Source organism: Pituophis catenifer, unplaced genomic scaffold (genome assembly GCF_029215685.1).
Source record: "Pituophis catenifer annectens isolate HBS135680 unplaced genomic scaffold, rPitCat1.0.hap2 SCAF_12, whole genome shotgun sequence".
Classification (NCBI taxonomy): domain Eukaryota; kingdom Metazoa; phylum Chordata; class Lepidosauria; order Squamata; family Colubridae; genus Pituophis; species Pituophis catenifer.
This window is the reverse complement of record NW_027256892.1, coordinates 5908701-5980789: the sequence shown is the minus strand read 5'-3', so window position 1 is coordinate 5980789 and position 72089 is coordinate 5908701.

The window sequence follows — 72089 nt, the reverse complement described above, 5'->3', positions numbered from 1 at the left end:
CTGTATTTTGGGTTGGCGGTTGACCCTACTTCCTGTAATGTTGCTTGGGTGAGACTTAGGACAGGACACCTGTTGCACAACCTAGAACTAAGGAGACATTTCCTGACAGTTAGAACAGTTTGCCTCCAGAAGTTTTGGATGCTCCAACACTGGAGGTTTTTAAGAAGAGATTGGGCAACCATTTGTCTGAAATGATATAGGGTTTCCTGAGCAGTGGGACAGCAGGTTTCCTGAGGAGGGGGCTTCCTGAGCAGGGAGTTGGATTAGAAGACTTCCAAGGTCCCTTCCAACTCCGTTTTTCTGTTAACATGAACTAGGGAGCATAATAAAATATATTAGTGGCAGTTGTTTTTGGCAGAGAGGTGCGTTATATACAGCACACCTAATGACCTCATCATCAGTCCAGAATGCTGAGATCACTAATACTGGAAACAGAACACTGATAGTCATATATATTCCATTCTAGGAAATACCTTTCTTTACATTTCTGGTCATGGTTTATAAATCAAGAATTTGTTTGGGAAATTGAACATGTCTACTGCAGTTGTGACTTTGTTATTACATATCGCCCTTAAGCAAATCAAAGTCAGTTTTCAAAAATCAAAATGCTAATAATATTTCTTCCTGAAAACTATCTGGAATCAAACAGGTGCATTGTGTTCATGCATGAAAAATATATTTCTCTTAAGACCAATTAATGTGAATCTGCTTTTAAAGAGATTAAGTGGCACAGGAGTAATGGAATGTATATCCAGATTCTAATTCGTTATAACCCAGTTCTAAGAATTTGAAGGAACTGACATACCACACAGAATCTCAATGTAACAATAATGCAGGGGTGTTAATATTACTTATTAACTTGAATTTGATGCAAATGTTAGAAATCAGAGATGTTGAGCAATGTACATTGTTTTACTTTTAAAACTAATAAAATATTTTTTTTAAAAAAATAATAATGCAGGGGTGGTCCAGTGAATAAGTTGCTATTATCCTGCCCAGTTTAGCTACCATACATTGATAGACTATGTATAGTAGTTGTTTATTTCCTGTGGCACCTCTCCTTTCTGTCATACTGAGCTAAGTATTTTAAAAATATGTATAGCTTGATCAGGTTTACTTCCTTCCTGTGTTTCACTGGTGGGATGTGTGTGTGATGATTAAAGACTCTTGTCAGCTGGAAAGCTGACAGCCCAGGTTCAAAACCCGAGCACTGCACAATGGAGTGAGCTCCCATCCTCGTTCCAGCTCCTGCCTACCTAACAGTTTGAAAGCATGCAAATGTGTGTAGATAAATAGGTACCACTTCGATGGTAAGGTTACAGTGTAAGAAATAACACAAATCACCTCAGTTTAGTCATTTCTTTCTACCACGAAATATTTTTTTTTTAATTTGATTTATATGCCGCCCTTCTCCGGAGACTCAGGGCGGCTTACAATGCGTTAAGCAATAGCCTTCATACTTTTGTATATTTATACAAAGTCAGCTTATTGCCCCCACAAACTGGGTCCTCATTTCACCTACCTTAGAAAGGATGGAAGGCTGAGTCAACCTTGAGCCTTGGAGAGATTCGAACCAGCAGTAAATTGCAGGCAGCTGTGTTAATAACAGGGTGCTTAGACCACAGTACTATCAAGGCTCTTTACCTCTTTGTTGAATTAGTCAGAGGCAAAATCACCCATTTTTCCTAGTAACTGCTTTTATTTCTTAACATTGTGCCCAAGAAGTGCAGCTATTCTCTTTGTAATAGTATTAGTTCCTATGTTGAATTTAGGAATCCTTTACCTTAATGCAGGAGCTCCAGGGAACTTGATTATTTCTTTAGCAAACTGGGACATTTCCTACCCATTCCAATTTTTATTAATAAGAAGTTGGAGCAATTTAATGTGGAAATAATTCTCAAGCCATTGAGAGTCTACAATGCATGAGACTCTGTTCGCCCACTTCTTTTCAGAACTAGAATGTCATTCTAAGCAATGATTTTTCTCATGCTCCTAATAATGTAATTTAATTTTGTTATTTCAGCTAGGCATTCCTCTGGTAATATTGCCATTAATAAAAATGAAGATTTTTTTAATGGAAAGAAACCTAATTAACTGAAGGATTAAAATAAAAACTTCTGTTCTTTTGGCTCTTCAGTAAGACTTCTGTGGGTCTCCATTAGAAGTTCTTAAAAAGTTAACCCATAGTAGGTGTCACTATCCTTTATATGGGCAAATTTCCAGTAAAAAAGGAGGAGGTAAAGAAAATTTGTATGATAATAGGCAACTTAGAGTAAATTCCTAGTTGAAAGTCCACAGATAATTTTACCAAATTAGTTCAGAACAGAACTTGAAAATGGAGAATTCGAGTATTTAATTACTTAGTAAGAAAAGGGAAATTCACAGTCCCAAAATATTTTGCAATGAGTTAATGAACAGACCCAAAGAAATTTGATTTAAACTAGGCATTTAGAACATATTGTGTTTCCCCGAAAATAAGACAGGGTTTTATTTTCTTTTGAACCCTGAAATAAGGGCTTGGCCTTATTATTGGGGGTCTTATTATTTTGGGGGTGCAGGAGGCCCGGGTGGCCTGCACACTCACAGCCGGGAGTCCTGCAGAGAGAGGCTCCCTTCACGTGCCACCATCAAACCCTTGGTAGTACAGGGGTTTAAGGCACCCTGTTATTAAGCTTATTAAGACCAGCTGCCTGCAATTATTGCAGGGTTCAAATCTCGCCAAGGCTCAAGGTTGACTCAGCCTTCCATCCTTTCTAAGGTAGGTGAAATGAGGACCCAGTTTGTGGGGGCAATAAGCTGACTTTGTATAAATATACAAAAGGATGAAGGCTATTGCTGAGCACATTGTAAGCCGCCCTGAGTCTTCGGAGAAGGGCGGCATATAAATCAAATTAAAAAAAAAAAAAAAAAACCCTAACCCTCCCACAGTGTGTGTGTGTGTAGAATATGAGCGGGCCAAAGGTGCCAAGCCATGCGAGTGCCTGTCCCCATCCACTACTCGCACGCCTCCCAGTCCTCACCATGTCGATGTGGGTGAAGCCAGTGAGCACCAGGTCCTTGAGCTCATAGCCAATGCCGCCAGCGCCCACCACCAACACCCATGCAGAAGCCACAGCCTAGGCCAGATCTCCCTGCAGGCTCCAGCTCCAGCCATCACCGTAGAGTGGGAAGCACACTCCCAGAGCAGCCACTGCCCTAGCTGGGGTTTGGAAGCCGCAGAGGCAGAGTTTGGGGGAGAGAAAGAAAGTTCTGTTGCTTCTGCTTTTGGCTGCATGCAAGGAAAGCAGCAGAAGCAGCAGAAGTCTAGGCTAGCTGCCTCTGCGGCTTCCAAACCCTAGCCAGGGCAGCAGCCGCTCTGGGAGTGTGCTTCCCACTCTATGGTGATGGTGGTGGCCTGAGGCCTCCCCTTCCCCACTGCTCCTCTCAGCTCCAATTGCCTGAGCACTGACTGACCAGAGTGCCCACCGGTGAGCCCGCAGGTCCAGTTTACTCTTTCCTGGTGCCCAGCAGCAAGATGCCTGGCAGCCACGCCAAGGGCAGTGCTGACAGACAAAGCTCGGCCAGCCCAGCCATGGCCAACGCTCCTTGCCCACGGCTGAGTTTGGCCGCCAGTGGCCATCCTGCGAAGGAAGCCCCGGGGCGGCGATGCTTGTGCTGGGGCTGCTGTGGTGGGCGCTCGGTAGTGCAGGCTATGTGGATACGGCACCTGGGTGCATGGGCGAGAGCGGATAGGCCACCACTATGGCGCAGGAGCAGGTGCTTGACTTCTACGGTCAGTGCCGCAGATGGCAAAAGGGGTGGGGGATCCAGGAGTTTGCAGGGATGTGGCTGCCTTGGGGGGGGGTGAGGGACCTGTGTTTGCATGTGTGTGTGTGTGGGAGAGAGGGGGGGCTTATTTTGGGGGGAGGGCATATATTTAGGCCTACCCCAAAAATCAAGCTTGGCCTTACTTTAGGGACATGTCCTATTTTCAGGGAAACACGGTAGAATATTGTGTTGGAAGGGATCTTGAAGGTCTTCTAGTCCAATTCCAAGGAGGGGAGACTGAACAAATGGCTGCCCAATTTCTTCTTGAAAACTCCAGTGATGAAACACCCACAACTTCCAGAGGCAAGCCATTCCACAGTGGTTCTCACTGTCAGGGAATGTTTCCTTAGTTTATTTATTTATTTATTAGTTCAATTTATATGCTGCCCTTCTCAGAAGACTTAGGGTGGCTTACAATGCACTTATAGCAATTGCCTTCATTCTTTTGTATATACCTGCTTATTAGGGCTTTTGGCCCCCCATAAGCGGTGTTTCTACAAAGTCAGCTTATTGCCCCCACAATTTACCTACCTCGGAAGGATGGAAGGCTGAGTCAATCTTGAGCCTGCTGAGATTTGAACTCACACTAATTGCATGCAGCTGGCAGCTAAGTGCTACATAACAGCACTTAGTCCGCTGCACCACCAAGGCTCTAGATTAGTTAGTTCTAGATTGGCTCTCTCTTTAACTAGCTTCCACCCATTGCTTCTTGTCCTGCCCGCAAGAGCTTTGGAGAATAAGTTGACTCACTCTTCTCTGTGACAGCCCTTCAAGTACCAGAAGACAGTTATCATGTCAACCCTTCTCTTCGTTAGACTAGATATATATAGTCCCCTCAATTGTTCATTATATGATTTAGTCTCTGGACCCCCCTTTTTGTTATTTCTCATTACTCTTTTCATTTTTACTCTACTGCTTCAGCAAAGATTCTCAGAATTATAAACAAATACTTATTTACTTATTTATTTTTATAAATTAAAGTATTTTAAACCATGAATATCAGTTAAATGCTCAGGGGATATCCTGGGTATAGAGACCGGTCTCCTTGTTACAAATCTTGCTTGATTTCCCAGTGCTTGAATGATGGTGAAAAACATGTTTTGTTTTTGTTAGATGTACATTCCACATTTTCCCTAGGAAGGATGATATAAAACTCTTCCTTTATTTTACCTTCACAACAAGAATCAGCTGGATGGGTTGGGCTCAAAGAATTCAAATGTCACCCATTGTATTTCAGTAGCTGTCTGTAGACTTGAGCCTAGGTCTCTACAGGCCTAAATCAGTACCTAGACTTAATTTAATTTAATTTAATTTAATTTAATTTAATTTAATTTAATTTAATTTAATTTAATTTAATTTAATTTAATTTAATTTAATTTAATTTTCTAATTTTATTTAATTTAATTTTATTTAATTTTTTAAATTTAGATGCTGCCCATCTCACTGTCAGGAGGCGATTAACATGCATGAAAATGCATTCAACTCCCATTTTCCTCTGATATTCAAACCATGATATTCTTATCTCCAGTCTTGTACAGTATCTCAGTGGTACAACAGATCACCTTCAGCATTATAGGCTTGGAGACATGTTATATGAGGAAAAGAGATTTGGAGGGAGGAAATCATATAAATTATTGTCATCATCATCTAAAAAACAAGCTTGGGCATCAGTTCTTAAAATTGTAGTACTTATCGCTATCGGTGGGGGTTAAAATAATTTAGGGGACCCAATGTAATGACGGCCAGCTTGATGTCAATTTGTAGGGAGAGAAAAGCAATAAGATCTCAGCAGATGGTATGAAATAGCACAGCCCCATGTCTTTTTTTTTTTTTTCAGCCTTTCGGAAATAATTATAGTCATAGTAAAGCTCCCAGGTAGCCTTCTAAAAACATTAGTTAAGGAGTTCTTGACTCCTTCCTGTAATTCAAGCACTGGACAAGAAAAGATGCAGACAAAGAGACTGAAAGGGTTTTGCTGTGTAAAATAGAAGGCTTTAGCATCCTCTCTGCAATCAGGCACACTCCACAGAGAATATCATAGGGAGGTGGATATTAATGAATAGAATTAAAAGGGGCATTTTATGACCATTAAGGTTGTGTGGAACATGCATTCAGTTTTCCCTGGCTCAAAGTGAATTGGCCTGCTTTGATGTTTTGAACTGGAGAGTCTAAACAAAGCCACTCTTTTGAACCAAACTGCTACTTTGAATGGGATTGCCTTGAAGACTCAAAGTTGAATCAAAGTTCTAACTGGATTGCAATAGATTGCTATGGTCACAATGACCATCCTTGAAGTTTTCTAAAACATGAGCTCTGTGGTACTCACACAGTAATGGTGGCTCTTATCCTACTGGAGCTTGAACTTCTACTGATTCAACAAATGCCTAGATAGAGGAGTAAAATCCTTTACCTTTTTCAGAAGAAACCTCATAAATTTCCAAATACAGATGTGTGCATATTACAACAGGCAAATGGAGTATGCATTAAACACTCCGATGTGTTTTTCTGTTTGCCACGAGTATCTGCAGAAAATTTGGCAGCCCCTCCTGCTCCGATTCCTTTTTAGGAAAATTGGAATACAGCCTCTTCAAGCAAATGTTACAGGGAAAGGTCACTTGATGGCAAAATGTGTGGGGAACCAGCTTAATCTCCACCATTGTATAATTGCACTGTGACAAATGGAAGCATTAGAATTGATAAGGATGTAATAAAAATGCAAATCTAGCAAGCCTGCGCTAGAAATATAAAGGCACAAGAGGTCCCAAATGAAGCTTAAATAAAACAATGCATTTTTTTCTGCCTGCATTTTCCCAAGGTGAATTTAATTTGTGCCTGAATGTATCATTTGGACTGTCATTTAATTGTAGCAGTATATGAGCAATTGATAATTGTATTAGGGTTTTTTTTTTTTAAAAAAAAAAGAGCTGGTAAAATCGAGGATGCCATCTTTTTTGCAACATGGGATAAAGCTTGGCTGATATTTACATTATTTCTTTTCTATAGTTGTAATGACTTATATAAAGTTATCTCCTTCTACCTTTTCACCTCTAAGCAGCCTTTTTTTCCTATGAAGAAAAGCTTTCCAGCAACTATTATCTTGAAATGATTCTATTATTTCCTTGTACATTCACAAATACAGAATAACAGAGTTGGAAGGGACCTTGGAGCTTTTCCAGTTGAACCCCCTGCTTAAGCAAGAGGCCCTATACCCTCCCGAACAAATGGATGTCCAATCTCTTCTTGAAAACCTCCAATGATGGAACACTCACAACTTCTGGAGGCAAACTGGTGTTGGTCATTACCTTTAAAGCTCTATATGGTTCAGGGCCAGGCTATCTTCGAGACCACCTTCTACCACATAGCTCCCAGCGACCGGTAAGATCCCACAGAGTCGGTCTCCTCCGGGTCTTGTCAGCTAAACAATGTCGGCTGGCGGGTCCGCGGGGGAGGGCCTTCTCTGTGGCTGCCCCAGCTCTCTGGAACCAATTACCTCCTGAGGTCTGGACCGCCCCCACCCTATTGGCCTTCCGCAAAGCGGTGAAGACCTGGCTCTTCCGGTAGGCCTGGGGCCGTTGATCTCGCTTTGCGATCTGACGAGATCCAGCCATGAATGGTGTGAATGGGTTTTAATGTTTTTAAAGTTTTTAATGTTTTAATGTTTTTCTTTTTAACATTTTTTATGGGATTGTTCGCATTGTTTTATTCTTTGTTGTAAGCCACCCAGAGTCCCTTGGGAGTTGGGCGGCAAAGAAATGCGACAAAATAAATAAAATAAAATGGTTAATTGTTCTCATTGTCCAAAATTTCTTCTTTGTTCTAGGTTGGATCTTTCTCTAATTATCTTCCAACTGTTACTTCTTGTCCTGCCCTGAAGTGCTTTGGAGAATAGGTCAACCCCTTCTTCTTGGGGACAGTCTCCCAAATATTGGAAGGCTGCTATCATGTCAAAGACTACTCCTTCTCTTTGTTGGACTACATATACTTAGTTACTGAACTGTTCATTATATGCTTTGGCTCCCAAACCCCTCATCTTCTTTGTTACTCTTTGTAGAGGCAAGATATTTGTTAGACATTCTGGTGACATTGGCCAGTTGTCCCTTCTTAGCCATGCCTGCCATTCAGAGTGGATAAGCTAACAAAGAAGTCGTCAGCAAGGAAAATTATACTGCTACATCCAAGATTTTTCACATGCTCTCCCATTAATGCAAACTCAACTGTTTGTTGATTTCTTTGGGGTTGACTAAACTTGCAGTTCGGGGAAACAACTGAATGTTTTCTTGGAGAGCTTAGCCATTCTAGCTGGAAGGATTCAAATGGGAGCAATCAAGCTCCCATTACTAATAAGCTCAGTATCCTGAAGAAGTTTGGCTTGTCAGCAGGAGAGCTATCCCAATACAATTCTGTTTATTTGTACAAGTTCTAAACTCTGCTGTAAACTCTGCCTAAATGGAATCATTTTGTTTTTCTGGATTCAATATATGTACTGTCCTCCTAACTGTGCTTCTTCTTTGTGGCTTAATTGATGATAACCTTGCATTGACCAGTTAAGTAGAACTGCCCAAAAGGCAAATGCTGTTTTGAGATATATTATCACAATATTAGAGTTGGAAGGGATTTTGGAGGTCTTCTAGTCCAACATCCTGCTCAATGGTTATCCAACATCTTCTTAAAACCTTCCATCATTGGAGCACCCACATGTTCTGGAGGCAAGTCATTCCACTGAATTATTCTCTTGTCAGGAAATTTCTCCTTATTTCTAGGTTGGTTCTCTCCTTGATTAGTTTCCTTGCATTGCTTCTTGTCTTGCCTTCATGTGCTTTGGGAAATAAATTAACCCCCTCTTCTTTGTGGTAGCCCCTCAGAAACAAACAAAAAATATCTTGTTTTGCTTTTCAACAAAACGAAACAAAACAAAAAGAGCCTTGGTAGTACAGTGGTCTAAGGCACCCTGTTATTAAGCTGGTTATTAAGACCAGCTGCCTGCAATTACTGCAGGTTCGAATCTCGCCAAGGCTCAAGGTTGACTCAGCCTTCCATCCTTTCTAAGGTAGGTAAATTGAGGACCCAGTTGTGGGGGCAATAAGATGACTTTGTATAAATATACAAAAGGATGAAGGCTATTGCTGAGCACATTGTAAGCCGCCCTGAGTCTCCGGAGAAGGGCGGCATATAAATCAAATTTAAAAAACAAAACAAAAAACAAGACTGGACAATCCACAACCTACTATGCTATGTGAATCCAGCCAGTAGGTTAATGTTGGGGAAAGAAATAACACATTTTGCCCTAGTTTAGTCATTTCTTTTTACCATGAAATACTGACTCTTAGATATTGGAACACTGTTATCATATCATGCCTAGTCCTTCTTTTCATTAAACTAGACATACTCAGTTTTTGCAACTGTTCTTCATGTGTTTTAGCCTCCAGTCCCTAAGAATCTTCTCTGCACTCTTTCTAGAGTCTCAACAACTTATAGAGCAGGGCAACTTTGGAATTTAATTATTTTACTCTGTCTTGTTCAGATACCACTTGGAATAGGATGGTGTAAAAAATAGTAATTAAATGGTATCAACCCAGCCTACTCAGTTTGGCAGAAAGGGCAAGCTGTGTACCCCATTGGTCAATGAGCTATGGCTGGAGGGTTCTAGAAAGAGAGGGTCTGGCGTAGCTCCTGCACTATGGAATATCTGCCCCCATCCTTTTGGATTTCCAAAGGGCCAGTGGTGGGTTTCAAATTTTTTTACTACCGGTTGTGTGAGCATGGCTTGGTGGGCATGGCATGGCTTAGTGGGCGAGGCAGGGGAAGGATACTGTAAAATCTCCATTCCCACCTCACTCCAGGGGAAGGATACTGTAAAATCTCCATTCCATCCCCAATCCAGGGGCAGGTTACTGCAAAATCCCCATTTCCTCCTGATCAGCTGGGATTTGGGCAGCAGAGAATAGATGGGGGCGGGGCCAGTCAGAATTTTTACTACCGGTTCTCCAAACTATTCAAAATTTCCGCTACCAGTTCTCCAGAACTGGTCAGAACCTGCTGAAACCCACCTCTGAAAAGGGCATTAAACCTAGCTTCACCTGTTGGACTAGATTATTGATGGGGGTACTCAGTATTGGAGGTGATTAGTGGATTAACTGAAAAGATGTTACTGATTTTGCCTTTTTTGTTTCTTGTCTTTGTATTTAATGCTTTTAATATCCGTTATATTTATGATTTTAACTGTAAACTGTACAGTCATTTTTCAGCATGAGATGAATGGCTAAATGAATGAATGAATGAATGAATGAATGAATAAATAAATAAATAAATAATAAATTTCCTGCTGGTAAGATCTGTCAATCAATTGGAATGGGTTGCCTCATGAAGAGTCATATTCCCTTTCACTGGAGATTTCCAAACATGCTGAATAGTCATCTGTCTGAAATGCTTTAGCAAATCCTGCATTGAATAAGGGGTTAAACCAGATGTAGGAATGAGACTTACTATTGAGATACATTCATACATGCAAGGGACCCACATGAAAGGAGTATGCATCTCTCATGAGATCTACCATTTCATTTTGCCTGAAAGTTGTTTACAAAATGTTGGCCAGGTTTTAATTTGAAGTTTCAATTTAAAATTTATAATTGCTTGTAATCCTGTTATGTTGAAAAAAAAAAGGGAGGGGACATACCAAATATTTTAGATATATTTTTCAGCATTCAACCAGGATGGACATTTTATGTTTAATGTTAATGTTACTTATATATTTGTCATTTGTTATTTTTTGTACACATGTTCTGTTTGTAGTTCATGTTTGTTTTTTTCCTCTTCTTTCTTTTTCTCTATTTTGATTTTTAACTTTGGAGATAAATAAAAAAAAGTTAAAAAATGCAAAAACCACAAATGGCAGACACAGAAACCTTGGATGCCCTGTGGGAAGACTGTTGTGGTTATTCCTTTGGGACACATACTTTTTTACTATATCTCTCAGAGTTTGCCTTTTCTTCCATGTTCTAGCCAATGCTACTCGTTTTTCTGAGAAGCCTAATTTACAGTATTTAAACCATTTTTAGAATATTTACAGATATCACATTGCTTGCTCCTTAATGAGCTGATTTTTTGAGGGGAGATATGCTTTTCTATCTCCCCCCAATTCTTGCTGATTCCTTCCTTATGATCTCCTTTTGATTCCATAGCTGTCAGAACCTGGCACCTGAACTTGTTCCATCTATCTATAACTATATCTGCATGATATATATCTCTTGTTCAGTTAACCACATCCAAGAGCTACCATTAACACAGCATGTTATAAAAGCAGACACTGCCAGGAAAAATTCATTAAGTAGGTCAAGCTGTGCATAAACTAATAATAGCTTACCTCAAAGGTAACTCACTGAGTGATGCAAGGTAATTATACCTTCTCTGTTGCCTAATTTTAATTGCACAGCTTTCCATTATTTTGTCAGGGTTGGCCAGAGTGAGGTAAAGGAATCTTTCCAAACTTATTTCATTTCAAGTTTCAAGGAAAGACATGATAGATGGGTACAGAAGGAAGGCAAGCTGCTCCGAATTTCTTTTCAAATATCCTGCTGAATAAAAGCTGTAAGTTCTTCAGAAAAAACAACAACTGGATGTTAATCAAATGTAATTGGTCAATCATCCTGATTACCGTCCTATCATTACAAGGGCATCAGGACATGTTTGTTTTCCCCATCCTTATTATTGCATGGAAAAGGACTGGATTCATTGCAGTCAACCAAAGCACAATTTGGTTCACTAGAGATGGCATAAGATCAATAGGAATAATTGTCCATATACAGAAGGAGCCAAAGTTATGAACAGTTCCCTTCTTCATAGAGAAAGAACCCCGACTTTATACTTTGCTCCCTTATAGGCAAGACAAGAAACAATGGATGGAAACTAAACAAGGAGAGAAGCAACCTAGAACTAAGGAGAAATTTCCTAACAGTGAGAACAATTAACCAGTGGAATGGCTTGCCTTCAGAAGTTGTGGATGCTCCAACAATGGAGGCTTTTAAGATGAGACTACACAGTCACTTGTCTGAAATGGTATAGGGTCTCCTGCTTGAGCAGGGGGTGGGATTGGAAGACCTCCCTTTCAACTCTATTATTCTGTGTAGTACTCTTTAAGTACTTTGCATATGCATCTATTCATTTATTTACTGCTAGAATTTAGATTGCCTTAATCCTAGACTCCAGGCAGATAGGGAATAGGAATGACCCACAAGCTACACATAGTTCTTCAGAGAGTTTCTTATGACTTTTTTTTTTTCATTTTTCTTCTTTGTCATTATTAATCTTTTGCTGTCACTATTAATCTTAAGCAAGACAAAATTTCTGCAAGGACCAGTGACTTTAGAATCCACTAAAGTGCAAAGGCCAGAACATTTCATACTCTGGCTTCTTCTCTCAGAGAAATATGGCTGCTGAGTTTACAAGTCTAGTGGGTGTCAGAAAATGGTTGTGGCAGCCATCACTGAAGTTGCAGCATAGCAAAAGCAATGAGACAATTGGAAAGTCACATGGGGAAATGGTTGTTTTTCAGTTGTGTTATGTCAAACTCATGGCCCGCAGGCCAGATGCGTCACGTGCTGGCCATGCCCACCCCCGGTTTAGCGAAGGGGGAAAAAGTCCCGACATGTCACGTGACAATGATGTGATGATGTGAGTTTGACACCCCTGTATTATAATCCCACAGATGGGGTGTGGGAAAAGTATCCATCTCATCCCTTTTGACAATGCAAGATTATTGAAAGACGATATACTAGCTTAATAAAAAGAAGGACTGGGGTGATGTTAAGGATATTGGTGTTGTATTACCAACCAGCAGAGTAAATGCACAAGGAAATGTTGCTGAGAGCAATGAATAAGAGTTATGCAAACTGGTTTATCAAAAGCTTACTTTATAGTAGAAAAACAGTCTCATAGTCTTTAAACAAATTCCAAGTCTTTGCCATTTAAATCAGTCCAGTAGTTACAGATATCTTCTTACCAAACAAACATTAGTTGGTTAGAAAAACAAACTCACTCTGGTTCACAAACCACGATGGTTGCAGATCCATCAAACGATGATTAGCAGATAGCAACTCCTCACTATGGCAGCATATCATACTCTGGTAGCATATCACATCATCTTCATACACAATGGCAGCATATCATAGCAGCAACTGAACACATTACAATACCTTGCTTAAATACTCTCACAACCAGTGATTACCTAATTACAGCATGACTCAGCATTAAAGTCACATAATACATTTACAGATTAAAGTTACAGTACACTTATATTGCCTGGACAATTTGTTAGGCTCAAACCATATCCTAACAGGTGACATGATAGTGTTCCAGTATCTAAGGGATGCCACAAAGAAGTGAGGGTCAACTTATTCTCCAAAGTACCTGAAGGTAGGACAAGAAGCAATGGATGGAAACTAATCAAAGAAGAAAAGCAACCTAGAACTAAGGAGAAATTTCCTGACAGTTATAACAATTATTCAGTGAAATGACTTGCCTGCAGAAGCTGTGGATGCTCCAACACTGGAGGTTTTAAGAAGAGTTTGGGCAATCATTTGTCTGAAATGGTGTAGGGTTTCCTGCTTGAGCAGGGGATGGATTAGAGTTTTTCCAAGGTCCTTTCCAACTCTGTTATTCTGTTATATGCATCAATATACAAATATGTATATGCTTATACATATGAATCTTCATAGTTCTAGTCTTTTGCTGGAAGGAAGTGTCTAGGCAGAGAGCAGATTTATTCTCCTGGGGTCCATAAATATAGAGATCTTGGCATGAAGATCCATGGCCATAGCTACCAATTTTCCCTTTAGTCGTTGATCCTGGTTGTTTGGACCATTTTCTTTATTTTTTTGAATTTGAAGAATTGGCTGTAGATCAAAAAGCTTTAATCTTTGGTGATGTGACAACATACAATCAATTTTTTAAAGTATCGATTTGGAATTTTTTTTTCATTTGTTTTGTTAATGGACGATAGCTTTAGAAGTGCAGTAAAGCTAGCAATGAAATGAAAACAGAGAGACAAAGATACCTAGAATGTTTTGTGATTCAGTAGTTCTTCTTCATCCTAATGTTTTCCCACAGGGGCAGGGTCCACTTTTTGGATCAAATAGTTACTGCAGAAATAAATACAATTCTTATAAGGGGGCACAGAAAAGAGAACAATGATTCAATGTTGTACTTGTACCAAAGAAACTTGTGTCTGCCTAATTACTATTTTCAGAGACAACTTTTCTCCTTTTCCTTCTGTTTTAAGATTGAAGTCACTATACATTTTATTCTTGCTTATGTCTCTTTCTCATTTCTCATTTCTTAGATAAATTGATAATTAGTGGGCTATATGATTGAACAAGAGAGTGATTAAGACAGTTCTTCTTAATAAAGAATTCCTCTCTTTATGTTTTAAAATTGGCTAGCAGAAACCATAGAATATTTTTAATGTGATATGTGAATTTCAATGAAAAAACAGTAGTTAACAGAAAGAATAAGAAGTGGGAAGTGCTTGAAAGTGAAGAAACTTTAAGTACGCCTCTGGAAGAATTGATATACTGCTTCTCCAGGAATGCTTTAGATTTGTTAGTTAGATAGATTGGTTCTAATGTGTACCTGGCAGTTAAAATATTTATCCAGAGGCAATTTCACTATCTTGATTTTTCCCTAAATATTCGTAATAGGGGTTGGTTGATGTGAGCAATCCCAACACTGGAGTAAAAAAAACTTATGGCATGCAATGTGAAAATGCGTGTGTTTGGAAGGACATGGTTTATTGAACATTTGTCTCTAACCAGCATCAGAAATACACCTTCAACAGAAATTAATCCAGCAAAAGTATGTAAAAGATTTCAAAATCCAACCTCCAAATATTTGATTCTGATTTCCATTTTGCAGTTGGAATAATCTGTTCTGAAGCTGGATCACTTCCAGTAAGGTTGGAGCATTTTGAATGACTAAGAAATACCAACAAAACCTTTGAAGTCTATTGTTCTCTGTGGAGGTGAAGAATTTCTGGGCTCATTAGAATATGGTTGCAACTTCTGTTTATGGTCATTTTTTCAGATTGCTGTTTTGCTGTACACCACAAATATATCACTTTTATCTTTAAAGTTTGGAAATTATACACACCTAACCCAATATTATTATTATTATTATTATTATTATTCAGAACTGAACTTTGTTCTAAGGCTACTCCCTTCCTTCAATGGCTTAATAGTTAGTTTGTAATGATTGTGGATATTTCTAGTTTCTGCAGTGCTGAGTTTTCGTGCATTCTACTTACTAAAAAAAAAAAGGAAAGGGGAGAACAAACCCCACATCAGAATATGTCCTGAGAATATATATTTTCAAAAAAGCACAAAGAAAGCAATCTGTAAATTTTCAAATTATTCCTCGATATTTGGGAAGAAGGCTAGAAGAGGTGGTGATGTTGCTAATGGAAAATCATTTGCCCTACTGTCTGTTTTCCTTACAGAAATATTCCCTTTGTTTATGTTCAGGAAATGTTATGTAGCAGAAGGGGTGAATTTCAGTAAAATGAGGTTATAAATTGACCAAAATCTTTGACCAATTTTTTTCAATTGTTGAATTATTTGGCTCAAGTTTATTGCACAGCAGACATTTCATCTATTTGATGCTGTAGAAGCTTTGATAGCTTTGTTTTTTATATTCAGGTCTAAGAATATGTAAAGGTACACTCCTATGTCATGATTCCCCTCCTACCACATATAAATTCTATCCAATACTATTTATTCATTTATAACTGTGCATTTGACATTCAAGGCTTCTTGATAACATTCCATGAACTTGCCGGACATCTTTTCAGAAAGCACCTACACACCTTTTCATATAATGATTAATAAAAACTCACAATTATAGAAATCAGCCACTGGCATATCATATCCACAAAACAGACCTGCCAAGTAGATGGAGTAAAAATAAAGAACAGACTTTAAAATTAAATTACTGAATGACACAGAATTAAAATAATTAATCTTGCAGTCCTTCAAATATGGTTAAGTAGATCAGCTGCTTTGTTTTGAAGAGATCTATCAGTCTAAAAGAAATCAACCCTGGCTGTTCTTGGGAAGGATGGATACTGACCTGAAATTCAAATACTTTGGCCATCAAAGGAGAAAAGAGAACTCATTGGAAAAGACCCTGATGTTGGGAAAGACTGGAAGCAAAAGGAGAATGGATGGCAGAGTATGAGTTGGTTGATGTAATGAACATGAATTTGGGAGACAATGGAGGATAGAGAAGCCTGGCATGCTATGGTCCATGGAGTCATGAAGAGTCAGACACAACTTAGTGACTGAACACTAATGATGATGATGATGATGTAGTACTTCTGTATCAAAGAGGGACGTGGTGGCTCAGTGGCTAAGATGCTGAGCTTATCGATCGAAAGGTCGGCAGTTCAGCGGTCTAAATCCCTAGTGCTACGTAACAGGGTGAGCTCCCGTTACTTGTCCCAGCTTCTGCCAATCTAGCAGTTCGAAAGCACATAAATAATGCAAGTAGAAAAATAGGAACCACCTCTGGTGGGAAGGTAACAGCGTTCATTGCGCCTTTGGCATTTAGTCATGCCGGCCACATGACCACGGAGACATCTTCGAACAGCGCTGGCTCTTCGGCTTTGAAATGGAGATGAACACTGCCCCCTAGAGTCAGGAACGACTAGCACATATGTGCTAGGGGAACCTTTACTTTTGAATCAAACTGAAACAATTTTTGCATGGCTTTAAAACAATAACAGAAAGTATCAAATGTTCAAAATATCTAATGTGAGTGATTGTGTTTTTCACCATCCTAAGCCAAAACATTATTTGTGTAATTTTGACTTATTATACTCAGTGAGCACTGTCACCATGGTTCATAAGCCATGATTAAAGATCCAGCATTTTGTATGAGCCAAAGGAACTGGTTTATTCATCAAATGATGGTTAAGCAAATCAGTTAGCTTTTTTAACCTGTGGACTGTATGTTTTTGCTTTTGAATATTATACACATAAGGTTTTATGGCTGGTAGAAGGCATTTTTTTAACATGATTTCAGTTAGGGTGAAGTAAACTATTCCTACATATATATGGGTTGTCTTGCAGCCATTTTCAGTGATGAAAAATGGATCCTTGTAGGCATTTCATCTGAAGGTCTTTAACACTAAAGAAGTTATTTGTCTTAATATTTCAGTTTCCAACACACATAATTTCAGCATCCTTCATCAGTTACCTAGCCGTGTTCACATGTTTCAAAGTGTCTTCTGTCTCGCTTAAAGCTTTTCAAATGCTGCCAGAAAAGACAAAGTCCATCATGCTGGTATTGAAAAATGAAAGCGACAAATTCACAAGAAAAATAAAATCCCAGATTTGTTAAGAACCCAAATGCTGTGTCAGCCACTTAGCCCTTGAACTCTCTGTCATATTGCTCCCTAGTTAACATGATGGATCAGTTTACAAACTTCTGATTTCTAACCCATTCTTAAACTGGAACTATTTAGCTGTTGGTGATATATCTATATATGTATCTATCTATCTCTATCTATCTATATCTCTATCTCTATCTCTATCTCTATCTCTATCTCTATCTCTATCCCTATCCCTATCCCTATCCCTATCCCTATCCCTATCCCTATCCCTATCCCTATCCCTATCCCTATCCCTATCCCTATCTCTATCTCTATCTCTATCTCTATCTCTATCTCTATCTCTATCTCTATCTCTATCTCTATCCCTATCCCTATCCCTATCCCTATCCCTATCCCTATCCCTATATCTATCTATCTATCTATCTATCTATCTATCTATCTATCTATCTATCTATCTATATGTTTTTCTTCTAGCCAGGTTTTCCCTACGTAACCAAGGTTTTTTGTAGCTCCAGCTCAGTACAAAAAAACCTTGGTTACGTAGGGAAAACCTGGTTAGAAGAAAAACACACATAAACCCTACTGAAGAAGTAAGAAAATTTATATATATATATATATATATATATATATATATATATATATATATATATTCTTTTAAAAATACCAACAATGCAATTTTCTGCTTTCTGTTGACAGAAGAGATAGAGTTATTTCCCCACTGAAGCGATTTTGTTGACAGGATGGATTTAGGCTGTTGACAGAATACATTCTGTCAGCATGGCAGCCCTGAGCGGTGATGAAACACGTCTTATTGGCAGGATGAATTGAAATTGTGGGGGACAAAATGCAAACAGTCTAATCCATTCTGCTGATAAAACACATTCATCAACTTGATCCATTCGCTTGACAAAACTTTTTTGTTGTTATTGTTTAAAAGTGAGAAATTGAGAATCATTTTTTTTTTACAAAAAGTATTGAATCGTATTGAGTTGATTTGAAATTTCTGTATGGAAATGCCTTATGGGATTCTCTAGTGAAAATGGTTGTACAACTCAGCAACTAATTTTTAGGCCACAGAAAAGCATTTGTCCTCATTAATGTGATATGCTGTTTCTAGGGAATTGGTTTAGCATTGGTAACCACAAAGTTCATCAATTTAACATTTCATTCTGGGCACACAATTAAGTAATAGAGTTATACAACCAGACTGCTAGTAAACAATTAGGCTGTTGATCAATTGACTAGAATATGTAACAGTTGGTTCCTACATCGAATTCAAATTTGGGAAATGATACAAATAATATTATGCAACAAGATGATTGATAGAAATAAATAACATGGGTGAAACTAAAATGAAATACTGCAAATACAAAAGGTAGAAAGCTAAAAAGTTAAATACATAAAATTAATTCACTAAATTATAAATCTACTTTGTGAATCAAATACCAAAATATCAAACTTCTAAAAGAATATGTATATGTGCAGATGTATACAGAACATGTGTGTATGGTGATCAGTGACCAATAACAGTTAACAGAGAACATAAAATGGCATAAATTAGTAAAAAAAAATACTATCATTAAAAGAAGGTATCCTGTATAAAGCAATGGTAGTTGAAACAAATTTTGCAATATGAAGTAAGATGAAGACTCTAGTCTGACACTAAAGCAGAATGCAATAATTCCTAGAACAGCTGAAACTTCTTTGAGGAAGCACATCAAGGAAAATAGGGCACAAATTGTTACTGAATGCACAAAAAGGGGAATATCTGGGTTAAAATGTGAGGTTACCCCATGTCACAAGTTCAAGTCTGTTTTGCAAATGGGATAGCAAGTGAGGGAAGTGTTATGCCTTCTCTTCAATATTGTGGAGGGCAAAACATTGAAGCAGGCCCAAGAAAGAGCTTTATACTGTGTTGGGCAGGTAATATGGAATAGCTAATTAACAGATGTGAAAGGTTTCCTGCTTATATTCTATCAGTATTGGTTACCTAGATCATCTTGATCAACTCAGAGAGCTACTTCTGGATTGCATCCCTAGTGTTTGATAGCCCCACGGGTCCCCTTTAAATAAATATTTGAGTTGTGCAATATTTTAAGCTTTGTGTCAGATCCCTAAAAGTGATACTGCCATTCAATTGGGAGAAGGGGGAGACTTGGATTCGATTTACTAGCATTGCCTGTGTCAACAGATATTTTACAACCTATATCCTCGTGCCAAAGAGCCCTGAGATCCTCTTAACATAGAGGAATGTTTATGATAGCCATGTGGGTTGTTTCACTTTAAAGGATAATGCTGTGAATGCATGGTTGCTTGGGTTCTCAGGGAAACTAGTAAAGAAAACATCTTCACACTTGTGTATTGGCTAAAATTTGCATTCTGACTTAAAGGCAATGTTTTAATCCTACTTGTCTTGCCTAAGGGTATTCAGATCTTGCTTTTAACTGGGTTGCTATCACTTTTGCTTAATAAAAGGATCCTTTTGAACTATCACGTTTCAAGAGCCTTGGTAGTACAGTGGTCTAAAGCACCCTGTTATTAAGACCAGCTGCCTGCAATTTCTGCTGGTTCGAATCTCTCCAAGGCTCAAGGTTGACTCAGCCTTCCATCCTTTCTAAGGTAGGTGAAATGAGGACCCAATTTGTGGGGGCAATAAGCTGACTTTGTATAAAATATACAAAAGAATGAAGGCTATTGCTTAATGCATTGTAAACCGCCCTGAGTCTCCGGAGAAGGGCGGCATATAAATCAAATTAAAAAAAAAAGAGTTTTGCAGGAAACTACAGACCATTCAGCCTAACATCAATACCTGGGAAGATACTGGAAAAGATAATAAAAAAAACAGATCTGCCAACACCTAGAAACAAGTAAAGTAATAACTAGCAGTCAGCACAGGTTTGTTAAAAACAGATCATGCCAAACCAGGGGTAAAATGCTCCCGTTCGGACTGGATTGCCCGATCCGGTAGCGATGGTGGCGGGTGGTTCGGAGAACCGGTAGCAAAAATCCCTACACTCCCCACCCCCATGCCCAGCTGAGCTGTACGATCACCAGAGACTGTTTTTTTTGCATTTAAAAGCATTTTTTCTACAACCTCTTTGGCTTAAAAAATGCTTTTAAAAGTAAAAAAAAAAAGCCTCTGATGATTGCGTGGCTCAGCTGGGGTCGTCAGAGTCTTTTAAAAGCATTTTTTTCTGCAACCTCTTTGGCCGAGGAGGTTGCAGAAAAAAAATGCTTTTAAAAATAATAATAATAAAAAAGTTGGCCATGCCCACCCCCCCACACACACACACACACCAAGCCATGCCCACAGAACCGGTAGTAACAAATTTTACATTTCACCACTGTGCCAAACCAATCTTATTTCATTCTTCAACATAGTGACTAAATTAGTAGACCAGCGAAATACTGTGGACATAATATACTTAGACTTCAGCAAGACGTTCGACTACTTCTTTGTAAGCTAGAAAAAAGTGTGATAGATAATTTCACCACCAGATGGATTTGCAATTGGCTGACAAACCGTACTCAATGAGTAGTCCTTAATGGGTCTAAGTCTACATAGAGAGAAGTAAGTAGTGGAGTGCCACAAGGTTCTGTCTTAGGCCCAGTACTGTTCAATATTTTCATAAATGACTTAGATGAGGAAATAAAAGAACTCACCAGATGATACTAAGCTAGATGACCTATAAAGTTCCTTCCAACTCTGTTAATCTGTTACTCTGTTAATCCTGTGTGAATTGTCAAAATCACTGTCTACTACCAAAGAATTTGTTTCATTTCAAAGCTCTCACATGATGAGATTTTTACTTGTAGAATGTCGAGCAACTTGGAAAAATTCTGTCCAATTTACTGAGTTAGTACATGTGTTCATTGATCCATCTATCAATCCATTGATCCATCGAGCCATCCACTATTCCATTCAAGATGTAACAGCATTTGTTTTCTATCTGTACTGAAATAATATATTGTTCCATTATTGTCCCATTCTGTTACACAAAGAATCTGTCGACTGGTTTCAACCCAACATGTGTTGAAGTATTACTCTCTCTATTTAGCTGATGTAACAGTAAAATAACTTTAATTTCCTACCACTGTGAACTCTCAAAGAGCTTATTTATTCTTCACTCTCTTTAGCTTTGAAATATAGAAAAGGAAAGCTCAGGTCATACAATTTTTCCTCTCAAACTGCTGATGTAGGTAATATTTTGATGATATTGTCATTTAAAATAATAGGATATGAAATCCCCATCCACTTGGTCAACTGAATCAGGTGCCAAGGAACATAAAGAAATCAATATATGAGTATTATAAGGCAAAACTATAATGCTGCTTCATTGGGGGGGGGGATAGGGTTTCAAGCAATTTGGGACCCACCTTGAGAGATTAAACTCATAGAGGGAGGAGGGGAAGAAAGCAAACCAGTCTTCACAAAGATTCTTTTTCTTAAATGAATATCTTAAAAAATAACTTTACAATGTTGTGTTTTAAAAAATAGTTGATTTCCCCTTCCAAAATTATTCCCACTTCAAAGAAATGCTCCTGATGTTTCAAAAGAGCTGTTTCTAATGAACAAAACACAAGCCTTTTAAACCAATATAGAAAACCCACAACCTTTCTTTTGAACAGAACAAGGATATAAATCTTAAATATATACAATCACATCAGAATTACACTGATGTTTTCCCACTTTCATTTATCTCTCCTGTGCTTTCTCTATGGAGATAACCATCTTGAAGATAGCTTTTTTCCTGAGGTGCCTTCAAACTGTCAAATTACTGTGAATAGTCCTTCAAATCTTCGGTAGGCTCATTTAGAAGAACTCACCTGATTACAGAGATTTAGGAGTTTATCTGCATGTCTTGTTTTTTGCAGCATGAAGATGTCCCTGTAACAAATTCTTAAGAATATGGTTTTGTAATGTAATTTTCATTTTATTGCCAGATTATGCTGAGGGATGTTGAAACTAGGCTAAGGTCATCCAGCATGGAAAGTAATGTTTTCCATCTTATGCTGTGAAAGGCATCTCATTTGTATATTCTAGAGCAGTGGTCCCCAACCTTTTTATCGCCGCAGCCCGCTGAGCGCGCGCAGGGGTGGAGGCACGGCCCAGGAGCTTTTGCGCACGGCCCATTGCGCACGGCCCAGGAACTTTTGCGCATGGCCCAGGAGCCTTTGCGCTGCAGCGTTTATGTCCCCTGGCCGCTGCGCGGCCCGGTGCCAGGTACTCCACGGCCCGGCACCGGTCCGCGGACCGGGGGTTGGGGACCACTGTTCTAGAGCACATTAAAACCTTTAGAAATCAGCAATCTTCTGATCCAATTGGCCTGCCCATGACAGCTCCCTCCTGTCAGTGGGGTCTTCACCTCAATGGCCATTTTCTCTCCAGCTATCAGACGGAACAGATATCCGAAATTAAAATTCTATCTATTGGAACACTGAGACCTTACTATTTGTATGGTTAGAACATCCAAAGTTCATTGCATGATTTTTGGTACTTCTGATTCAGGATTTAAAACTGCAGTTAGGGATCCTGAGTGTCTAAAACTATGTGACACTTGAGACACTAAATGGCTCATCCAGCAAAGCACCAAAGCTGGAGAAGTCCAGTATTAGAGTGAAACTCCAGCTGCAGGTAGCATAGGGATTGGGTACTATTGTAGCTGGATAGTGTGAGAAAGCCATTCAACTTTGAGTCATAGATGGAACTCCAGTAGTATAGTGGAATGTAATATGGATTCCCAGGAGGGAAGGAATGTATTCCAGAGAAGCAAGAGATAGTAAAGTTTATATACTTTGTGGGGAGGAAGGGAGTTAAGATGCTCCTCCCTAGCAATTCTGAGTATAAGTTTAATGGTGTGAGTAGTCTGTCTTAGTTTGACAAGATTTCTGTCTGTAGATGAGAACAATAAAGGAAACTGCTTAGAGCATGGGTCTCTAACCTTGGAAACTTTAAGACTTGTGGACTTCAACTCCCAGAGTTCCTCAGCCAGCTTTGCCTAAAATGGGTTTTATTATCTCCAGGCTATGCCTGAATAAGTCACCCTAAACTTCTTGACTGAAGAATAGTACACAAATGCAACAGCATCATTTAAACTAATAAATTATTTTCTTTTTAATTTATCCCAGTTTTTAAATACATCTGAATTCAGTTTATTATATATTGTTTGACAATGTTCAGATTATATGTTTGATCTACTTTTTTAAAAAAATCTCTTGTCTCCTGAGACCACGTGACACCCACAAGCACATATTTTTAATAGGGTTGTCTATTTCAAGAATTCACTGAGTTGAAAAGTACCTTAATTTGCTAAAAGGCATGACTCCTAGAGTGTGATCATTCTTGCTTGTCATCTGGAGATGTTTTTTCCCCCTATAACAGTCAACGCAAGACCTGTGCCAAAGAATCCCTCTGAGCTGATGTTGTGATCACAGGTTTTGATGATCTGTTTGTCACCATTTGTGGTGACAAGAGAAGAAAGAGCAAAAGTAAAATACTTCCAAGGATTGGAGGAGAGGAAGCATAATTTCTTTGTGGTTTGGGGGTGCTGAAGGCTTCTTGTTTCCAAACAAGGTTTTTTTTAAAGGAGCCACTGCACATTTTTAAGGTGTTATTAGGATCTTCTCTTTGTTTCTTGCCTGTTGTACAGAATTAGGAGTCCATCTATTCAAGGTTGTTCTGAAAAAGGTTGTTCTAACTATTAATCCCAAAGGTGATTTTTTTTTTTTTTTTTTGCCAAAGGCAACTGGACTTTGTTTTTCCTTGAAGTCATTTTGCTTCTCATCTGAGAACTGAACTGAACTGAAGAAGCTTCTTGAATGAGAAGTGAAATGTCTTCAAGGAAAAACAAAATCCAGTTGCCTTTTGGAAAAAACCAAACAAACACCCTTGGGACAACCATGACCTGTATGACTGAGAACAAACACCATAGACATATAATTATTAATCTTTAATTTTCTGCTGCATGGTCAGTTTCCAGTGAACCACTGCAATTTCTACCATTTTCATTCTCTCTCTCTCCCTCCCTCCCTCCCTCCCTCTGTCTCCCTCCCTCCCTCTGTCTCCCTCCCTCTGTCTCCCCCTCTCTCTCTCATAATTTTTTTATTTTATTCACAAGGTTAAAATACAAACTCAAAAAAAAAGTGAGAAAAAGAACACAAAATAAAACTAAACAAAATAAAAAAATGAGCATAGAAAAAAATACATACACATAAATTGTACTATTCAATTTATATGCCGCCCTGAGTCTTTGGAGAGGGGCGGCATATAAATTGAATAAATTAAATTAAATTTAATTAATAAAGGAGCCTTGATAGTACAAGGGTTTAGTGCACCCTGTTATTAACACAGCTGCCTGCAATTTCTGCTGGTTCGAATCTCACCAGGCTCAAGGTTGACTCAGCCTTCCATCCTTTCTAAGGTAGGTGAAATGAGGACCCAGTTGTGGGGGCAATAAGCTGACTTTGTATAAAATATACAAAAGAATGAAGGCTATTGCTTAAAGCATTGTAAGCCGCCCTGAGTCTCCGGAGAAGGGCGGCATATAAATCAAATTAAAAAAAAAAAAAAAAAAAAAAAAATTAAATTATTCTTGCCATATATTTATTAATATTCAACTAAGGAGGGACATTCTATGGGTATTTGTTGTTGCTTTTTCTTTTTTTCAATGCCATGTGGCTTCTTTTGAATCGTAATCTAAGCTGCCATATTCCAGTTTTTAAACTTTTTAAAAATAAGCACATCCTGTGAATCTCTCTAGATAACTTTGTTACATGCTTTGCTAAATAAACTCCCCCCCCCACCTCTTTACAATAATATTTAGAAGGTCCTGGCACAACTCTGCATTAAATTTTATTTGTTTTGTCTTCTCAGGGACTTGCCTGTTATGGCTCATTATTCTTTGTTCCTGAGATAGCAATGGTCACATTTTACTGAAGTTTATTCCCCTAGGTATAAAGGTAGGTAGAGCTAGTTGCTGACCTCTCAATTTTATGCTCCTTTTGTCTGCATTCATGTGCTTTAAAATAAAGCAAGTTCTTCACTTAGCTCCAACTGAGGGAAACGGAAGTCCTGTTTTACAATGCCTATTCTTCTAAGCATTTTTTTCTCACTTTTGTTATCACCGGAAAAAAAACTAATATTGTGTCTTTTGCATACGCTGCACTACACAGGAATGGAAAAAGTAAAGTGGATAACGGAATATTCAGTCTCTATAACTGTTTTATTCCCCATCACTTTTATCTGACTGATAATAATATGAGAGAGGTCTATTATTATGTATCAGCAGAAATGAAAAAATATGTTCCCACAGAGCTCCATTTAAGATTTTCTTTTGGTTACGCTATGACTTCAAACTTTTTGACCTATTTTCAGTTTCAGTTATTGGCATAAACTTCTTCACTATAATCTGAAGATAATTGATCATAATGGAATTAAAACTTGGCAATATCCTCCATCATCATCCCAACACACTTTCCTCAGTGCTTGGCCATTCTTTAGATCTTGAGTGATTGATGTCCTTTAGCAGACTTGGAAGTATTTCTCTTTTCAACATTTGGAGGAACATGTTTCTCCATTTTTACTGACCAAATCCTTGATAGTTAGTTAGATTCTATAATTAAACTGCTGGTAAAAGCTGGCAGAATATAACCCTGAGAAAGCCATCTCAAAGGTGCTTCTTCAAAAGGCAACTGGACTTTGTTTTTCCTTGAAGACATTTTGCTTCTCATCCAAAAAACTTCTTCAGAACTGAAGAAGCTTCTTGGATGAGAAGCAAAATGTCTTCGGGAAAAAACAAAGTCTAGATGCCTTTCGAAAAAGCACCTCTGGGACAACCATGACTGAGAATCTCCATAGATACCCTGAGAAAGCATGTTCAACTTAGACATAGTTGGATTTTGGCCTTTCTGGGAAAACCAGACAAGACTCATGACCAAATTAGTTTAGTTTAGTTTAGTTTAGTTGATTTGTATACCATCCTATTCCCGAAGGACTCAGGGCATGAATTCTACTTTATTGTAAAGTTACATTGACAGAATCCTTTAGGTAAAATCCCCCCACATTTCTTTTACAGTCTGAGAACCTCAGTAGGGTCTCTTCTGAGCATCTTGCCCTGCTCACTATCAATCTGTAGGCTATGTTGTCTGTTATCTGACAGTTCCCTTGGCAGCCTGTCTATACCCATTCTTGCAAGGTTTTTCCCACCTCCCATCACATTGGAGTAGCATGTAGAAAACCTGAAGAGTTCTAATTTATTAGAGCAAGGTGAACTTACATACCCCAACTTACATACCCACAGAAAGCCTATTAGCTTCATATTTCTTTATGATTTTTCTGGAAGCAACTAGTCTCAGAAACTAGATACTGGACCAAGATTATTTGCTGCCTAGTTAATTCACTAAACTTCTGATTTTTAGGGCACTAAAAGTTCAGGAGCTAGTGATGAAAATGCAGACAAATATAATTTAGAAAGTAATATCTGCAAAGTGCATACTTTAAATGATTTTTATATAACTTTTATATAGCAAAAACTGTTGGTCCACAAATTTTAATCTAACTTTATCCATATTAGTGCATTGACTAGGCCTTTCCCCCCTCTGTTTCTCTGCCTTTCATAACTCATTAATTTTAACAACTAGAAATGTCATTAATCATGAGAAAGGGGAGCCGAAGAGAAAATGTTAACCTGTCCATCAATATGTAGAACTGTCAATCAAAGAGGAAAGACTTTTTTTTGTCAAAACTCAATTCCACTAACATGCAAATTACCTACAACAAGCTGAGTTTTCTTACTGCCCTTATTAATTACAGTGGTGGACTGGTCTAGACTCTGCTAACTCTAGGGTCATTTGTATTCCACAGCGTGTGTCTCAGGATGAAACAGAGCAAAGCAGAAACAAGAGAAGGGAAGGAGATAATGAGCAACCCAGCAGCCTTTCAAAGACCTCACTCCCATGGGCTCCTGCATCTTTTCTCAGTAACTATGCAATTAACTCATGTCATTGCTGTACATGTGAGCTATCCTTTACCTCTGTAAAAGCTGAGAAAGAAAGGGGGAAAAAAACGTGACATCATTGTTTTTCTTTTTCTTTCAGGTGCTGTTGATAAAGGCTGGTTTAGCGTAGATGGTTCATTCAACGTGTGTAGGATTATAAGAACAAGTATAATGTATTTGATTGATTTTTTTTTTTGCTTTTAATTTATACATTTTAACCTTTTAAAAATAATCTTATAATCAATAGAGCTAAGGCAAACCTCTTCTCAGTTACTTTCTAATGCTTTCTTCCTGTCTTGGATTTAAATCATGTCAAGTCCTTGGTGCTCTCCGAGCTTGGTTGTTTGCTTGCAGACATTTCATTACCCAAGTAGGTAACATCATCAGTGCCAAAGAAGAGAATAGAAACATTCTCTTCTATTAAATCAGGTTTTTCTAACTGCTATCACATAGCTTCTCTGAGGCCATCTCTGCAGTTCTTCGATGCCTATCTAGAGAGCCTTGCTTTTATGGCTGTCTGAAAATGCACTAAGTGGGAAGCTTCTAGATATCTGGAGGTTAAAATATTGATGTGGCAAGCAGATCTACCCCACAGTGCTTGGGATTTACAGGTCTTGAGCTGACATATCTGCAGGAATGCTGATTTATTGCAACTTAAATTTGCTCTACCTTGCATTCCATTATTCCCTCTCTGGTGTGAGCTTTGCTATTTGTATCAATAAATGTGGCATTTCCCTAGCAAAGAAAAGGAGATTTTCAATAGGTTCCAGGAACTCCAAGATTTGTAGAAGTACAACAGCTATAAATCCTGATGATAAGAGAGTGTGCTCAATGGTCTCATAATATTAATGGGTGTTTGGGAAGAGAGAAGAACAGAAAGAAAATGAAAACTACGCAGAAGATAAAACCGTTCCAAATAGATGTTTTTCATGAGCAGATTAGTGGGAATGAACACCTTTCTTTGAAGCATTAAAGTAGTTGTGTTCTGTGAAGAGGTTGTGTCATGGCTGCATCTTCCTTATTCAAACTTCATGAGCAGACAGTCTGATATTAGCATGGGTGGGTGGGTGGGTGTGGGGGAAAGATTGGAATGTAAGGAAGAGGGATGGATGATAGTCCAGCTGAACATTGTGGACAAGCTACAGCCAGCCAAGGTCAAGTAATGATATCAGAGCTAGGAACCGAGCACCTGATTCAGGGGTGAAATCCAGCAGGTTCTGACAGGTTCTGGAGAACTGGTAGTGGAAATTTTGAGTATTTCGGAGAACTGGCAAATACCACCTCTGGCTGGCCCCAGAGTGGGGTGGGAATGGAGATTTTGCAATATCCTTCCCCTGGAGTGGGGTGGGAATGGAGATTTTGCAGTATCCTTCCCCTGCCATGCCCACCAAGCCACCAAGAGGTTGCGGTCCCAAGGCATCTGTGCATACACAGATAATGCTTCTGCTGGGATTGCTAGTGGAGCAAAACAGCGCATAATAGGGGTAGCTTTGAGGCAACTATGAGAACCTAAGAAAGGACTCCTCTGTTTTAACACCTCAGAAAAAAGTTGCTTGATTTTGGCTATAGCACTCCAGCAATCTTTTTGCTCAGTAGCTTCAGCCTAAGAGAGGAAAGAACAAGGAAAATAAACAGGCCAAAGTCAATATACCTTTGGATGGGTTCTAAGTGCAACATTTTAAGGACAATGAGATAGAAAAGATCTTCACTCACCATTTTGGCAAGACTTGGTGTCAAGTACCTGCAATTTGCTTGAGATGAATGATAGTTTAAGAGTTGGAACAACCATTGCTACAGGCTGATATATTAATGAGCAATGTATTCAACCATTCTGTCCATCTGTTATAGTAAAGGAGAAGCCTTACCTGGTGATAGATGGGCATGTGTTGGCCAAAGCAATTGGAAAGCTCCAAGGATTCACTATATTTGGTGACCTTGATAATGGGAAATCTGAATGAGAGGACAATCCATTAACAAGATGTGGTCTATAACAGTCACAGCGAGGGTGCTACAGGGTGGCTAGCTGCCAAGAGCACACTAAAAGTCATTCGCTTAATGAAAAGCTTGTTGCTTAGTTGTTTGCTCGCTAGAACAGAACCTAGGAAATAATAATAATAGAACAGATTCTAGGGAATTGAATGTTCTTTTTCCAGCTAGTTAAGGCAAAGCCTCTCGTAGGCTCCTAGGAAATATTAGACAGAATATATTGCCGACAGATTCCAGCAGTTGCATTTGGTTTTTCAGGTTGTTCTGCAGTGTCAGAGAGATTCAATTTGTACATTGGATAAAGCTGTGGCTTAGGAAAACATTGTGACTCAATCCCAATGCAATAGATTTACAGAATGCTAAGGTCAAAACATGTAAATTTAATGTTTTAGAGGGTGTTGATATTTGCTAGGGGAGGAACAATATTGCAAAGAGACTTGCGGAAGATTTTATTGACTGTCTTAGGGGCAGATTTGTATGGAGGGGTCGTAGGTGTTTATTTATAAGGCAGAACTTTTGATTTTTTTAAATTTGGAAATTATGAGAAGAGTTGATCTATAGAATACAGAATAACAGAGTTGGAAGGGACTTTGGAGGTGTTCTAGTCCAACCCCCTGCCTAGGCAGGAACCCCTACACCACTTCAGACAAATGGTTATCCAATCTCTTCTTAAAAACTTCCAGTGTTGGAGCATTCACAACTTCTGGAGACAAGTTGTTCCACTGATTAATTGTTCTAACTGTCAGGAAATTTCTCCTTAGTTCTAGGTTGCTTCTCTCCTTGAGTAGTTTCCACCCGTTGCTTCTTGTCCTGCCCTCAGGTGTTTTGGAGAATAGCTTGACTCCCTCTTCTTTGGGGCAGCCCCTGAGATATTGGAACACTGCTTCATGTCACCCATGGTCCTTCTTTTCATTAAACTAGACATACCCAGTTCCTGCAACTGTTCTTCATACAGTATGTTTTAGCCTCCAGTCTTCTAATCAACTTTGTTGCTTTTCTCTGCACTCTTTCTAGAGTCTCCACATCTTTTTTACATTGTGGCAACCAAAACTGGATGCAGTATTCCAAGTGTGGCCTTACCAAGGCATTATAAAGTGGTATTAACACTTCATATGATCTTGATTCTATCCCTCTGTTTATGTAGCCTAGAACTGTGTTGGCTTTTTTGGCAGCTGCTGCATACTGCTGGCTCATATTTAAATGGTTGCCCACTAGGACTCCAAGATCCCTCTCACAGTTACTGCTATTGAGCGAGATACCACATATTCTGTAACTGTGCATTTTGGGTTTTTTACCTAAATGTAGAACCTTACTTTTTTCACCATTGAATTTCATTTTGTTAGATAGCGCCCAATGTTCAAGTTTGTAAAGATCCTTCTCTTAAGCCTATCTTCCAGAGTGTTGGCTATTCCTGCTAGCTTGGTGTCGTCTGAAAATTTGATGAGTTCCCCATCTATCCTCTCATCCAAATCATTGATGAAGATGTTGAAGAGTACTGGACCTAAAACAGAGCCTTGGGGTACCACACTGCATACTTCCCTCCATGTAGATGCAGTTCCATTGAGGACTACACATTGAGTGCGGTTGGTCAGCCAGTTACGAATCCATCTGGTGGTGATGCTGTCTAACCCACATTTTTCTATTTATCTAGTAGTAGGTTATCTAGTCTGCAAAAGGAAGGAAGGAAGGAAGGAAGGAAGGAAGGAAGGAAGGAAGGAAGGAAGGAAAGAAGGAAGGAAAGATAGAAAACTTGGGTCCCAAGCAGCCCTAGACTACTGTCACCCTGCCTCTATCATAAATTTTGGTTTATTAGTTACGATGATTTGGTTCAGTGCTAGGCCAAAACCAAATGAACAGCATTAAGGCTTAAAGTGATGTATGACTTGGATCAGCAGTCCTAGACTTTAAGGAAACTTCCATAATAAACTTTAAAGGAGTACCTTCTATATTTCCCTGAGATAATTTGAAAAGCCAGATATATTTTTCTTGTTATTGTTATTTTGTTGTGCTGCCATCCCATCTGGATCTCTTGATCCTTGTCTTTGTTTGATTTATATTAGGAGGAAATTTCCTAGGGTAGCTGGATTTATTGCAACACAAATATTCATTTTAGGAGAGATATTTTTCCCCTAGGTTATCATAGGAAAGGAAGGGGTGAACTCTCCATCCTGTGTTAGCTTCAGCAGTGAACATTATTATCACACTCAGTTGATGATATTTACATTTTTAATCAGGTGCCTGTTGAATGCAAAGATGCGTTTTAACTTAATCTCTTTTGAGAACTGCAACCAACTAGAAAGCATGTTCATAATTCAAAAGAAGCGGTTTGTTTAATGAGCTCTTAAATGGAAGGAGGAGGGGAAGAAAAAATTAACATATACTTCCAATAGTGCAATAGAATTCATTTTTACTTAGCATTTCTTTTTCAATCAGGATCTTTGGGAGGGGACAACTGTCCCAGATCCCTAACTATTCAAGATATGTTTCTTAAGGTAAACCAGAATATTTTAGCATTTTAAATTTTCCAAATAAATCCTGCTTATTAAGCTGCATCATATAAGTGGAAAAAACAATGGTTGATCTATGCTGCAATGGGAAAAATATGGGGGTGATAATCTGCAGATGGGAAAGCAGGAAGGCCTGTTAAAATGCCTCTAGACCTTTCAGAGTCACTAATTTTGGGGTGGTTCCTTTGTTATGGGGTAAAATTGAAAGAGGGAGGTGTATGTATGAAGCTTGGAACATCTGTGATGAACTATGAAAAATTGTTCTTATAGAAGTGTCCATTATTTGGATCTGAAGCAGGGAAATGTCTTAGATCCAGATGGATATCCTAGGTGTAACTGCCAGGAGAAGATATGGAAGAAGTATAGCGAGCACGCCAATAGTGATCCAGAGCTTTGGATTCCAGTATTTCTCTACTCTAACATTCACTAGAAGGAGGTGCAAACACTCAGCAGTTAAAGATGCTGAGCTTCTCAGCTGGAAAGCTGACATCCTGGGTTCGAGACCCAAACACCGTATAATGGGGTAAGCTCCCGTCCCTTTGCCAGTTTCTGCCCGCCTAGCAGTTCAAAAGCATGCAAATGTGAGTAGATAAAGAGGTACCACTTTGGTGGGAAGGTAATAGCATTCCATGGTCCTTGGTGTATAGTCATGCTGGCCAGATGACCACAGAAGCACTTTTGGACAATGTTGGCTCTCTCGGCTAAGAAACAGAGATGAGCCCTGTGTCAGCTTTGGAAGCCATATTAGCACCAGTTGCCTCCCCGCTGCCAACTTCTTGGGCTTGGGAAAGTAGGAGGGGGGATTCAGGAGAGTGATTGTAGTTAGACATAATAGCATTCTTCCTTTCGGTCAAGGTCATGATGTTTATGCACCTAGAGGAGGAGTGGTTGCAGGGATGGCTTGTGTTAGGACGGTTGGTGATTGGGCCATGTGACAGACTGATGGGTGCAGGGGCTGGATTTGGGGTTTTGATTTATAGAGGGAAAACTGGAACTCTCAGATTCAGGTTTTCCCAGATGTGCCAGTTTACCTTCTCTAATAAATGGAACTTTGAGAAATGCTTGCTTCAGAGGTTTTACTTGGAGTTGGGGACTTGCTGGAATGCAGTAGTGCCTAGAATCAGAGACAACTAGACAGGGGAAACCTTTTACATTGACTTTTAATGTTCACTAATGGTCTAAGTGCTGAACAAATGGTAAAAGACTAGAAGGTCTTAAGCCTAAGATTAGAATTATTATTTTTTAATGCTTTTTTGTGACTATTTTATGAAAGTTTTCCCTGTTCCCCTAATGGGATTTAAAAAAGAATTCCATTCTTGTTCACAGGCCAGAATTCTTTTAAGACAAATATATGAAACAAAGTTATACAGTCATCATGGGAAAGGAAAAAAAAAGTCTTAGTCTATATTAAACATAAGGGAGAGACTGATCAATAAGGGAAGATGTAGAAAAAAACGATCTTACAGCAAATTAAAGATTCTCTCTCCCTATTAAACACACTGTATTCTACAGTAATCTGAATAACTTTGAACTAGAAAGGGGAAAGAACAAGAGTTTAATTATTTAAGAGAAGCATATTCATTGTTGACATTGTACAATCATGCCTATAGCTCAGTGTAGTTGGTCTCCCTTATTTAACAGTGTTGACAGCTTAAAGAAACTCAATTTATTTTCTCTGAAGGCTTGGAAGACATTTGCAGACTGCAAAGCAGATAGAGGTTAAATGTGTTGGAATGTAATTATTTGGGGCTTGTTTTCCTAAACGATGCTGGAAAGCTCATAGCATCAGCACATTTAGAAAAATGGTCATTTATTCCCCTTAAAAAACATACTATCCACCATGCTATGCATTTTAATATTTTTAAGGCCACTCATACACGAATCTGATGGTTCTTTGCTTCATCTTTTTTTAGATAAGGGATATGCTGCAGAAGTTAGATGGCTTCTAAATTGCCAAGCCTTATTTTCCTTGAACATGTAATAGAAACCCAACTCTGTATTTCCCTTGATGTAGAACAACTCCATCAGCTTTCCCCAGCTTTGATATTCTCCAGATATGTTCTCTTCAACTCCCCAAATGTCGTCCCTCCATGGCCATTAGTGGGGAACTGAAAGTGCTAAAACTGGAAAAGGTTGTCTCAGGATCCAATGTGGGTCAGTCATGGGACCAGAAGTGTTTAGTCTTCTGAGCTTTTGGACTCATGCTGGAGCCCATCCTCATGTGACACATGTGACACATTCTGGTGAGAAAGAAGTTCCCGGAGGATGAGCTTCAGCACAAAGCCCAGAAGACAAAACCTCTGCTCCCGGTGACCAACCCAGATTGGATCCTGCAACATTTTCCTGGGATACGTATATTTACCTTCCTTCGTAAGATTGTCTCAATTCATATGTAACTGGACTCTGCAAAATTCTAAAAGAAATGCACTCCTTCTTATGCAATCATTTATTAGGATTTTGCTAGCAATAAATAATGAAGATGTTAGCTAGTAGAAATGGCTTGCTTTGGAATAATTAGGAACATTATATCTCTTTGTGAAAGAGAAAGTATAGAAAGAAGTTGAACAAATTTTAATCCGAGCAAATCAGCCCTCTACAAATTTGCACAGCCCTCTCTCTCTCTCTCTCTCTCTCTCTCTCTTTCTCTCTCTCCCTCTCCCTCTCCCTCTCCCTCTCCCTCCCACCCGCCCCTCTCTCTCAAATAATTCCATGCATTTTTACATTCATATCCCAGTTTTTGGAATAGTTTTTCCTTCCTCTCACTGCCATTTGCCCTGTCACAAGTAATCTGTGATGATGTCTTGTCTCGGATTCATTCTTAATCCCAGGTACATCAAATATAATATAAAATATATGCCCATATTTAGATGGTGTATGTAATTCAATCCTAACTTAATCCCGTGTACAGATATTTAGTGCCATTACTTCAACCAATTTTGTATAATTCTCACTTTTTTGAGTCTTTATCCATCTTAGGATAGAAATGACAAACAGATACATGGATCATAATCATAAGTTTATTTGTCAAGCATATATAAAATAACAGGTAAAAGTATAAACATAATTTGAATACATGAAAAGAGTAAGTAAAAAGGAATATTAGGACAGGGACGGTAGGCACGCTGGTGCACTTATGCACGCCCCTTACAGACCTCTTAGGAATGGGGTGAGGTCAACAGTAGACAGTTTAAGGTTAAAGTTTTGGGGGTTTGGAGAAGAAACTACAGAGTTAGGTAGTGCATTCCAGGCATTGACGGCTCTGTTACTGAAGTCGTATTTTCTGCAATCGAGTTTGGAATGGTTTACCTTGAGTTTGTATCTATTATTTGCTCGTGTATTGTTGTAGTTGTCATGTATTGTTGTGATCAGATGAACTCCACAAAACTCGATGGTTTTGCTTGATTTGGGTCTGAAAATTCTTTGTAAAGCAAGATAGGATAATCTACCTGTAGACTGAGAGGGAGTTGGTAAAGAAGTTAGTGCTTCCTCTGAGCTAACAATTGGGGTTAAGTGGAGGGAGGGAGAGGGGACGGAACAATCTGCCACAGTTGTCTTAGAATGCTATTATTCCCATTGATCATTTTTATGAAGATAACATAAACATACAATCAGCTGTAACAGAGAAAGGCAGTTGCAACAATATAAAGAAGAGGTCGATCATACACTCTGCATGACATCTTTATTAATGCAACAGGCTAATGTTGCCACTGGGAAATATAGTGTCCATAAGTCATTTCGAAGAAAGAAACTGCACATGAGGCCAACATATTTCCTTAGTGAATGAATGTTTTTTTTTATGAGCAAACATAATTATATTGAGCAGTTACACAAATATGAAGATAAGGGAGCAGAGAATGTTATTACAACATTCAAAAGGATGTGTTCTACCCTCTTACAAGGATAATTCTGTGAAGTTACCCTGAAGCCACACTTGTTTTTCCTTGGCTAAAGGTTCTCTTTCCCAACTTTGATGCTATTCCAATGTTTGGTCTTCAGCTCCTAACATTTCATACTCATCATGGTCATTATCGGGAATTGAAAGTGCTAAAATTGGAGAGGGGTGTCTCAGAAGATGCTTGCTATTGGATAACAGGCTTTCTACCAGTATCAATGGGACAAGAGTGATGTGAACAGCATCACAAAGTTGTGATGCAGGCCTCGCCCTTTTCTTCAACCATCACATCATTGTGTCCATGCCTGAAAGGGGTTGAATTCATGGCACAAGGCTGCTGCTGTCATTCTAATGAAAGACTTGAATTTCTGAAATGGGAAGATCTCAACTCTTTAAGAGCAACTGTCAACTGGAAGGAAGCAGAAATTGTTTTCCGTTCCATTCACACAATATTCTTTGCTTCTTAGAAATTACAGGAATTGGCATGACATCACTTTATTTTTTTCCTCTTTAATGCAGCAATTTTTTATTAATTTTTTTCTGGAAAATATGATTGAATGATCCATTTTTTTTCTCCCCAGATCAAGGAGAAAACTGTAATTGTGCACATCAGTTTTAACAGGAATCCGTTGGATAACTGGATGCATTTTCTATACATTCTGTAAGGCAACTTTATTAATATTGACATTATGATTAGCAATGAAAGTTTTGGACAAGCTTGGAGAATAATAACATATTATAATGTGTATAATATGCAATATCCAGGAAAATCTCTAAAGATTTTGGTGATTGCTTTGTGGATTAAATATTGACAACAACCAATTACTACTTTTTATCATTTGAACATTTATTCCTTGCCCTACATTCCCTTTATATGTTAGATAAAGAATTAAACCATCAGTAAACAGTAACAGAGTTGGAAAGTACCTTGGAGGTCATCTAATCCAACCCCCTGCTCACACAGGAAACCTGTACTAGGGATTCGAACTGCTGAACTGCCGACCTTTCTGATCGACAAGCTATGTGTGTTAGCCACTAAGCCACCTAGTCAGGACACCTAGTCATTTTAGCATTTGAATGAAGAATGCCAAACAAAGTCTTCGGAGAGGGGCGGCATACAAATTGAATTAATAAATAAATAATAAATAAATAAACAAAGAAGAATTTTATCTTTTTCCCCTTCAGCTTAATGTCTCGTCTTCTAACTTTTATCCTAGATTTGGTGATATGTGCACAAATAAACATGGGTTGACAGGACTAAGGTGACTTTCCCACTCACTTTGTCCTCTTTAGGAAGAAGACACTGACAAACCCAAATTCTTTAAAAAGAAACAATTGGTAGTATTACAAGGGGTCCTTGGTGCCCTCTGAGCTTGCTTGTTTTCTTGCAGATGTTTCATTACCCAAACTAGGTAGCATCTTCAGTGCTAGTAGAGAGTGCTGTTTGCTGTCAGTTTATATTCTGGTGACTTACCTATCTGTGTTTATTTTATTTGATTTATATGCCGCCCTATCTCCGTAGGACTCAGGGCGGCTCACAACAATAAAATATCCGAATAAAAGCATGTTAAAATACATGTTAAACCCTCCCCCCCCAGTCTGGCTGAACAACCATGTCTTTAAGTCGCGGTGGAAAGTGTGGAGGTCAGGGGCCAACCGGAGCCTCAGAGGAAGTTGGTTCCAGAGGGTGGGAGCACCCACAGAGAAAGCTCTACCTCTGGGGGCCGCCAGTCGACACTGTCTAGCCAATGGCACCCTGAGTAGGCCCTCCCTGTGAGAATGCACCAGGCAATGGGGAGCTGTTGCTGTTTGCAGATGGTCCGACAAATATCCTGGACCTAAGCCATGTAGGGCTTTATCGGTCATCACCAGCACCTTGAATCTCACCCGGAGGGCAACCGGCAACCAATGCAAGTTGTGCAGGAGAGATGTAACATGGGCGTATCAGGAACCACCCATCACGACCCACGTGGCTGCATTCTGTACCAGCTGAAGCCTCCGGATGGTCCTCAAGGGCAGCCCTAGGTAGAAAGCATTGCAGTAGTCAATACGGGAGGTGACTAGCGCATGAGTGACTGTGCGTAGGGCATCCCGGTCCAAATAAGGGCGCAACCGGCACACTAGGCAGACCTGGGCAAACGCCCTCCTGGTCACGGCTGTCATATGATCTTCTAAACTCAACCGTGAATCCAGGAGGACACCCAAGTTGCATGCCCTGTCTACCAGGGGTAACACCTCATCCCCTATGGTGGGGGTGGTTTTAGAGATTCTTCAGCTGGGCTGTTTACTGTTGGCTTCTTTGGCAGTTTCTTGATTGGGGTATTGTTCATTTGATTGTTGGACTGATGTTAATCTTAGAGTAAATCTATGCTGAGCTGTGTGCTGATTGCTGGTGCAGAGGTGCTTGGGTCCTTTTGTTCCCTTTCTGGTTAGTTGATTGTCTCCTTTGCATAGTCTATATTGTTAATGTAGTATCATATTAGGGAAAAAAGTGTCTTGTCCGGATAAAAGAAAATAACACGTGTCTCATTGACAGAGAAGTTTGTAAACTAGATTCAGATACATTTAAATGAGATTAAGTGGTGCTTTGTAATTCTAGTTAGAATTAATTGCCATTGAATATGGGGAGATGGCTTATGCCTAAACAGATATCATACCATGGCACATTGATTTCAAATAATTTTAATACATTGTTGTTTTAAACAATGTGCAACGTGTGCAGTGTGCAGCGGCAGCCAAAAAAGCCAATGCAATCCTAAACTGCATTAACAGAGGGATACAATCAAAATCAAGGGAGGTACTAATACCACTCTATAAAGCCTTAGTAAGACCATACCTAGAGTATGGCATCCAGTTTTGATCACCACACTATAAAAAAGATGTTGAGACTCTAGAAAAAGTGTAGAGCAGAGCAACCAGGATGATTAGGGGATTGGAGTTAAAACATATGATGAACGTGGCATGGCTAATCTAGTGAAGAGAAGGACCAGGGGTCATAGCAGTCTTCCAATATCTGAGGGGATGCCATAGAGAGGAGGGGGTCAAGCTATTTTCTAAGGCACCTGAAGGCCAGAGAAGGAGTAATGGATGGAAACTGGTCAAGGAGAGATTCAACCTAGAAATAAGGAGAAATGTTCTGACAGTGAGAGCAATCAACCCATGGAACAGAAGTTGCCTTCGGAAGTTGTGGGAGTTTCATCACTGGAAGCTTTCAAGAAGCAATTGGACTGCCATTTGTCAGAAATGGTGTAGGGTCTCCTGCTTGGGTGGGGGGTTGGACTAGATGATCTAGAAGGTCCCTTCCAACTCTGTTAATCTGTATCTGTTTTAACCATTTAGTCATGTCCGACTCTCAGCAACTTTGAAGGCAAGTGCTCTCCATGCTATCCTGTCAAGTACAGCTTCTTCCAATTGTTGGATGTTCAATTTTATATCAGATTTGATGTTATCAAGCTAGTGAGGTCTTTGCTTGTCCCTTCTTCTTGTTCCACTAATCATCCTAGCATCATTGACTTCTCCAATGAATTTACACAAATGACATGACCAAAGTAAATCAGACCTAGTCATGATTTTAGCTTTTGATGATGTATCTGGTTTTAATGTGTTTTTAATACGTTAGTATTTCAGTTTAAATTGGTTAATATTTCGCCTTATGATTAGCCAGTGATCTCATTATGCCACTCTGAAAATATTTGTACTGGACATCTGATGATCTGGAAGGCATTAGGATATATGCAAAGATTGAGCACATAAACTTTTCCAAATTTCTTAACCTGGTTTAGACACCCTCACAGTCAAAAGAAAGCTAAAGCACTTAAGTATGGTTGAAGATGATTTGAAATGCAATCCAGCTTCTAGTCCATTTGGCATCTACTTGGGAGGAAGAAAGAACTTCATCTTGGCTTTGATCATAAGTATGAAATGGCCTTCAACTAATCCTAAGGACTGGCATAGCTATACAACATAGAACAGCTTACCCATGGACCAGGCTTCCAAAACTGCAAGAAGATCTGGTTCTTTGGGACACCTTTGGGGGATGCAAAAGTCTGGCTTATTAAACTCAATTAGATAATGATTAAAAGAATGCAACATTTACAATCCTCTATTTGCCATTCTGTAAGCTGTTCTGAGCCTATGGGAATAAGCAATACAGAAGCTCTAGTAAATAAATAAATGAAAGAGGAATGCAAACATGACTAGTGAGGGTTTCTCTATTATAGTACTAGGATAATATATTCTCTTGGGCAAAGCGGTAAGATTCTTTGAGTTTTTGATATGCTATGAGAGATTTATCTAAATAAATATTATCACCTGTCATTTGCTTATAATTAATGGCAGGAGGAGCAAGGAGGATTTTGAAAAGAAGAACCTGGGCAAGAAGCCAGTTGAAAGAAAAACTAGACAAGCAATATTTTAAGGCAAGAATCCTCATGCATTTCTTCAACTTTGAAATGAGTCTATGAATGATAATTTTAATACAACAAATCCCATAAACTCAGTTTAACACAAGCAGGTGCTAATAATAATCATACATTCAAACCAATCTCTTGGTGGATAGTAATTTTTTTTTTAATTGAAAAAGTTTTACAAATACAGATTTTTCCCCCTTCCCCCCCCCTTTCCCTCCCTAACCCTCCCTTACCCTCCCCTACCCCCATGACTTCCCCAGGGTGAAAACCAAATCCAAACCACATTATATAATACTTTACCGCCCATCTACTCTACCCCCTGTGTACTATACATTTCTTCCTAACATACAACTATTCTACCCCATATATACTATACATTTCTACACAACGTTCAGCTAAAAGTTATCTGGTACATCCTGATTTAATATTTATTCTGCATAATCCATCCATTTCTCCACTCCCGTACATAGATATCTTGGGTCCGGTCTTTTAAATATGCTGAAATCTTCACCAAAAAACTGGCCACCTTCAGAGTCCATTCTTCGATAGTAAACATAACATCCCTTTTCCAATATTAACCAATCAATAACCTAGCTGCTATCACCATATACAATATCAATTTTATTTCACCCAGTGAAAAATCCTTAACTATACCCAATAAAAACAATTGAGGAGAAAAATTGGAGTTTTTTCCTCAAAACATTTTACACAACCCACCAAATTTTTATCCAAAAAGCCTTCACTTTCTTGCAGGTATATATGATAATATGTAACATCCAAACAATCACCTCAGATTAGTCCCTTCTTCCAACAGTATATTTAATGTCTTTAATTACCATCTGCCCCCATCATTGAAGAATACTTCTATATATAAAAAACCTCCGAGTGACTTTATATTTATATTCCCTATGATATAACCAAAATCTAACCACAACGGTCGTCTTTGTTTTAATGTCTTTCATCTGAATTATTAATTCCATGAATCGTGTTAGGGTAACAACCAGATCGTCTGCAAATGCCCTTGTTCTGTATTCCTCTTGCCTTAAAGCTATTCCCTTCAACGCACTCATAGTCCATCTTTCTCAAAGTTTATAATAGAAAGTTTCAATTCACTCAATCACAGGCCTTCTCCACATCCAAAAACACCAGCACTGCAGGGATCCGTTTATTCCTCTCAAAATAGTCCAATAAATCTGTAATCTGCCTCACATTATCTTTCATATATCTGCCTTCTATAAGTCCTGCTTAATTATAATGAATCACCTCTTAAATAACTGGCATTAATCTGTTGGCTAATACTTTTACAAAAATTTTATGATCCGTATTCAAGAGAGATATTAGTCTAAAATTTTCTGATTTTGTAGAACCTGCTTCCTCTTAAGGGGGTATTTTACCCCCTTGTTATATTCAGCTTGGCTCCTCCCATGGCTTCGAGTTTTTGTGTTTTACCCTTGACTCTCTTCTTGTATGGTGGCTTAGACCTCTGCTGTTGTTGTTTTTCTAGAATTTGTTTGTGGGCTGAAAGAGTTCTACGCTGATCTTTAACTTTATAGCCCCCTGTGGCTCCTTGTGTTTCCATTGCCTCCATCTCCATCTGCTTCCGCTGAAGTTCAATCTCTTGTTCAAATTGCTTTTCTTTATCACCCTTCTGTATTCCTAACACTGAAGATGTACGTGGGGATGTTGGGCCAATTTTTAAAACATTGAGGTAAAATTCTTCCGCTTTTTCAAAAGTATTTAGTCGATATCTCTCTCCTTGATACCTCAATATTATGCCAACTGGAGCATCCCATCTAAATGGAATTTGTCGTTTCTTTAATTCAGTCACCAAAAATCCAAAATCCTTTCTGTCTCTTAACATTTTAGGTGGAAGCTCTTTATAAATCCCAATCTGCCTTCCATCCACTTGTAAGGTAGAAACAAAAGACTTTTGCAATATGTTATTTCTTATTCTTTTATCTATAAAGTAGATCACCACATCTCTAGGCAATTGCCTTTCCCTTGCCACCCACAAATTCACTCTGTAAACCTTGTCAATCTTGCACAAAATCTCTTCAGGGCTAACCTTTAGCATCACAGCCAAGGCCTCAGCACAAACCCTTCTCAAATCCTCTCTGTTATTTTCCTTTATGCCTCTCAATCTTACAGCAAACTCCATAAATCTAAATTGCATCATTGTCACTTCATTTTCAATCCTTTGCATTTTATTATCCACATTAGAAATTTTATAATTAACTTCTTTCATTTTGAATTCTACTTCTGAACTAAGTTCTTCCACTTTTTTATCAATCTGGAGAACTACTTCTGAGAAGCCAGTCAAAACTGTCAGTATATCTTGCTTCACCTTGTCATACTTTTCTTGAACCACCTCCTTAATTTCCTGTTGAGTTTTTTTAAACTTCTGATCCATAATTTCATCTTGTTTCATCAGAGCCGCAACAATAAATTCCTTCAAATCTTCAAAACCAGTCTCCTTTATCTGGCTCTGTATGTGCAAGCTGGAAGGCTGCTCTTGTGACTTATGAGTGGGGGAGCCCCCCCCTTACAGCTTTAATGTCTGGCTTTGTTTGCTTTGAAGCCATTCTGCCACGTAGTCTAGCTTTTTCTAAAAAAGGAAGTCTTCCCTCCCTTTTCACCACCACAAAGTCCTCTCAAAAATTTCCCCAACTTTAATCAAGGGAGAAGGAATAGATCAAAATCTCTTTAAAAAGGACTTTTCCGTTTTCTTCTAGCCAGCGCTGTTACTTTAAGTACTTTGTAGCGTATTGAAACAATCATGCAAATCCACTTTTGCTTTCAGCTTTTCCTACCGCTGAAGCCGGACGCCATTTTAACAAACTTGCACTCTTTCTCCATTCTTTAAATTCAATCACAGGGCTAGTACAAATACTTGCAGTTTTAAGTTTCAAGTCCAGATTCCACCCTGTTTATTTTGATAATTCTCTTTACTTTCGCTGATAAAGTTGGTTGCGTTGTCTGGCTCTGCTGGATGCAGAGTTGTCCCTGGAGTCCGGAGCCTCAGCGAGCTGGATAGGGAGCCTCATCCTGCTTCCTCCCCAGAAGCAAAAAAGGCAATCTGGGGACTTCACAGGGGGCTCTACCTGATCTCGCCAGCTCTCCTCATGGTTCCTGTGGAACTCGGAGTTTTTCGAGCCGCCTCTCAGCTGTAGAGGCGGCTCTTTATGGACGGTGGGGCTGGCCGTCTTGAGGAGACCATTTAGCGACGATGGCAGCGCCAACCGGAAGTCGGTGGATAGTAATTTTGTAAATGCACCTATCAAGGTAATTTAGAAAACTTCTGTTTCTTAAAATTTATTGGATAATCAGTAATAATGTAACATATTATTCATAAAACTATATTGGTGTCCAAAGCTTATTTTTAATCTTCAAATGATATAATATATTGGATTCAAACCAGGCTAGCTGAGCTCAGATTCTTCCTGCAATCAATGCTCAGTTATAGCAAATATTTCCTTTAGCACCAAGAAATCCTGTTGTCTTTTCTCAGTTAAATTCCAGCCCATAACCACCACCCTGTAAAGAAGATACTTTGGTTTGAAAAGAGAAGAGATTTACAGTGTGGAAATTTATATATTATTATATAAATATATATTATATATTATATATTATTAATATATGTCTACATTAATTAAGAGAATTACAGTGGCTGATGGCATCTAGACAACTTGAGTTGATTTTGAAAAAGTGGGTTGGATCTGGAAGTCCACCAGAAAAGTTCAGTCATAGACAGACTGGATTGGAAGTTTGAAAAGGAAAAATTATCCAAGAAGAAAAGAAGAACAAATCACTTCAATATTTTTACCAAGAAAACTACACTAAGTTTTCCATGCAGACTTGCAGAGAAGAGAAACATGCAAAGAAGAGAAACAAAGATGATAAGGAGACTAAAATATACAATGAACGGTTGTGGGAACTGGGTATGCTTAGTCAAAGAGAATGACTAAGGGTGACATGATAGCACTTTTCCAATATTTGGGGGGCTATCACAAAGAAGAGGGGGTCAACAGTTCTCCGAAGCACCTGAGGGCAGGAAAGAAGTAATGAAGGGAAGCTTATCAAACAGAGATCCAACCTAGAATTAAAAAAAAATTTCCTATCAGTGAGAACAATTAATCAGTGGAATAACTTGCCTCCAGAAGTTGTGACTGCTCTATCACTAGAGGTTGTTAAGAAGAGATTGGACAACCATTTGTCTGAAATGGTATAGCTTTTCCTGCCTGAGCAGGGTGTTGGATTAGAAAACTCTGTTATTCTGTACTCAGACTTGAGAGAATATACCGTATCTCTCACTTAAACTAGAAAAGAATGTATGCACAACTCTGATAATGTACAATACTTCAGTGTTGATTCTTATACATTTTTCCTGTAAATATTTAATTTGTAGAAGGAGGAAAAATCCTGTGTTAAACCTCCTAACAATTGTTTAGAGTGAAGGAGAACAGAGTTTCATTGAAATATGCCACTCTAAATTTCTATGAGTAAATTTGATCAGTTGTTGCAGACTGATTCTGATAAAGTATTTAGATTCTGCATCCAAATTGAATGTTTGTAGATGAGGAAGTCAAGCTGACATTGTATTTACCTTAGCTAGATAAATAAAGCTGGGGTTGCAGGTTGTTCACTATTTCTACAAGCACAATAACAAGACAGGTTAAAAAAATGCATGGAAAATACCATTGGCTAATGGGCATGTAAGTTGCTTGCAACATCAAAATACAGCAGATATTTTCTGACCTTGGTTTTGGGTAGCAGGTTTTTTTGCACTGCAACCTCCAGTACATTGTCTCTGGGAGAAAATTAGAATGGGCAGATGCAGCCACAAATGAGATCCCAGCAGAGCCGGAAATGGTTTCAGAATTGGAAATGTATAAAAAAGAAAAGGGGACTTTTTATCATGCATGATGGTCCTGTGAAAAAGAAAAAAGAAAACCATGCTCCCATGTAACACCGCTCCTGCGCGAGCTGCACTGGCTCCCAGTGGTCTTCCGGGTGCGCTTCAAGGTGTTGGTTATCACCTTTAAAGCGCTTCATGGCATAGGGCCTAGCTATCTTCGAGACCGCCTGCTGCCACCGACGATCTCCCATCGACCCGTGCGCTCCCACAGAGAGGGCCTCCTCGGGGTGCCATCAGCCAAACAGTGCAGGCTGGTGACCCCCAGGGGGAGGGCCTTCTCTGTGGGGGCACCTACCCTCTGGAATCAATTGCCTCCAGATATAAGGAGAATCCAAGACCTCGGTGCCTTCCGCCGTGCCCTTAAAACTTTCCTTTTCCAGCAAGCCGGGCTGGTCTAATTTTTTAAGTGTTTTTAAGTGTTTTGTTTATTGTTTTTAATTAATGGGGCCAAATTTATATATGTATATTTTAACTGTATTTTAATATTTGTACTTGATGTTTTTACTTGGCTGTTCACCGCCCTGAGTCCTCAGGGAGAAGGGCGGTATACAAATTCAAAATAAAATAAAATAAAATAAATAAAATGTTGAGTGCAAATGTATACAATGATGCCAAAACAACAACAACAACAAAAAAAAAACATCATGATGAAACCAAAATTATTCCTCCTGGGTTTTATGGACAAGGAATTAGAAAAGAAATATGGAAAATTAATATTATACAGGATAATTGCAGCAAGATAATTGTATGCAAAATGTTGGAAAAACATTGAAATACCATCAGTGAAAGACTGGATTGTAAAATGAATAGAACTTGCAAAAATTGTGAAGCTGACCAATTTGTCCAGGGGAAAAAACAATTTTTTTTTTTGAAAGACTAGACACCTTTGCTGAAAGAAAAAAAAGAACACATTCAATTTTGCAGCTACTAAGATTGTAGGACACAAAAACAGCCAGGGAAGTGATTGAAGCCTGGGAAACAGGGCTCTCATCAGTCAATAGGAATGCTGATTTACTATCAGCAAATCAAGTACTTAGGAGGTGAGAGTTGGGCAGCAGAAGTGAAGGACAGCCAATGACTTAAAAGCCAGCCATCAACATACTCCAGTCAGCATCTAAAAAGCCAAATATAACATGCACCATATAAATACCACACACAGAATAGCACACACTCTGCTAGTGGGAAGTTCCCCGAAGATGGGCCAACCCAGATTGAATCCTGCAGCATTATCCTGGGACACATATGTTTGCCTTCATTTGTGAGAAAAAATTGAATTGATTATTTGTGTATATGATGTTGAACTGTTGGGGGGCAAATGGGGGACTTTTTAAAGATTTTTTTTTAAAAAAATATGGCTTCTTTTTAAAAAATAAATAAATATTAATTTTCATGTTGTAAATCACAGATGAATGTTGCTTCAGAATAAATCCATAGGAACATTTATCTTTACTTTGAAGCAGCTGTGGCTGTGCAAAAATTGCTTTTATGCATCATCTTTGCACTGAGTTTGTGTTATGTTTCCTTCAATTTCCATGAAAAAAAAAAATCCACAAGGTTTGGTATTTCCTTAGGCCCAATGCTTTCTTTGTAAATGTAGCTAGTCCCTAACTAAATGCTGCTTTTAAACTGAAAAATTTCACTCATTTATTCTAAATATGGAAATACTTTATTCGTCTTTGGTGTCTGATATACTTAATTTGCTGGGTGCCACAGGGACATCAAATTTTGCACCAACTTTTTTCTTTGATACTTTATATTTTAATCAAGCAACCCCAATCAGAAGAAAGCCAATAAGAATCAGACACTCTTCCATCACACAATAGTTCCTCATGACCTGAATTTTCCTGCTGGATTCTGCTAGTGTAGAGAACATTTGTTCCACAGAATATGATGTTTAATATAGTAGGTTTTCGATGACTGAAAAATTATGCTGCTTAATTCTACCATTTGGAAGGAAAGAAAAAGTTACATATGATAATATTCTTCAGGAAACAATTCTGGAACAAAAATGAGTTTTTGACACATTGGCTCTCAGTACAGCCTAGAGCTTAGCTTTCCTATACCAGTGCTGTGTTATTCATTGCCCTAATTCCCTGCCATTTTGGTTGAATTGATTGTTTTGATGCTGATAGAGTATTTCATTCCTCCATTCCTAGTAATTGTGCAGCATGACATATCCAGTCAGATTTAGCAATGAGACAATCCCACTCAACAAATAAAGCTACGTAGATCAGAGTAAAGGTTTCGTCCACCTGGGCTAGCGTATAGCAACAAAAGCTATTCCTTTCATGAGGTCAATCACACCACTATTAAGAAGGTGGATTCTGAAATACAAGCTGAAGAACACACTATGATCACATAGTGATCACTAGAGAAGCACTATCATAGCTCCATCATAGCTATTTTACACAATTAATGCAGCAAATCCTTCCATATTATCACTCTCTTGCATTTTAGTATTTTAGTATTTAATGACTATGGGTCTCCCAGTTTGAGGATTGATATTATATTATAGTTAGGCCATGCTGTGTTTTGTTCATGTGCAACTGACAGATTGGATGCCAAATTGTGATTTTAATTTAGTTTTTATTTGCTATTTATTATTTTATTCAAGAATTTTTAACCGGATATTCCTTGAGAGTTTTTAACTTGCTCTGATCTTTGTCTGTAAAAAAAGCATTGACTTGACATATCCACTCAGATGTAGCAATGAGACAATTCCATTCAGCAAGTAAAGCTAGTTCAGAGTAAAGGTTGCCTCCAGCTGGGTTATCGTGCAGCAACTTTTTTGGGATATCATTGCCATTATTAAGATAGGGTTGCCAGGTCTGCTTCCAAAAAATAGCGGGCAAGCGGGGTGGGGGTGGGGGTGGGGGTTAAGTAGTAAAAAAATAAAAAACTTTTTTACAATTAAATTATATATTTTCTTACAAACATTTTAACACATATTAAAATAATCACTTCAAAACTTTACTTAAAATTCAAAACATCAAATATATTATAATAATATGTAAAATATTAAATTACATTTTACTTTGCTGTCATGTGTATTTTTTATTTGACTGCGCAGCTTTGATCAATTCTTTGTGTTTAAGGAATAATTCTTTAATTTCAGTACAACGTTGAGAAATATTAAAAAATATACAAAGTTCACTTTGAACTGATGGTACAAGCAGTCGGTTACGTTCGTCAGTCCACAAATTTCCCATGACGCTGAAAATTCGTTCAACGTTTGCATTTGATACCGGAATTGATGCACAATACTGGAACAGTTTCAGTAAACTCGGAGCTGGCTCTTTCTTGAAAAAGTACGTCCACTTATCAAGGGATGAATCACCCTGCAGATGAACATAAACTTCTTCTAAGGCAGAAATTTCATCAAAGAGAGTGTTGGGTGGAAGTTCTTCTCGCCATGGTGATAATAACCAGATGTTCGTCATTTCTTCTAAAGTTGGAGGATTATTGCGATCAATTAGATTGAAACAACTTAGCATCTCATATACTGAATCGGTGAAATTATACCACTTTTCTAGGTACGCAATGGCTCTTTGATACACGTTGATGGCTTCTTTCTTGAACTTTTGCACGGCATTCTCAGGCAAATGTTTTTTACGTAAGGCAAATAAAACTTTCATTCCAAAAAACTGCTCATTGTATTTTTTTTTCTGAAGAATCATGCAGCTTACACATGATAATGTGAAGATCACATGCAAGAATTTTCTTGCTTTCCAGCTTCAGTAGGGTGTCTTGCATTATTGACATGAAGAAGTGCGTGAAATATAAATACAATTCTGAAATTGTTGGTTCATCGTCCTTTGCGAGTTCATTTTCCTGATCCGAAATAAGGTTCCAGATAACCTTATGGCACTCATCAGATCTAAGAGAAATAAAATACGATTTTAGAGGTATTCAGATTGAAAAGAAGTCTTTCGACCGCTTTAAACAAACTTAACCAACGTGTTGGAACATGGTGCAAAATTTCATGGAATTCTGACTCGCAAAACTCAAAAAATGATTTCAACTCTTCTCGTTTCTTCGCAGAATTCGAAAATTCGGCAAAAACCTTCAGCACTACATTTTCAATATCAAAAGATAACTGCTTTAATGCATTTTTTTGCGCTGTTGTGTAAAATGTGATTATTGCAATGAGCATTTGATCTTTGTCTCATTCTAACTTATGAAAAAAAAGACAAAACGCGATTCTCCTATCCTTATTCTCTTAGACTGTACAGCTTTAGATTACATACCATTTCATCATAAAGCTTTTGAATAAAAAAATGTCCACTATTTTGTGAAAAAAAAATAGTGAACATAATGTGAAAAAAGTGGACTGTCCGCTCAAATAGTGGACACCTGGCAACCCTATTTTAAGAAGGGGAATTCTGAAAAACAAGCTAATAAATGAGAAGTTTCATCTGCTACAGGATCAACTGAAAGTTGGAATGGACTACCATGTGAATGCCAAATGTTGGAAAATGGGACACCTGAATGTGTCCTTGTATTTTTCTCTTTATATCAAGGCCTCTTGATATAAAGAGAAGGGGTAATCTTTAACAAGATCTCAGACAAAGGCTACATTTTATGGAGGATAAGCATAAGCAATGGTCATTTGAATTTGGTTCAACTTCAATTCGGTTCAAATAGAATTCCTCTGAACAGCATGTGTATATAGGAGGTCTTCTCTGATAATAGATATGCGTTTTCTAAATTTTGCCCTCAAAGGCCTGGCACAACCTCAAGGGAAGCAGTGGAAACTTCACAGATTGAAAATGTAGCTATTTGTAGATTTCATTTTCTATGAATACTATTCCTTCAGTAGGACTCTGAATAACATGAAGTGATAATTTCCCCCAAAAAGCCAATTTTAAAAAAATCTGGGCGTGAATACTTGTGTGAGACTGTTGTATTAAGAACAATTGCAAAGCATTCCTAGGAGAGAAGAGGATGGTTGAGATGATGTTAAAAGCCAAGAGATGTAAAAATTACAATAATTGTATTCAGAATTTAGAGGGTAGACCAATTATTATCTATAAGCATGGTACGATGCCCTTGAAGTGATGTCCCAGTGCCTGGAGGCCGTATGGATCTGGATGGGGAGAAACGGGCTGTTGCAATATTTTCAGGATCAGACTCAATAAATTTAGTAAGAGTTAAAGGTTTAAATATATCTCCTTTTATTTACATTAGGCATTCTATATTCACTGAATATTCACAGATAGAAGCGAGTAAATGGGGGCAAACAGCTACTTATATATACAATGGGTGGAGCTAGATATGGGAGTGGTGAATTATGAATACATTAAGAAGTGAAGAATAAGTTAACCCCTGATACCCCGTTTATATATTATTTACACATTATAGAATAAGGCATTTACATCTGACAAATCCCCCTCTAAATGCCGATTCGTTATGCAACACCAATTACATTCAGATTCAGGACAGTACAAAACATACAATTTAGAAGTTAAGTATTTATGTTGCTTGGCAGGTAAAGGTTTTGTCAATATGTCAGCTAATTGTTCTGAAGTTTCACAATGCACAGCTTTAATAAATCCATCCTGAGATAATTGTCTCACATGTTTAAATTTTATATCTATGTGTCTGGACCTTTGTCCAATGGCGTCAGATCTGGATATTTCAATAGCTGCTTTATTATCTTCATGCATAACAAAAGGCAAAGCAGGTTTTTTCCAAACATCTGAAATCAAATCATTAAACCATACAAGGTTATTTGCAGCTTTAGATAAACAAACATATTCTGCTTCCGTCGTTGAAGTGGCTACTAATTCTTGTTTACCAGTGTACCAGTAAACTGGACAGTCATTTAAGAGGAATATATAACCAGATGTACTTTTTCTACATGATGTGTCTCCAGCCCAGTCTGCATCTGCATAACATGTAAGCTTTGGTTCTTTATTATCGTTAGGTTCCAACATTAAACAAAAGTCTAGTGTACTTTTCAGATATCTTAATATTCTTTTAACAGCTTCCCAGTGGTACATTGTTGGCTTGCTGACATGTCTGGATAATAAATTGAGGGGTAAAGCGATATCTGGTCTTGTCCAATTAGATATATAAAGAAGTGAACCTATGACTGATCTATAAAATGTGTTATCTTTGAATTCAGGGGATGATTCATCAGTATTTCTTAGAAAGTCAGTTTGCATAGGAGTATCACAAGGTTTGGCATTACTTAGATTACATTTGTTTAAGAGCTCTATGATCTTATCTCTCTGAGTAAGTTTGAATCCTCTTTTTGTTTTATTAATTTGAACACCAAGATATTTGTTTACTTTGCCTAAAGATTTCAATGAGAAATGTTCATTTAGCTTAGTTACAAAAGTTTCTCTTCTCTCTTTATGTTTTCCTATGTATAAAATGTCATCCACATAGATCAATACAAATTCTATGTAATCATCACCCTTTTTAACAAAAAAACAGTTATCAGCAGTGGTGGCATTGAAGTCCATGGTTTTAAGTACTTTTACTAAGCAATCATACCATCGTTTGCCAGATTGTTTTAACCCGTATAAACTCTTGTTTAACAACCAAGTCTCATTTCTGTTTGTGTATTGACTGTGAGGTGCTCTTACATATATTTCCTTATCTAGTTTTGCGTGTAGGTACGCAGTCTGTATGTCATATTGGAATACATCGAGATTAAGTGCTGATGCTACCACTAGAGCTGTTTTGACACTCTCGGTTCTTACTGTGGGTGAATACGTGTCAGTATAATCCTCCAGATATTTCTGTGCATAACCTTGTGCAACTAGTCTAGCTTTGTATAGGGTATTACCTCCCTCTAAGTTCTTAATTTTATATATCCACCTGGTACCAATAATTGTCTTATCCTTTGGTGCGATTGTAGGTGTAAATACATTTAGTCCTTGTAAGCTTTCCATTTCCTTTTTCATTGCTAATTCCCATTTTTCTTTTTCTTCACGAGGGAGTTTTAACACTTCCTCATATGTATTAGGTGTCATTGACTCACTATCCATATGCATTATATAGTCCTTATATTTATTTGGCATCTGATTTCTAGTGTTTCTAATTGTCTTTTCAGGTTTACTATTGTTATCATGCAAATATCTTGCTTCCTTTTTTGTTAGTGTGTCTGTCTTTATTTTGTGTTGGCTATTTGTCCATGTTTTGGTTTTGTTTTTATATTTGTTGATGTTTTGCTTTTCTATGGTCTCTTTCTCTTGAGATTTTGTATCTTTGTTGTCACTTGGAAATATTTCATTAAGATGTATTTTAGACCAGTTGGCCTGTTCATGGAACACAGCTGTTCTGGAGACTATAAATTTGTTATTACTATCAATGAATCTGTACCCTTTAGTACCTGTCTCATATCCCATAAATCTGAGTCTTCTGGACACATTTTCTCCCTTTCTTCTCAGTTGCTTAGGTATGTGTACGTCTGCAGTGACCCCAAATATGTGCATGTGTGCCAATTTTGGTTTTCTATTATACATTACTTCATATGGTGTTTTATTTACAATGCTGGACCAGGTTCTATTCTGTGTGTAATTGGAATAATGTAAGGCTTCTGACCAGAATTGTTTGCTTAAGCCAGCATCTTCCAATGTGCATCTAATCATGGTTTGTAATGTTGAGTTCTTCCTCTCTACAATCCCGTTCTGGAACGCAGAAAATGGACTAGACGTGTAATGTAACATTCCTTTGTCCTTTAACCATTGGGAGAATTCTTTAGACATGAATTCACATCCCCTATCTGTCATAATTTGTTTTATTCTGATATTGTGTTGTGTTTCTATGCGTTTATAAAATTCTTTAAATTTTTGGAAGGTTTCGTCTTTGTGTTTTAATGTATAGACAAATCCATAACGGCTATAATCGTCTACTATGGTCAAGAAGTAACGTTTTCTATAAGTGATTGATGGAGTTAGTGGACCAACTAAGTCCATGTGTACTAAATCAAAAATTTGGTTGGTTGATCTGGTGGATTTTCTTGGCCTGGGGCTAGTCTTTAGTTTTGTAGATTTACATACTGAGCATTCCAAATAGTTTTCACAATTTTTTATTTTGACACCTTCTGCGTGTTCAGTCATTTTTTGTACTACAGGAAAACTGGCATGTCCTAACTTCCTATGTAAGATGTGAGCACATTCATCATGAATTGGCTTACCTATTTTTGGTTTTTTTTCATTGTGTACATCTTTGTGATCATGAGATATTTTACATTCATCATTGTCACTGTTGCTAATGTTTTCATCATCTACTTCAATACAATCTTCCATATTTGAATCAATGTTGTGCAAACATTTTTCCTTTGTTATTAGATAAGGTAGGCCTCCTTTAATTATTACAGTGCCTATATCTATTTTATTTTTCTCTAAAGTCGCCTTTCCTTTTGAAAAAACTATGTTAATATCAGAATCTCTACTTAGTTTTATGGCACTTAGTATGTTATGAGGTATTTCAGGTATTAGCAATACCCCCTCTATTTTTCCTAGACCTGGCAGTGTTACATTCCCTCTGCCTAACACTTGAACCTTTTCTTGGTTAGCTACCTTTATTGCAAATTTATCTTCTACAAATGAAGACAATATATCTTTGTTATTAGTGGTGTGATTAGTTGCTCCAGAATCAATAAGCCAATTACTATTTTCATTCTGCTGTGTGTTAGTGTTGTCTTGTTTATTTAATCCATTCAGTGAACCAGATTTTCTATCCTTTGAATTATCTCTGCCCCCTCTATTGTCTTTGTAATTTGGTGGGCTTCTGTATCTATGTCTATCCATGGAAGACTGTCTATAATTGTATTTGTTTCTATATTCTGACCTATGTCTTTCTTTTGAAATTTTGGGGCAATCTCTTCTATTGTGTTCCCTGGATCCACAGTTGTGACATTTAAATGTTTCATTATATTTTTCTTGGAAAGCTACTTTCCTATATGGTTTGTGTTCTATGTGATTGTTAGAACGATTCCTTCTTGAATTGTCTTCTGCTATCAATTTATTGGATAGATTTTCTATGGATAAGTATCCTAGATTGATTGTGTCTAAATGTGACATATAATTGTCCCATGATGGATCAAGTGAGTTGATAATAACACTTTTCATTGTTTGATCTGAAATCACCTCCCCCCTTAAATGCAGCTCAGCTCTTATTTTGTTTAAAGATATTAAATGCTCACTTATGGAAACCCCTGGTTTTATCCTAGATGAAAAGAAATCTTTAGACATCCTTGTGGTGGTAGCTACACTGTCACTGTAGAACAAATTGAACATGCATTGAATAATTTCTGAGACAGTCAGATTTTGCTTAATGCTATGATACATTGCAGGAGACACGCTAGATATTAATAAGAAAAATGCTCTATGGTGTAAACAGTCTATTTTTAGAGTCCAAGGTCTTTTTGGGGGACTAGTGATAAAAAACAGTAAGTTTTCCTTCATAAAGACAACCTGAAGTTGCTGATACCATTCTTGCAAATTAATGCCATCTATCCTTAGCTTTGGGAAGTCACTGGGTAAATTTCCGACATTATTAGGTCCATTACTTACAACCTGAGGTAGTCCGTGGTCTCGCAAATGCAGAAAGTTACAAAACGGCGTGGGGATGCTCGCAACGAGCCTGCACGGTCTCCTCGCCAGTTCATGTCTTCCCGGACCGTCTGCGTAGTCTTGCGCATGCGCGTTGTTCATTTCTTCCATGGAGTCGTCGTGAGAGGTTCTCCTCGTTGCGGCTCGCTCGCTCTGCTCCTCCTCAGACGAATTGGTCTCTGGCTCGATTTTGGGAGTCTTGACGATGGCGGCTGCTCTTCTTCTTCCTTTGAAGTTGTTGGTGCTTGCTTCGGTCTGTGGCGTGGGGCGGTATCGGCAGGGCTCTCTGGGTTCGGGCGTCATCGCTCTCGCAGTCAGAATGGGAGCGGGCAGGTCTTGAGGCATTGGCTTGCTCGTTCGCTTCTTCGTTAGCTTTTTTGTAATTTTTAGTTTTGGTCCAAAGGCAGCAAAAAGCGTTTTCATTGCTGATTTTATTTGATTGTTTGTTGAATCCCCTTCACTTTCCGATTCTGATTCTTCAGAGGTGTTTGAGTCTTCTTTTTCATTTTCGTTGTCTGATAATGTTTTTCGCGCCAGAAATTTTGAATTGAGCTTTCTGATTGGCTCTGCTTCGCTCACCCTGGAGGTCTGTTGAAACCAAGATGGCTGCCATTCAAAATTTTGTGCGGGATCACCGGTTTTATTCTTCACAACAATTTTTTCTGTAGTCATATCACTCACTATTTTGGTGTCTTTTGATTTTTCATTAGTGATGTGCTTCTCTCTCGCTGCTCCGCTGTTCTTCAGCATATCTTGGAGGTTCGCGATGAGGCTTTCATCATTCTTCTGGCTCTTCAATAGTTTTAATATCTCTGACCTGAGTTCGTTATTCTCTATTTCGGTTTCCTCCTCATCATCATTTTCATCTATTATTTCTTCGTCTTCAGTGGTGTATTCTTCAGATTCTCTCGAAATCGCGTTTGTGGATTCGTTGATTATTTCTTGTTCTGTTTCTATTTCTTTGCTGTATGCCCTGGTGTTGGGCCTATCTTTCTTAGACATTTTTAAGTTTTTATTGAGTCAATTAACCATCCTCTGCTACCAGCTTGTTGCAATATTTTCAGGATCAGACTGAATAAATTTAGTAAGAGTTAAAGGTTTAAATATATCTCCTTTTATTTACATTAGGCATTCTATATTCACTGAATATTCACAGATAGAAGCGAGTAAATGGGGGCAAACAGCTACTTATATATACAATGGGTGGAGCTAGATATGGGAGTGGTGAATTATGAATACATTAAGAAGTGAAGAATAAGTTAACCCCTGATACCCCGTTTATATATTATTTACACATTATAGAATAAGGCATTTACATCTGACACGGGCTCAGGCTCAACCCATCCAAGACCGAGTGGCTGTGGTTTCCGACGTCCCGATATAGTCAGCTGGCGCCATCGCTGGCTATTGGGGGCGAATCATTGGCCCCCATGGAAAGGGCTCGTAACTTGGGCGTCCTCCTAGATTCACGGCTGTCTTTAGAAGAGCACTTGACGGCCGTGACCAGGAGGATTTTTCATCAGGTTCGCCTGATTCGCCAGTTGCGTCCCTTTCTAGATCGGGACTCGTTATGCACAGTCACTCATGCCCTCGTCACCTCTCGTCTGGACTATTGTAACGCTCTCTACATGGGGCTCCCCTTGAGGCACACCCGGAGGCTCCAACTGGCGCAGAGTGTGGCTGCGCGGGTGGTTATGGGAGCAGTGTGGAGCTCCCATGTAACACCTCTCCTGCGCGAGCTGCACTGGCTCCCGGTGGTCTTCCGGGTGCGCTTCAAGGTTCTGGTTACCACCCTTAAAGCGCTCCATGGTTACTTACGGGACCGCCTACTACCATCAATAGCCTCCCACTGACCAGTATGCTCCCACAGAGAGGGGCTCCTCCAGGTGCCGTCGGCCAAACAATGTCGGCTGTCGGCCCCTAGGGGGAGAGCCTTCTCTGTGGGGGCACCGACGATCTGGAATGAGCTCCCACCAGAGATACGGAGGATTCCGGATCTGCGCACTTTCCGCCGCGAGCTGAAGACTCTTTTATTTCATCAAGCTGGCCTCGCCTAAATCTTCTCCCTTTTAAGTGTAAATTTTAAATTTTTACTGTATTTTAAAATATGGGTATTTTAAATTATGGATATCAATTCAGCCAAATTTATTTAATTCATTTTATTCGATTTTAAATTTTGTATATGTATGTGTTTTATTTCATGGCTGTTCACCGCCCTGAGTCCTTCGGGAGTAGGGCGGTATAGAAATTCAATAAAATAAAATAAATAAAATAAATAAATAAATCAAGGGCTGTGTTGCAACAGTGGTTAGAGTGCAGTATTTCAGGCTAATTCTGCTCACTTCCAGCAGTTTGATCCTGACCGACTCAAGATTGACTCAGCTTTCCATCCTTCCGAGGTAGTTAAATGAGGACCCAGATTATTGGGGACAATATGTGACTCTGTAAACTGTTTAGAGAATGCTGTAATCACCAAGAAGTGGTATATAAGTCTAAATGCTATTGCTATTGCTATCATGTCCTGATTTTATAGGGCTGAGCTCAGTTCTTGATGAATTGTATTTAGAATATCCCCAGACTATTCTTACTCTATTCCTGGGATGTCCCTTTTCTTTCTTTTTTTTCTACCTTTGGTTGAATTCCAAGAATATAATAGTGAGATTCATGCCTATAAAAGGTGAATTTTGAGGGTGAATCTCTGAATTTCTGCCTCTGCAGTTTGGATCCTTAGCATTCTGAAGCCCATGAAATGTTTTCTCAGGGAAGTTATTTTTGCAGTTTACAAGTATGCTGGATAAAATATGATGCTGAGTAGATCTTAGAAGTGGAAATGATCTGAAATCGGTAATTTTCAGCCACATGTATATGCATGTGGTCCATTTTTTATCTTATTCCATTTAGATTTCCATTAAATGTCACAGCCACACAAAGCATCTGGCTTCTATCCACACAAAAAGGGATTAATGCAATATTATTCTGATATGCTCAAATGCACTTGACTCTGAAATCTCATTTCTAAACCTGCAACCTATTGACATTTCCAAATACTGTGGAGAGGTCATTGTGTGCAATTTTGCAATTAGGAAAAAAAAACAATTCATTAATTTCATTTTTGAGCTGTGCATGATTGTAAGACAGATCAGTGCTTTTCAATTAATGAAGTTTTTCCGATTTGATGGCATTGCTCTAAACTCAGCACTTAAACTGAAAAAAGCTCCATACTCACCAAGCCCGTTTATGTAGTTATCCTTCTACCTCTAATAGAAAGCTAATGTAAGTTAATGAATTCTTGAATTAACCTTGAGGCTTAGCTGCTGAAGCAATCAACAAGGAGACATATAATCAGACATATTTATTTATTTATGAAAATATTTCTAAGCTAGCCTGGCACAAAAAACATGACCAATTACTTGTGTACAGCAGGATAAAAAATCCTGACTGCAAGAAATGGAATAAACTCTCAGTGCAATCATAATAATGTGATGGTAGGACATCTTAAATTAGGGTTTAATTGATATGCCTGATTTAAAAAGCTAAGACAACCAAATAAATAATCAGGCACTTGAAGGATTATTGGACAGATTTCAAATGAACTTTGAAATAAAGATGCCAAGTATTTAAGGAAAACCCACAATAACTGACTGCTTTGGAAGGATAACTTCAAAGACTAACAAGAAAACCAGTTTGGTGTGAATACTAACCCAGGAATATAGTACAAATCAATCCAGCAAAACAGAACTCACAGTTGGTGTAAGCATTGTGTAATAGGATTGCTACAGGATTAAATCTGGAGACAATAATTATTTTTTCAAAGTATGAAGCCCTTTCACTTTAAGCCTGAGCTTTCAGAGGCTCAACAAGGTTTAGCTCAGTGGTGGGTTGCCCCCGATTCGGACCAGTTCTATAGAACCGGTAGTAAAACCGGCGGGATGGTCCGCCCACCAACCCTGACGTTATCAGGAAGCTTCTCCGCATGCACAGAATGTGCGCGGCCCCGTTGCGAACTGGTAGTAAAGGTAAGTGGAAACCACCCCTGGTTTAGCTGTATGCCATCAAAAATAATCTTTGCTGTGTTCCTATTCTTGAGGTGGATGTTCATTACAAGTAAACCTTATAAGAAGTTTTACTCTTGACTTCCCAGATCCATATCTCACATTTCCATATCTGTCAGTGGACATAAATTAAATTCATTTAGGGTAAGTACCCCTAATTTAGGGTAACTCCCTTGGCCTACATGAAAACGTAACTTCCTTTTTAAAGTAGTGTTTCTCTGCTCTTTTTGTATCCTGGATTGAGGGTATCTATAGTGTTTCCTTCCACACAGAATAAACATGCCAGCCAGAGTCAGTTTGGAAGATCTAATCCCCAAATACCCTTAACCAACCTTTGTAAGTGTTTGCGTTCCAGCAGGAGACATGAGTGGGTATAGATAGTTTGACCACAGATGGAAAGTTACCTGAGGAACCGTCTTGTCGCAATTACATCAACTCATCCCACCAAATGTTTGAGGGGCTACCACAGAGAAGAGGGGGTCTATTCTCCAAAGCACATGAGGACAGGACAAGAAGTAATGGATGGAAGATAATTAAAGAGAGATCCAACCTAGAACACTTTAATCAGTGGAATGGCTTGCCTCCAGAAGTTGTGGGTGCTCCATCAATGGAGGTTTTCAAGAAGAAACTGGACAGCCATATAGGGTCTACTGTTCGAGCAGGGAGTTGGACTAGAAGACCTCCAAAATCCCTTCCAACCCTATTATTTTATGTTCTATGTTTTAAGTTAGGCAGGAAGAGCTTATTCCTTTAGCCATTGGCTAAAGAATTAGAAGAGTCTTTTCTGCTATTGATCCCACGCTTTGGAACATCTTGCCTCCTGAGGTGAGGCAAGCCTCCAATTATCTTGCTTTCTGGAATTGTATTAGGCTCTGTAAACTAACAGGGGGACAATGTCTACATGAATGCTGCTTTTCATAATTTGCAAAATCCATAATTGTGGACTACAGGTGCCTTTTGTCTTATAGACAGAAACCACACTCAGGCAGAAAGAGATTGAATAAATGTATAATGCTGAAAGGAAAGTCACCCGATAACTATAGGTAGTCTTTGACTTATGACTGGTTATTTAACAAATTTTTGAAGTTATGCTGGACTTAAAAACACAAACAAACTACACTGCTCAAAAAAATAAAGGGGACACAAGCAGAAGACATCCGAGATCTGAATGAATGAAATAGCCTTATTAAATACTTTGTTCGTTACATACAGTAGTTTTGTGTTCCCTTTAATTGTTTGAGCAGTGTATAAACTACTGTATGTAAAGAACAAAGTATTTAATAAGGCTATTTCATTCATTTGGATCTTGGATGTCTTCTGCTTGTGTCCCCTTTATTTTTTTGAGTAGTATACTTACAACCCATCCTCAGAGTTAGGACCACCACCCTCTTCCCTCCTTCCTCAGGCTCTTGGCAACTAGTTCACATGTCTTGACAATTTGTGACTTTTTTTTTTTTGCTGTTTTCTCATAGAATCCTTAAGTATGTATCACTATGCTGTTATGCAATGAGATTTATGCCATTTGACTAATTCATGACTATATCAAGGTTTTTTCTTTTCCTAATGATGGATGTAATTGAAGCGTTGTTATATGGAAGTGTCAAATGAAATATCTCAGTAAGTAATGTACTTGTATGTTTTCATTACATTTAAGAATGACAGAAATGGTCTTTATGGGAAGGTGGAAGGAAGTAAATAAGAAAAATTATTAGGATTTTCCAGTTTATGTACAGTATGTATTAAGGTATTAGAGAAATTTTAGAAGTTGCCATAAAGATTAGAATGGTGACAACTGGCTCAGATACAAATTGTCTAAATCAGATTGTCAATTTAATCCAGATAATTTGCTGATTCAGTTGAAAGTCATTTTGAAAAATTGAAGGATTTAATTTTCTGGAATAATGTGGAAAAAGGGGCTTTTGCAGATAACAAAAACTCTTCCAAAACATTGAATCCTTATTCCCTTTTCCTTGTTCTGATAAGCTTCCTGTAACAGTCTGCAAAATCTCTCATCTTCCTCCCTTTATCTCAGACCATCAAGTAGTAGAAAATGCCCCTTGATTTTTTCCCCCTCTTCTTTGCTTGCTGATTGTAAAACCTACTCTCTTCAAAGTTCTCATGACACTCTCTCACACACTAGATTTTTATGACAGTCTGTCTGAATTGCAGCCTACCTGACTGTGGTTTTAAGGAGGAAACTCTGCATCTCATTGATGGCATACAGAAAATCACTCTGAACCACAATCCAGCACTGTAAAAGCTGAGGGGTCTTTGGTGCTCTCTGAGCTTGGTTGTTTTCCTGTAGATGTTTCTTTACCTAAATTTGGTAATATCATCACACTGATGATGTTACCTAGTTTGGGTAATGAAACATCTCTAACAAAACAAAACCAAGCTTAGAGAGCACTGAGGACTTCTTGTTTCAACCTTGAGCTACACATGTTCTTTTTTTTTTTTTTTTTTTTGCAAAGGCTATAATGGATCTTTCCAAAATGCCCGGATAGTTTGATCTTTTCCATCACTTGCTAGCTGATGCTTTTTTAATGGGCGATATCAAGAACTCAAACCTTTCAAAAGCAGAGTACATGCTCTACCATTGAAACAGAATCCAATGCTTTGTTACAGGACTATGTTTATGTGAGCATGCTAGCGTTCTGTCCCTTCCTGCAATGCCCCCTCTGGCTCTGTCCTCTTGCTCAATCCCATATTTTACATTAACAACACATATTGAAGTCTTAGGTCAAGCATCTCATGGTGTATAACTACCAGAATTGAATCTCATTTGGAAGAGTTAAAAGCCATGCTTCACTGAATGTTATCTCGTGCCTCCAGCCATTCATTTTGGCTACTGAACATGGTACCGTTTCCAATCTTGGCTGCTAAACATGGTGTAGCTTTTCACTTATTATGCACCCAGCAGGGAAACTGTGGTCGGCCTATATATACATCAAGGAAAGCGTTGGCAGGGCTGTTTTACTCAAAATATAAGTTCCAGCCTCTTCCTCACCTCCTAAAAGAAAAAAAAGGCCTTTTGTGCCAGTGCTACCTCTGTACATTTCTGGTGGAGAAAATAAATGCTTCATAAACAGAGGCTAGCTACTAGCAAGTAGCTGTTGATCTGTTTCCTGGCCTTTTAGAAATGTACTGTGTCAGGATGTGAAAGCCAATTTCGTGCTGATTGTGTTGGATCAACCAAATGCTACAAGGAATCTGATCCCTATAAAAGAGTCTCTGGGTAGTTATTATGCTTATAGTTTCCCATGGAGAGCTGTACATTTTTAGCAGGGTCTATTGCTTTCCAACTCAAGGGCCAAGAACCTACATTCAGAGAAAAGTCAGAAAAAGTTAATTGCACTAAGCAGATTGGTTGGGTGCCATACTTGTTTATGCTTAATTTTTCATTTTCCAATATTCTAGGAGTTTTCTTCCTCTATGAAAGATGTATCTATTTTTCAGAGTACTTTTGAATTTATTTGGGTGGAACTTTTGAAAGCTTCTTTGGTCACAATGGAGCGAAGGCGAAACACACCTGATGTTTCAGTTACTATTACCTTGTTGTCCACCCCCCCAATCTTTCTGATTAGAAAACAAACAAACAACAACAACAACAAAACCAGGATAGAGAATCATGTTCTCTCTCTCTTTTAAATTTAATCAAGATATTGGTAGCCAAGGAGGGTGTAGTTCCTTAGAGGGTGTAGTTCCTTAAGGAGATTTGTACAAGGGTTTTTCTTACGCCAACCTCTGCTTTCTTTTAGCCAATGTGTTAAAGTTGTTAGCATACTTTTGCAAAAACTGGTATTTCAAAATTTTTTGAAAATAATTAAACAAAATACAACTGAGGTTTGCTTATTCATTTATAACACTTGTAACAATTAGGATATTTAAGTTAAAAGGATAATTAAAGGAATCTATAGCTAAATTTTGGTTTGATTTTAATATGAAAGAGAGAATGCTCTGTCAATTTAATATTGCGGTTTAGTAGGATATGTGATCTTAGCCTAACTGAGTTTGTGTGAACTTCCATTTCTTAGTGGAAGGATTAGTATAGATTGAGTGGGGGATTAAGAGCACACACACATTGACTGTGTTTGTATTACATGTGCATCTACTATTAACAGAGTTGTGGTTTGCATAGCCCAATTTTCTGGATTCATGTGATAGATCCGATTATCAAATCATTTGAATCACATTCTAGTTTGTGATTCACCATCTGCATGAAACCTTCCCCTAAATTAAATATATATGAAAAGTCCCCTACTTAGACAAAAGCTATTTCCAATTATTTTCCTACAGCAACTGGTATTGACAGTTACTTTGATCATGGAAGTATTATATGCTCATCATACAATAGCAATAGCACTTAGACTTATACACTACTTCACAGTGCTTTAATGTCCTCTCTAAATGGTTTAAAGAGTCAGCATATTACCCCCCAACAATTTGGATCCTCATTTACTGACCTTGGAAGGTTGGAAGGCTGAGTCAACCTTGAGCAACTCAGAATCGAACTGCTGGCAGTTGGCAGAATTATTTATTTATTTATTTATTTATAAAATTTGTATGCCGCCCTATCTCCAAGGATTCAGGGCGGCTCACAACAACAGTTGACCAAGTGACTGTTAAAAACAATGAATATACATAAAAATCAAGAAAGTTTTTTTAAAGAAATTTAAAATATACCACCCCACCAGTCCAGGCCGGGGGACATAAATAGCCAAGTTTTCAATTCACAGTGGAAGGTGCGAAGGTCAGGGACCAACCAGAGCCCCAAGGGAAGTTGATTCCAAAGGGTGGGGGCGCTCACAGAGAAGGCTCTACCCCTGGGAGTCTCCAGCTGACATTGTCTAGCTGACGGCACCCTGAGTAGGCCCTCTCTGTGAGAGCGCACCGGGCGATGGGAAGTTGACTCTGGTTGCAGGTGGTCCGACAAATAACCTGGGCCTAAGCCATGAAGGGCTTTATAAGTTAACACCAGCACCTTGAATCTCACCTGGAGGGCAACCAGCAACCAATGCAAGCTGCGCAGGAGTGGTGTAATATGGGAGTATCTGGTCCTTCCCACAACAACCCACGTGGTCGCATTCTGTGCCAGCTGAAGCCTCCGGGTGGTCTTCATGGGCAGCCCCAGGTAGAGAGCATTGCAGTAGTCGATCCGAGAGATGACTAGTGCATGAGTGAGTGTGTAGGGCATGTCAGTCCAAGTATGGGCGCAATTGGTGCACCAGGCGAACCTGGGCAAACGCTCCCTGGTCACAGCCGTGATATGACCCTCCAGACTCAGCCGTGAATCCAAGAGGATGTCCAAGTTGCGTGCCCTGTCTACGGGGAGGGGGGGACAACACTTCACCCCCAATAGACAGCATTGGAACCTCTTGCTCGGCCTGAGATGCCGGTATCCACAGCGACTCAGTCTTGGCTGGGTTAAGTCGAAACCTGTTATTCCCCATCCAGATCCATACCACCTCCAGGCACCAGGACATCACGTTGAGGGCATCGCTGGGCTGGTTCGGGGTGGATATAAAAAGCTGGGTATCATCGGTGTACTGATGATACCCCACTCCAAAACCATGGATGATCTCTCCCAGCGGCTTCATATAAATGTTGAACAGAAGGGGTGAGAGGACTGACCCCTGGGGCACCCCGCAAGTGAGGGGCCTCATGGCTGACCTCTGCTCCCCTGCCAACACCACTTGCATATGACCCGAGAGGTAGGAGGCGAACCACCGTAAAACGGTGCTACCCACTCCCAACCCCTTGAGGCGTCGCAGCATGATTCCATGGTCGATGGTATAAAAAGCTGCCAGGAGATCTAATAGGACCAGGACCGAGGAATGACCCCTGTCCCGAGCCCTCCAGAGAGCATCCACCAGCGCGACCAATGCCATCCCCATGCTGTAACCGGGCCTGTAACCCTATTGGCACAGATCGGGGTAATCTGCTTCATCCAGGGCCACTGGAAACTGACGTGCCACCATGCTCTCAACAATCTTCGCCAAAAAGCAAAGGTTGGAGACCGGACAAAAGTTGCTCAAAATGGTTGGCAAGTTTCTTAAGGAGGGGCCTAACCACCGCCTCCTTCAAGGCAGCAGGAAAACTCCCTCCATCCAAGGATGCCATTATCACTGCCTGGATCCAACTGCGTGTCACCTCCCGAGCTGCATAAACCAGCCAGGAGGAACACGAGTCCAGTATGCAAGTGGTCGAACTCAGCTTCCTCATGATCCTGTCCACTTCCTCCGGGGTAACAGGATCGAACTCTTCCCAGACAACAAGATCTGCCACCTCCCCACCGTCCGACCCTGCCCAGTCAGAGTCCAAACCGTCCCGAATCTGAGCGATCTTGTCCCACAGATGTTGGCTAAACTCCTTGGCTCAACCCCGCAAAGGATCCTCCCCTGCCCTCTGATACAGGAGTGAGCGGGATACCCTGAATAGGGCCACTGGGCGATTTTCTGCGGACGCGAAGAGGGCGGAGAAGTATGTACGCTTCGCCGCTGCCATCGCCTCCAGGTAAGAACGTGTAAACGATCTTAGCTGGGCTCGGTCAGGTTCAGAATTAGTCTGCAATATTGCATTCTAACCACTGCATCACCACGTCTCCATATACTGTGGTGCAACCGGAACAATCTGGAACTGAACACATTCAAAATTGTAGAAATGGTGGTAGACTTTAGGAGAAACCCTTCCATACTTCCACCTCTCACAATACTAGACAACACAGTATCAACCGTAGAGACCTTCAAATTTCTAGGTTCTACCATATTGTAAGATCTAAAATGGACAGCTAACATCAAAAACGTCATCAAAAAAGCACAACAAAGAATGTTCTTTCTGCACCAACTCAGAAAGCTCAAACTGCCCAAGGAGCTGCTGATCCAGTTCTACAGAGGAATTATTGACTCTGTCATTTGCACCTCTATAACTGTCTGGTTTGGTTCTGCAACCCAACAAGACAGACACAGACTTCAGAGGATAATTAGAACTGCAGAAAAAACTATTGCTACCAACCTGCCTTCCATTGAGGACCTGTATACTGCACAAGTCAAAAAGAGGGCTGTGAAAATATTTACAGATCCCTTGCATCCTGAACATAAACTGTTTCAACTCCTACTCTCAAAATAATGCTATAGAGCCCTGCGTACCAGAACAACTAGAAACAAGAACAGTTTTTCCCCGAACGCCATCATTCTGCTAAACAAATAATTCCCTCAACACTGTCAAACTATTTACTAAGTCTGCACTACTATTAATCTTCTCATCGTTCCCATCGCCCATCTCCTCTCACTTATGACTGTATGACTGTAACCTTGTTGCTGGTATCCTTATCATTTATATTGATATTGTTTCCTGATTGCTTATTTCTAACCAATGACTATCATTAAGTAAGTGTTGTACCTTATGATTCTTGATGAACGTATCTTTTATTTTATGTACACTGAGAATATATGCACCAAGACAAATTCCTTATGTGTCCAATCACACTTGGCCAATAAAGAATTCTATTCTATTCTATTCTATTCTATTCTGTTCTGTTCTGTTCTGTTCTGTTCTGTTCTGTTCTGTTCTATTCTATTCTATTGGTCTGTGGGAATATCCTTGAGAAACAGAAGGAGACAGAGCTGCAACCAGAGAAGTAGTCAAACAGGAGACATCTCAATCCACAGAAGGCCTGGGGGCACAGAAAACACCACAGAAGGGATCTGCCCTAGGTTTTGGAAAGTAAAGACAAATGGGGGGGGGAATTGAGAGAAAGAGAAAAATGGGCTTTCAAGGCACTGTTAGTATTCATGTTTTGATTTCTTATCTAGATTATCTCAAATGGCTGGTACATATTCTTTTTCTAATTTTTTTTTACAATTACCTAATTTGAACATTGCTATTGCTTCATCATCTGAGAAACTTCCCTCTAAAAACAGAAGATGTTGCCATAACATTCTAAATAGTTGGCAGAATTTTCAATGTACATTTGCTAATTTATCAAAGAATAGAAATAGCCTTTGATGAGCTGTCACGGTAGATGGCCAAGCCTTACAAATGAGAAAGAGAAGAAAACAGAACAAAGCTTGGATCTATATTGCAGTGTAAATCCCAAGAATTCTTTGTTCTTGGAGTAGTATGCTTGGTTGCTTTACGTCATATATTTTCTTTCATCCACTCTCATTTAATCATGCAGCCTTTATAGGTCTTGGAACATGCACAATATTCTAGAGTAGTTTCCTCCAATTTTGCAGAGAAAAAGAAAACTCCCTGATTGGGTTTGAAATTTACAGAACATATCCTGATCTTTTGGGTGGTCACTTGCCATGATGGCCTGGTGGCACAGTGGACTAAGTGCTGTTAAAGTAGCACTTAGTTGCTAGCTGCCTGCAATTACTGCAAGTTCAAATCTCATCAGGCTCAAGGTTGACTCAGCCTTCCATCCTTTCGAAGTAGGTAAAATGAGGACCCGGATTGTGGGGGCAATAAACTGACTTTGTATAAAAAAGAATACTGCTTGGGGGGCCCGAAAGCCCTACTAAGCAGGTATATACAAAAGTATGAAGGCTATTGCTTAATGCATTGTAAGCCACCCTGAGTCTCCGGAGAAGGGCGGCATATAAATTGAACTAACAAACAAATAAATAAATAAACGGGTCAAAGTATCTAAAGAGAAAATCATCATAGTATGGATCACTATGAACCTGAAAGGATCATTCGTCTATTGGCAAGACCCACTGAAGAAAGTTTAAGTCTAGGCATTTCCAGTCTCATGGATAGCCTACCTTGCATCACCATCTTGAAGTCATTAACCTCATATGTTATTATGTGTTTTATTGAGTATATAAGCAATATTGAGTGCCTTATACTTCCCACCATTCAGTTTTGTTAGATTCTTCTGTCTATGTAATTTTGCAAGTTTTATTTTGTAACACATTATACTCTTCTACTGGAAGCATGTATTTTTAGTTTCAATTTTCACCATTAAACCAGTGGTGGGTTGCCCCCAGTTCGCACTGGTTCTATAGAACCGGTAGTAAAACCGGCAGGAGGCTCCGCCCTGACATCATCAGAACACTTCTGCGCATGTGCAGAAGAGCGCACGTGAGTGAAGCGCGCACACGCATGGTCCCATTGCGAACCAGTAGTAAAGGTAAGTAGAACCCACCCCTGCATTAAACCCACAAAACGTATGAATTTAGGGATTAATTCCTGGTGTAGTTGGAAGGCTACATATTTTGTAACTTTGCAGTAAAATATGACCCCCAACAATTCACACCTACTGTATGTCTTTGCTGAAGTCTTCAGTCATGCTTCTATCACTTTTGAGTTTTGCTTCCTCCATGGGAAGATGAACAGAGTTTGATGAATAGAGGAAAATTAGATGCTTGATATTCATATATTTTGGGAGAGAGCAAAGTGAAAATTTACCAAGAGTCCAATCCCCAATATGCCATTAAGCTAAAGGTTTAATCAGTATTCTCAGTCTCAGGATCACAGGTTGATTTCTTGTACTTTTATTGATATTTTAAACATCTGTTTTTCTTTTGATACAGTTTGCTGCTTCTGAGGAATGCTTAATTAAAATGCACATCTAAGGAATTTGTGTGCACCTAAAGTGCCAGCTAACTGAAGCAACTGAGAAAAATGAATGGTCCAAAGGGAGAGTGCAGTTATGAATAAAAATGGTTCAAAGAAGTGTGATTTATTTTCAACTGTACATGTTTTCAAAGTCATTGTGATCTTTTTATATAATGTTTTACATAAATGTTTTGAGTCATGTTTTGATAAGTATAGAACTGGTCAATGAATCAGAATGCTTTTGGTTTAGATTTCACTGTTTTTCATTAGATGCCTACAAAAAAATCTCTGTAAGTTTTCCTACTAACTATCTAACTATCTAACTATCTATCTAACTAACTAACTAACTAACTAACTAACTAACTAACTAACTAACTAACTACTACTATCATGGCTTCAAAAGATATTTATATATTTATAGAAAGACCTATATATATCATCTCTTTCCTAAAATACAATGTGTTTAATTACAACATAAAAATAAAACATGAATAAACTCTCTCTCAGTGATAGATAACAAAAGTTTAACTGTCACCACTACCACCATCAGTGCCCCAGAGCACTGCAAAATAGTAAGACATTAATTACCTTCCAGGTAGTCAGATTGGGTGGCTGCTATCTCAGGATGCAAAATTTTCTAGAATGTGGGATACTGAGGCATCTAGAAGATGCTTATCAGTCTCCCATCTGCCTTTAACTTCACATGGGGTAGGAACTCTCATGAACTTCTTCCATTTTGGCCCTGACAAACATCACCAAGTAGGATGACCAATGCTATTTCTTTTCCAGTCCTTAATTTTGGTTGAGGAATATCAAATCCATTTAATCCAGGCTTTCTCTCACTGAAACCCCACCCTCTTCTCCAAAAACTTCCTTAAAAAGAGAAAGTCATAAATAGTCCAAAATGGCTTGATTGAGAGAGAGAGTCAGTTTTGGAAGACAATTTTCTTTTAGCTTCTAAACTGCCACATATTTTAGCTGGGAAAGTTGGGAGGGGGTTGTTGTTGGAGCGGTAGAAAGTTAGTCATGACAACATTCCATACTCAGAGATTTTTGCCTGATTTTTGCCTGCGTCTGATGGAGACTGCCTGAAGATTGTAGCTGGTGGAGTGTGAAGAGTTGATTGGACAATGTGATGAACTTGTGGGTGTGGGGCAGGGCTGTGAACTCTTAGCTGGGTGGAGAAAACCTGGAAGCTTTCAGATTCGGGTTTTCCCAGATGTGCCAACATGACATCTCTAATAAATTGGAACTTTTTTTATTATTATTTTTTTATTTTTTAAATTTGATTTATATGCCACCCTTCTCCGGAGACTCGGGGCGGCTTACAATGCGTTAAGCAATAGCCTTCATACTTTTGTATATTTATACAAAGTCAGCTTATTGCCCCCACAAACTGGGTCCTCAATTTACCTACCTTAGAAAGGATGGAAGGCTGAGTCAACCTTGAACTTTGAGGAACCTCAGGCCTTGGAGCTTTATTTTGTTGGGGGTGTTCCTTGGAACCCTGACGGAGAGCTTATCCAAAAAGATTACTATCCACTGCCTCAAAGGTAGCTGAATCAGTAGTGGTATTCACTTACCTTCAGTTCTGATTTGCAAATGTGAGCGCGCGCACCACCTCTGCACATGCACAGAGCCTTCTGCACATGTGCAGAATGTCTGTGATGACATCTGGGCAGCTGGGCGGAGCCTCCCACCATCGCTACCAGTTCTCCCGAACCTGGTTGAACCGGTAGAATCCCACCACTGAGCTGAATGTGTCCACTTCCTCAAAGATGTCAAAGACTAACCACTTCCTGTAATCACCCAGTTACATCCAATTTGCTCTTGCCCACAAATATTGGGATTGGGACAAGGAATCCAATTTACAAAGAACATGCAGAGAATCTTATCTACATCCATGGTCTTCCCAAGGTTAAAAGATTTAATTTAATTTAATTTAATTTAATTAATTCAATTTATATGCCGCCCCTCTCCGAAGACTCAGAATCCCAGATATTAACTTTTCTTCTAGGGTTCTTCCAGGAAGTACAATTAGATGATGCTAAAATGTTCATTGAAAAACTTACAAAACTTTTTAAACAGTGACAATATGGTTCATTATAGCCAGCACATGCGTGCAGGTTTCCTTTTAGCAGTTTAAAATCCAACAAAGATTTTCACTCTGATATATTTATTTTTCATTCATAGAGGAATATTAGTGAGTCATAAAACTACCTAGCTATCATCATCATAATAATAAACCAGAATATAAGACAGACTTTATTTGCCATAGAGACAGCTGTAAATTGGTTGTAGGGAACTGGCCATGAAGTTCTTCATTCAGTTAAGAATAATGGGCATATATCTTCCCCATATATAGTAATCATTATTTCTATCCTTATCAAAGTTTTCTACTCACCGTATTCCTTGATTCTCACAACTAGAGGCAACTGAAGTTGAAGCTGTGAAGAGTTGCTACTGAAAATTCCAATAATTTACAAAAAAGAATTAATCAGTGAATCAATGAACAACCACATATTTGTGTTTTGTCTTCCTTTGCTCCACTGTTGTCTTTTTAAATACAAGATTATGCAAAATGCAAGAATGAAAAAAGCAAGAAACAGCTAGTAAAAGAAATTAGAGCAACATATTTTTTAAAAAAGAAAGAAAATGGCTTGCCATTCACTGTACTTCTCTATATCAGGGGTCTCCAACCTTGGCAACTTTAAGACTTGTGGACTTAAACAGAGTTTTGCTGGCTGAGGAACTCTGGGAGTTGAAGTCCACAAGTCTTAAAGTTGCCACGGTTGGAGACCCCTGCTCTATACTTTTCCACCCTTGCAAGTCATCCTTGCTTGTCCCATGTTCAAACATTGATTTCTCCATTGTCTGTTTCCTCCTCCGCCTTTTCCTGACACAGTTATAGTGCATACACTCATTTTTTAAAAGATTCATTCTCTATTTTTCTATTTTCTAAACCTGTTCCCACTGCCCAGACCCTAAAATCTCTGGGTGATATGCAGTTCAGAAATATTAAAAGATTAATATTAAAATATTAAGAGCCTTGATAGTACAGGGGTTTAGTGCACCCTGTTATTAACACAGCTGCCTGCAATTTCTGCTGGTTCGAATCTCTCCAAGGCTCAAGGTTGACTCAGCCTTCCATCCTTTCTAAGGTAGGTGAAATGAGGACCCAGTTTGTGGGGGCAATAAGCTGACTTTGTATAAAATATACAAAAGAATGAAGGCTATTGCTTAACGCATTGTAAGCCGCCCTGAGTCTCCGGAGAAGGGCGGCATATAAATCAAATTAAAAAAAAAAAAAAAAGCCAGGAAATTAAAATGTAAAATATAATAATAATAAAAAAAACAAGCAGATATATCTTCTCCATTGCCACAAATAATATTCTTTAGTGAATTTGACTGGCAGAGATGGACCAAAATGAGATTTCCTTTGGTTCTGAAACTAATAAATGTTAGCCTGTTTTGATCACAGAAAGGTTGAAAGGAACTGATTTTTTTAAAAAAGAAAACAAAATTAAATGTGGGAGTTTTTTTTTTTTTTTAAATCTGAATGATTTGTCCATCCCTAATGAAACATGTTCATTGGAAATTCACAGTAACTATTAACTTCATTTAAAAATAAACTTGAGAGTGGGAATGGTACTGCAATTAGAAAGGGGTGGGAGAGTCTATTTTATGAAATCTTGTTTTCATAACATGCAGCAGAAAGTAGGCGGACATATGGCAGAAGGAATGGAGCAAAGATTGCTTTAACTGTTCATTCTAAAATAGAAAAGGGCGTCTTTCAGGTGATGAACCATGTTGGCAGTAGAGATATTAAAATAAAAAGAAGATGAATGCACACAGTGGACAATTTTGGATCTTCTGCAAGACAGGCCTAAAAATAGAAGCAAGGATCAGCAGCATGGAAAACTGGAGCAGATGGAAAATAAGTTTTTTCTCTCTCTCATTCTTTTTTTTTTAAAGTATTTATTGTAGCTGTGCTCATAGTGTTGCCTTTGTATCTAGT